Source organism: Citrus clementina, unplaced genomic scaffold (assembly GCF_000493195.1).
Source record: "Citrus clementina cultivar Clemenules unplaced genomic scaffold, Citrus_clementina_v1.0 scaffold_9, whole genome shotgun sequence".
Classification (NCBI taxonomy): Eukaryota; Viridiplantae; Streptophyta; class Magnoliopsida; order Sapindales; family Rutaceae; genus Citrus; species Citrus x clementina.
Window position 1 is genome coordinate 22761504 of NW_006261964.1, and position 72089 is coordinate 22833592.

The 72089-nt window shown below is 34.5% G+C and overlaps 2 protein-coding genes and 1 non-coding gene across 3 annotated transcripts; 2 read left to right on the forward strand and 1 right to left on the reverse strand.

Annotated features, from left to right (window-relative positions):
- Positions 1–33564: 33564 nt before the first annotated feature.
- LOC112101596 lies at positions 33565–33672 on the reverse strand. Its single transcript, XR_002907623.1, has one exon. It is a non-coding gene; the product is annotated as a small nucleolar RNA R71 (small nucleolar RNA).
- Positions 33673–34328: 656 nt separating this feature from the next.
- On the forward strand, positions 34329–35707 carry LOC112099939. Its single transcript, XM_024187473.1, has 3 exons — positions 34329–34397; positions 34602–35072; positions 35306–35707. The coding sequence occupies exons 1-3, from the start codon at positions 34329–34331 to the stop codon at positions 35705–35707; spliced, it is 942 nt and encodes a 313-aa protein (XP_024043241.1).
- Positions 35708–36862: 1155 nt separating this feature from the next.
- On the forward strand, positions 36863–53838 carry LOC112099943. Its single transcript, XM_024187478.1, has 5 exons — positions 36863–37492; positions 37752–37874; positions 38015–38568; positions 38694–38778; positions 53536–53838. The coding sequence occupies exons 1-5, from the start codon at positions 36863–36865 to the stop codon at positions 53836–53838; spliced, it is 1695 nt and encodes a 564-aa protein (XP_024043246.1).
- Positions 53839–72089: the final 18251 nt, after the last annotated feature.

The following is a 72089-nucleotide window of genomic DNA, read 5'->3' on the forward strand; positions in this document are numbered from 1 at the left end:
TCACCCTCAATTCAGCCTTAATAACACAACCTGTTTGATCTAGTATGCCAATTGAAATTAAGTTAATTTTTAGTTTAGGAACAAACCTCGCTTGTGTCAATTCCCTTACCACACCATCAAACATTCTAAGGCTAACAGTCCCAATACCAACCACCTTACACATTGAGTTATTACCCATTTAAACTATACCCCCATCACATGGCTGATATGTAGTAAAATAGCTTCTATTTGGACACATATGAAAGGTACAACCTGAGTCAAGAACCCACTAACCTTGAGGTTTCTGACTTGTGGCAATGAGTACTCCAGCTGTTTCAAAGCTACATTATTTTTCTGTGGCTATGGCTGCATTTCCAGTTCTTTCATTGGTTTCTTTATTCTTGTTCTTCCTTTTAGGGCAATCTCTTTTAAAATACCCTTCTTTATGACAGTGGAAACACTTCAAATTTCTCTATTTAGACTTTGATCTGCCTTTTTTCTTTCCCTTGCTTTCTCTTTTCTTAGGTCTGCCTCTAGCCATCAGTCCCTCACTTGATTCACTTTCTGGATTATCTTACTTATCTTTCAGCTTCTTGGTGCCAAGAGCAGATTTGACCTCTTCCAGGGAGAGTGTTTGCCTCCCATACAATAATGTATCCACAAAGTGGTTGTATGACTTTGGTAAAGAGCTGATTAGTAGCAAAGCTTTGCTCTCATCACTCAGTCCTTCATTAATAATCTCCAGTTCATCACAAACCTTATTGAACTCATCTATATGCTCATTTAATGATGCCTCTTCAATCATCTTCAGTGAGAACATCTTCCTTTTTATGTAAAGTCTATTTGCCAAAGACTTTGTCATATATAGATTCTCCAACTTAGCCCATAAACCAGCAACAATTCTTTCTTTAGCCACTTCTCGAATTACAGAGTCACCAAGACTCAGAATGATTGTGCTTCTGCCTTTCTTGTCAATCTCTGCTACTTATTCTAGGGTCTTAGATGATGAAGCCTCCCCTTCTTCAAGCTTAGAGACTAGATCTATGGCTTCTCCCAGCCCTTGAGTAATCAACAAAGCCTCCATCTTGATCTTCCACATATTGAAATCATTCTGCCCCGTAAACTTCTCAAGATCCACTTTTGAACTCATTCTTAAACCTTGAAATCAGAGTTAAGGCTCTGATACCAATTGTTGTGAAATTAATCCTTTGATTGCTAGATTAATCACACCCCAAGACCCAACTCAGACTCAAAGACTCAAGAATCAAAACCTAAGCTAAACAAGAACAACGATCACATCAAAGAACAACACCAAAGAACCAAGAATCACACAAGAACTTAAGTGGTTCAGCACCTTGAGGGTGCCTACATCCACTGGAGAAAACCAACACAGGGAGCAACTTTATTGAGCTTCAAGGTTACAGAGAAAATAATGCACAATAAAGAGACCACTCACAAAGCTTTGCTCTCACTATAACTGCCTTATCTCTCTCTCCTTGAATCAATCGAGACTACACCAGAACTAGCTTGAATATATATATTAGTTTGCCAGGCGTAACAGATTCAGAATTTTCCCTCCAAATCCAACAGCCTTAACCTCCTGTCACGAGCAACTCACGCGTCACTTAAAAGCTTTCCTTAAACGACTGCTAGCAATGCCGTTTAAGCTTAAACCAGGCGTGCATTAGTCACGTGAGTTTTAATGATCTTGGATGACATTGTAAAATTGTCAGCTCTGGAATCTCGTTCAACTGAAATGACATGTCACTCGTATTCACAACTTAAAATCGACAAGTTGTACTAACGAGTTTGAGTTCATTTCAATAATCTTCTAAGGTTAATGTTATTTTTCTATACAACATTGTATTTACAAAACCTTAATAGGATTATGGCAGTAAACTGAGCAAGAAAAATGCTTTATCTTGATATCTAATTTTCACATTTTCGACCCCTTCAAGATGAATGTTGATCTTGTTGAAAGTATCAATGTGTTATTGGATAGACACATCTTCTTTCATTGAAAAATATAAAGTTGTTTCTTTAAGAAAAGCCTGTAAACCAAGGACTTCTTCATGCACAGTGCCTCTACCTTATTCCATATCCTTAGAGCGATCTTTTCTTCAAAGACTTCTCGTAAGATTAAGTCACTAAGACTTAAAATCAAGGTAATATGGGCTCTGTTCTAGATCTGCTTTTTTTTTTTTTGATCAGGCATGGAACTTGTAGCTCTATTAGGATCTTCTTTTCCTAGAGCAAATTCATGGCCCTGATAAATGCGCAGAGCCCTTTTCTCCATCTTCCAGAGTGAGAAATCACCACTAATGGTTAATTTCTCGATTTCTGGCTGTAGAAGTGATATACCCAAGAATTACCAAAGGTCTGATACCACTTGTTGTAATTTGTAGTGGCTAATAACAAGAACTGATTTAGTACTTCAATCTTTAATCAATCAAGATTGATTTGAAATCAAGATTGCTAATGAATAGAGTCAAGAACGGAAAAAAAAATTGGATTGCAAAGAACAAACTACTAGATGAGAAGAAAACATTCACACTGTTTTATTAATCAAAACTGAGTACAAAAAAATTACATCTAAAGAAGAGATTACAACAATCAATGTAAAGAAGAATCATTCTAATCGGACAAGAAATGAATAATATATAAGATTACTTCTTATTAGCTTGCCGCTACTTTTCTATTCAATCCACACACTAGCCCAGAATCCCCCAACTTGCTCAAAAGACGTAATTTATTGCCTCAAGTCTTTTTGGCCACCCAATTTGAGAAATTGTTTCTTCTTTTTATGATGCTTCCTATCCAAAAGGAGCCTGTCATTAGGAACTTGTATTTGTTTAATTTAGAACATCTCAAGACCATTACAATAGAAAGATAGAAAAAGAAAAGTTGAAACTGACAACATTGATTAAAATTCCTACTTGTTATTCTTAGTAATAACCACATCTAGATCTTGAATTTGTAGGAGTCAACATGATGAAGCCTATATTTTGCATCATTAAATGATTAATCTTATTGTTATCTCTTCTTTCACTATTGTCTTATCAAAAACAATTTCTTACCATACTAACTGCATAAAAATTAACAAACTAACATATTATCATTTTTAAGTCATCAATCAAGTATAAATATTATATTATTTAGTTATATAACAAGCATAAAGAAATATCTAAATTTCAAAGACATATCTTAAATTAACACCAAACTAGCCATCGCAAATAAATAAAATAATACATATTTGTATTTAGAAGCAATTGCTTGAAACAATTTTGTAATTACTAACAGGTTTTTCTTAAATGAAATAAAATAACATAAAATAAAAGAAATCAAAAGCCAATAGTTTTATTTTCAGGTGAAATTAAAATTCTGGTTACAATTACATGTGACTTCTGTTGTGCGGCTTAGCCAACAAATTGTCCATTTACTGGCATTAATTTTTTCTTCATCTTGAACGCAATTTGCGAATCCGCCATGACAACATTGCATCTAATTAGAGCAAGACTTTTGTATGTTTAGTAGATGAGGTAAATACGTGCCAGAATAATAGGAAAAATTTTGTTATATTAACTGGGCGAGCTTCAATTCATTCTCCTGCCAATAAAAATCTTCAATTTACCCTTCAAAATCGTGAAAACCTCAACTTACCTCAATTTTTGTTCAGAAGATAAGCGTAAATGAATTTTTTAATCTATTTTTTTAGTAATAAAAAAGGGTAAGATGATGTGTTCACGTTTCTTGGGGTAAAATTGATATTTTCATAATTTAAATTGAAGTCTATACATAAATTAGTTCAGGCAATTAAATTAAAATTTTCCCTTAAATTAACTCAAACAGTTTAGTAATATAAGATTTCGACAAAATAGAAGGGTTTTTTTTTCCCTTTTTGTGAGGATGCAGCCTCACCCGAAGAGGAAATGGATTGAACGTTCAAATATTACTAGTACTAACACAGTAATAATAACCATTATTAGTATTTCAACATATTACTCTCTCATAGATTGAGTTAACGATTTGTATACAACAAAATAGCGTCAGATGCACGCACAAAAGGCACATATCATAACATTGCACACTCATAATGGATTAGTTTCTTTTTTTATTAAGATATAGTTTCAATTTCACTACACTTGATCATTGTTGCAAAAGCACTCATAAAAGATATAAGAAATAACTGATTATCAAAATCATTTGCATCCCCCCGGGGGACAATGATAGATATAGTCTTCGAGAGCTTTCTTTAGCTTTGCAATCAAACACTCTTCCCTTGTAATCCCTGAGCAATCAACAATGTCTGGTGATGCTATAGGATTACTGGAAAATGACGCTTCCTGGGTAGATCCTTGGCCAATATGATTGGCTAAAATAAGTCTACTTTCAGTGTTTGCCACTATGAGCAAAGCCAAGATGATGAAACTAAGGCTCTTCGACATATTTCTATTTCTTAGGTGAATTATCAATAACTTAATTAGAAGTATAAGAGATCTACATCAATCAGGGCAGCATAAGTCTCTATTTATATGAATGAATATTGAGAAACGAGTTGCAGTGACTTTAATGGAATTGAACGATTCCATAAATGAGGATTAAATAAATTATGTTGTGTTTGTTTAAATTAACTATTGACTTTAATATCATGTTGCATTGCGACGACAATTTTAACATACAATAAATTAATTTGATCGTTTTTAGTGTTATTATTATGTTTAGTTTATTGTTAGATTCTTTCTCATTATATCAATTGTCAAACTATGTAACGACGTTTCTAGAAGCCACACCCTCCAACGAAATTAACCACATCCTATTTTAAGCAAGCCAGTGACACAATCAATCAATCAATCCTATATATTTGCATGGATATACAGTAATACTTCTATAAATTAATAATAAATAAATCATGCAACATCTATTAATTTAAAGAGATATTGATATTAATCAATCAATAAGTTGTATAAGAGATTATGTTTTATAATTGTATGGTCACATTCTTAATATAAAATAATAATTTGCTGGGCTTACAAACATAATTGTTATAATATGTTATTAAATAAAACATGACTCGATTATTATTTGTTTTTCTTCAAATCTAAACATAGTGGGATCTCATCTCTGATATTACTTATTCCTGCTGAATTCAAAACAATAGGAATTCTCTTTTTTTTTTGGTTAATTGTAATCTATATTTAGGGGATTAATTAATTTTGAATTGGCTATGTTGGTAAAATACTACGAATTATCTAGTTGATTAAATATATGTTCACTTAATTGTATATACACTCTATACATTAAAAGATTATTAACTTATAGATTAATTAATATCAATATCTCTGTATATTAATAGAATTGTATGATTCTGATATTAATTTATAGAGGCTGTATTGTATATCCATGAGATTCTACAGCAGCGGCAGACCATTTGAAAGAAAAAAAGTACCAGATAATTTTACATTAATTTTCCTCCAACTATACACATTTTAACTTCTCACTAACAGTAAATCAAAAAAGCACCTCAAATGCAATTACATCAATCTATATAACAATGTCAAATATCCAATATCATCAAGTTCAAATTCTAATATAAGCATTATGTACTGAGTCCGAATATTATAGAGCCAACATTTTTTTTAAAGTGAAATTTAACATGATCAAAAGAAACAAACAACATTAGTGTTAAAGACGCTGAATTTACAGAAACCATTTATTAAAAAAGAAATTAATGTAATTATCTATGATAGAATTAAAGAGAGGATGTGCTGATATTATATTGAAGCTGTTTTTGTTCAGCTTCATGGCCACCACTACTATCATAAGACAGGCCAAAAACAACAAAGTAAATGCTAGAGGGAGGAAAATGATACTTTTGCTAATTAAGTAAATTAATTAAAAGGTGATGGCTGAAAAGATATTTTGAGAAGGTTCAATATCACCACTCGAAAAATGGCACATAATCATTCCTACATATTTATTCAATATAAAACGACCAAGTCCAAGCCAAGCTTCATCAGTACTCAATCATTTTTGTGAATCATCAAATTATCTGTTAATATCATTTTACACAAATATTGAAAAGTTTTAGATTAAGATTCGTGTAATAATCCAATATGCAAACAGTGGAAAGCATTATATGACATAAATGTGGAGGCAAAATTACTGTAACTCACCACAACATTGAACCAAATCTAAAAGCATTAATTAAACTATAATGAAAGCTCAAGATATTATGAGCATCAACATTAATTACTGGATGGTTTTACAATTATGTATGTATGCAAAGTTTAAATAATTAATTGCTCAATTATGGATAGTTTAAGCATTTATATTGGACGTAATTCTTGTTGATTTTGTTCAATACTTTGGATCAATTGGTTTTCATAGTGCTATACACACAAAGCATATCGGCTACCTTGGCAATTGCTCAAGTGGGGAAGAGGTGGAATTCAATAGCAAGCTAGCTACCAGTGAGCCTCCAAGTGTCCCTGTACTGCCACAAAGTTACAGGAGAATTAGCTGTAGGCTTCATTGGACTCATCATCTCCTTGCTTTTGCTTCCTTATTCATCCATACAGTACTGTTGAATCCCCTACTTGTTCAAAGAGGTGATTCACTATCTCAAGTATTTTTGGTCACCCACTTTCAGAATTTATTTCTTCTTTTTATTAAATTATGTTTATTACTAAAAGTGGATCTATAGCTCTAACTAATTTAATTTCATAGTTTTTCACAAATTCAATTGCATATATTAAATTTTATTTTCATTCTTTAGATAAAATTAAATAAAAAAATTAAATATTTTATCTATGGCTCGACCTCGGACCCACCGAGCTATAGTTTAAATATGCACTCTTATACTTGGGAGTAAATTAAACACTTTTAAGTTGTGTTAGTGGGAAAGAATATTATTATTTAATTGAAGTATTGTAAAATGGAATAAAGATTAGATGACATGGATTATTAATTTTATTAATATTTGTTTCTATCTTCTTTTTGATATTTAATTTTCTTAATTTTCACTAAGATTTGGAGAAATAATCATGTACACCTCTATGTTTTCAATAAAGGACACCAAGACCCTCTTTTGATAAAATACCTTTTGGTTGTATTATCTCAAAAATTTAACTCCAATGTTTTATAATAAATACAATTATAATATTGAAATAAATATAACAATATATATTTAAAAATAATTTCAATATTTAAAAATATTTTAATACTTTACAATCCTATATTAAACTAAATTTATGATAAAAAGAAAAATAATATTAAAATAACTAAATAAAAATTTAAATTATATTCAATATTATATAAAATAATTTTAATGTTATTAATACATGAGATATATTTTACTAATTGTAAAATCTATTTAACCCAAATATTTATTTAATTTTTTTATAATAAATATATTATTACAGTAAATATAATAATTTACATTTTAAAATATTTTATATATTAAAAGTATTCTAATTTTATTAATCTACTAGAAAAATTAAAATGTTTAAATTATCTTTATATTTATTAAAAAATTTTAAAGTTAATTTTTTAGTTACTATCTACTAAGGATATTATAGTCAAAAGGGGCCTTGGTGTCCCTTATTGAAACCTTGGGGTCTGCATGATTATTTCCCTAAACTTTGTGGGTGTAGGTACCTTTTCTCTTTATAATTAAATTTCTTTTTTCTCTCTCCTATAAACCTATAAATGGAAACATTATAGATCATGATTCCTTGTGAGATACTGAGAATTATAGGTAACCAAAGGCTTGCAAGTGGGGAGACTAAGAGATCTATCTTATGAACAACTAGATTTATATATTTTAATAAATTTATAATAATCCCCTTGGATGTTCATTACAAAAGAAAATGTCTCATTAAGACATTTACTTAAAAAAAAAAGAAAAAACCATCATAGGAAAAAAATATTAGTAAAGGAAAAAGAGTACATCATTTGTTGATGTCTTGAAATATATGATTCTTGAAGATATGAAGCTATCTCGTTAAAATATTACTAGGAAAAATGCTATTGGATAAAAAGGGTTGGAGCTATTTGAACGGACCAAACTACTTATTAAACTCTCTTTTAAAAATAATTTTAATGATTAAAATATCTCTAAATTAAATTACAATTATGCATATTAAAATATAGTAAAAAAGAAAAAAAATTTACTCTTTGAACTCATCTTTACATTCAATATAGTTTTGCTAAACCCTAAATCTTTTTTAGTTAAACTTTAATAGACTAGAGGCGGGATTCTTCTTTCAAGCCACATATTTTTGTTAAGTGAGCATATGCGATTGGATTCAGGGTAATAAAGTTGGTGGCTGTCTATTTGTTTGCATTTGGCAATGGGCAACAATCAAGGACAACTGCTGTTGACGGCAACAATTCTTATTAATTTGATGGATATTGACTTTATGGAGGAAAAATACAATATTAACAATAATTTGAATCATGAATAGTATGAAATTCTTTAATTCATATTTGATTTTTGGGATTTTTTTTCTATTCGAAATTGATAGAGAGATTTTCCAAATGTAGCCTGTAGTTTTAGTAACCATATTTGAAATGTAACTTGTAGTTTCAATAACCATATTCTATTATATGCAAGATATGATTCCATCAGATCTATCAATTCTGATACAAATTCTGTGATGGATTATAACAGTAAATTTACAACTTATGAGGTAACTTTAGATTATAATTGAGCTTGCATTAATTTTTATGGAATTTTATTTAACATACATGACATTTTTGCCTATCTAGACATTCAAGAATAGAAAACCAATAATTTAATGAACTTGTGATGTTAGAAAGAAAATTGGTATAATGGTTGTCATCAAGAGATCTAAAATTGGTCATGGTGGTAAAAGATCAAGGATCCTTTTTGGTTGTGACAGAGGTGGAAAGTATAAAAAAATAAATAAGAAGAAAGACAACAAAAAAGATTCAAAATAGAGAATAACTGGGACAAAAGATGCGGATGTCCTTTTAAATTAAAGGGTTAAAAGTTAAACATTTATAACAATTGGATACTAAATATTGTGCGTTGAGTGCGTAATCATCCAATTTTAAACATCTTGAACGACACTCATTTGTAGGGCGATTAATTGTAAAAAAAACAATAATATTAGTTGACATGTCAAAAAATATGGTATAACCAAAAGATATTTTAGTCATTTAAAAAAAAGATGCATTTAATGTTTCTACAATGAAGTCAACATAAAATGTACTATAAAGATATAAAGTGATTGAGAAGGCTGGTAGATCACAAATGCAACAACTTTTAAATAAGTTATTTGAATTTAATTACATCGAGTGGGATAGGTGTTATGACAACATAGACATTGTAAAAGACCTATTTTTGGCGCACCTAAGAGCATGGAGATGTTACACACATTTCCTAGTGTTCGATTAATGGACTGTACTTACAAAGTCAATAAATATTATCTTCTTTTTTTTTGTTTGAGATTTTATAGGAATGACATCAACTGACATGACTTTTAATGTTGCTTATACATATCTGAGTTATGAGTGGGAATAAAGCTACACATGAGCTAGATAGATTTAGGAGTTTAATGGACAATGATTTTTTATCTAAGGTCATTTTCACTGACAGAAAGTTGGCTTTAATGAATACCATTGAGGAAATATTTCCTAATGCAAAGCATTTTTTTTATGTAGATGGCATATTAGTATGAATGTCATAGCAAACTGCAAGAAGTTATTTGCAACAAATGATAAGTGGGAGAAGTTCATAATGAGTTGGAACTTATTGGTATTATCTTTAAATTAAATTGAATTCATTGACCACTATAAAACCATGCACAAATAGTTTGCATCTTTTTTGGAAGTGATGCAATATGTACAGATACATGGCTGAATAACTATAAAGAAAGATTTGTTTTAGCGTAGATTAGGGATGGCAATGAGGTGGGGTGGGGGTGGGGAGGTATACCCCATGCTCTCCCTCCCCCGTTAAAAATTTTGCCTCCATTCCTCACCCCACCCTTTAATAAATTTAGTAGGGTAGGGATAGGAAATTCACATATGGGGAATGATTTCTTTATCCTTACCACATTTGTCATTTGTTTATTTTATAGAAAGTATATATAAATGATTTTAGTAAATTAAAAATTAGATACTTAAATAAAATCATTACTATATTATAATGTATTCAAATTATTTAAAAAATCTCCAAAATGTTGAAACAATATCTTGAAATATATTAAAACTAAAAAAATATTTGAAAAGAGTAGCACCTTGAGAGAGAAAGGAAAATATAACAATATTTTAGGGTTAAATAAGAATTATAATGTCGGATTTTCTTTTAGTTATAACATATTTATATTAGGTAGAAATAAAAAAAATTTATTAACTAATATTATAATTGATGAAACAAAAATTATTGAATAAAAATTAAAAAAATGCATATATAATGGGGATTGGGGTAAGGGTGATGTGGGAAGTACAAAACAAATCCCACCCTATTAATAATTTGGGGATTATTTTTCCCCAATTGCTTATCCCATTCTTTAAAAATTATTCAGAATTTACCCCATTTGGGGTGGGGCCTCATGGGCTCTAAACCCATAGAGGATTCTGACGTCCCTAGTGTGGACAACTAAAATTATGATCTTTGGAAACTTGACAACAAATATATATATATATATATATAATATAACATTTTAATTTTACCATTAACTTACTCATCTAATTTATTCATATATCATCATGATCATGATCATCATCTTTTTAGTAGGGTTAAAAGTGCACAATCAAGGTTGAAGAAGTGTCTTTCCATCATTCAAGGAAATTTTGAGACATTATGGGCAAAGATACACAATTTACTTGAGCTACAATACACATATATTAAAGCATCATTTGAGAAAACTTTGACAATTGTGCAACATCTATTCATGCCTACAAAATTCAAACAAATTGAGGCTTCATATATGCATTAAGTATAATCCTTAGTGACCTGAAATGTGTTATTTCTATTAGGGTTGACCACTCTGTATGCACGTTTGTTGTTTGCCAAATGTATGGTTTAGCATGTGTTCATGAGGTTGCAGAATACAAAAGAACATGACAGTTTATTCTGGTTGAGGGAATTTATCTTCATTGGAAAAAAAATTGATTTAGTAGTTGTTACTCAGAAGCAAAAGATAGAGCTAAGTTGCCAGCCAGAGTTTGAGTTAATTTCTAAGCAGTTTAATTAGAGTTCTATTTAAATCCAGTTAGAATCTAGGGTGTATCTTTCTTTTAGATCTAAAAGTGAAGACAAGAATACGAGGTCGACCATCTATCAAAGTTGATACTTCTACCTATCGTGACCCATTTGCTTTTACGTTAGTGTCATCTGGGCAAGAAATTTGTTCATTTAATGTGAAGAGTAATTCAATTGCATTTAAATCAAAAGATGAGGTTGAAAACAAAGGCAATACAAATTTGCACTTAAGTTATTTAGTAAGTCATTTAATTTAATTTTTTTATTATGTATAATACTTTTATTTGGACGTTAACAAAAGTATGCCAGTCAAATCAATTACGTTTATTGATGAATTTCTAGTTGGATTATGATTATATATTTATCATATTAAAGATGTTGTAGCTAATGGTAACTGTGGCTTTAGAGCAACGCCTGACCTAATAGACCTAAGTAAGGATGGATGGGTACAAGTGATAAAAGATTTACTAAATGAGTTGTACTCTTACTTAGATGATTATGGAAAATTATATGGACCTAAAAGGATGAACGAGTTTATCCACATCCTTTCATATTATGAGAATTGGCCACCATCGTCTGATCGATGATGACTATGTCTGACATGGGTCATCTTATAGCATTGAGCTATAATGTTGTCTTGTTCCATTTGTCCTCTGTATAATGCCTTACATTTTTATCTTTGAGAACTTAGCTAGTGCATATATTATCTCGTAGAAATATTGGTCTTGGCTATGTATTTGGCAATCATTTTGTTGAAGTATAACTTATTATTTTATTAATTTAATTTATGTTCTATTTATAATTTTCGCTTATTAATTATAAGCTTTTACATGTACTTTTAATGCCAGGTCATCTCATTCCACTTGTAATAGCTGATTGGGGCGGATATCATTATCCTATTGGAAATGGATGACAAGCTTTATATGCTTCTCAAATACAACATTTAAGAGAAATTATAAGTCTTAAGGTGGCTACTATGGATAGAATAGTTTTAGAGAATTAACTATAATATTGTTGAGATGTTTACTTGTTATTTTTTTTAACTTAATTTGGCATGCTAGTTGGAGGAATGCTAAAATGAACTTGGAATCTGATTGTAAACAACTTCTAGAAATTTTTGAAATATTTTTATATTTATTTATTTGCATTTTTGCTTACTCTTTAAATGTTCCTTTCTCATGGTATTGCTTCATTAGCCTAAAAAATTTAGATATATATTTTGGATTTTGAATAACTGCATAAGAAATTCAATAAAACATTTAAAACAAGCACAGGGCTGTTGTGGAAATGGCATTAATAACCATGAAAGCCTTCTTCCTCTGCAAAGCTAGGCACGCTTTGGCAAATTATATGGACTTGCTGTTGTTGCAAGTGTAGCAAAGGAGCAAATGGTGAAGGTAAAGGAGAAAAAGTTAGATTGAATGTTGAGGCCAGCAATGGGAATGGGAAAAGAAGCTTGATGTTTGCTATAGTAGTTGCATCTATTTGCTTTGTTGCATATTTTCCTTGCATTCAATCTATAAAAGTTACTTCTAGAGATTGTGCCTTATTTTATGTCAGTAATTACTATAGAAGCAATGATAAGAATAAATATTGTTTGTTGTTGCCTCCATGAAGAATTTGAATAAGCTACATCTTAAATCAAAGGTTGACACATTGTTGAATGATGTAAAATGTGATGAGAAAGGTTTGGTAGTTTCAAATTATGCTGCAATAAATTTCTTTTTAGAAAAATAATAAGAAGAATGAATGTGTGCTGTAATTATATTTTTATGAATCATGTTAATAAAGAAAATCTTCAATTCAATTGGAAAAATATATATTAAGGGTTTATAAATGAATTTGATGGATTTAATGCGTAAAAACACTATTATTATTAAAATTAGGTTTAGTAAGGTTATATTGGGTATTTAAATGGGTTTATGGAGTAAAATTTAAAATTTCATAACTTCAGGTTGGGTTTATTCAGTAAACAGTTTAATGGGCTCAAATAGCTGTACATGGTAAAAGCCAAGTGAAGAAAAAGAGTATAGCATATAAAATTTCCTCCAAAATAAATTATTTTTTCCAACAAGTATAGTCCCCCCGTGTAAATGCTTCAAGATTCGGACAAAAATCTTTGAGATGACGTATCCCAATTTTGTGTAACAATTTTTTGAATGTTGCAGTTAGTATGGATTTTATAAATAAATTTGCAAGATTGTCACTTGAGCATATTTGCTGAGGTTCTATATCACCATTATTTTGAAGCTCATGTGTATAAAAGCATTTTGGTGAAATATGCTTGCTTTTATCGTCTTTTACATAATCATCTTAAATTTGGGCAATGCAAGCTGCATTATTATATAATATTTTGGGATTATTTTTAATAATGATAATCCACTTGTTTCTTGAATATGCTATATCATTGATCTTAGTCACATGCACTCATGACTTCCTTCACGAATAGCAAGATTTGAGATCATACTTTATGTGGATTAGAGAAATCCAACATCTGCATATCCAATTATTAGTGATTTCCATCCATTTGAATAAACCTATGTTGATTGTGCCACAAAGAAAACGAAATACATGCTTTACACCATTCCAATGCCTATGAGTTGGTGCAAGACTATAATGTGATAATAAAATAACTGAAAATGCAATATTAGGTTGAGTACAATATTTAAGATATATGAGTGCATCAATTGCACTTAAATAATGTGCTTTAAGATCGAGAATTGCTTTACCATCTTCTATACGATGAAATAGATCTTTTTCCCATTAAGTGATCGTACTTAATGGATGAACTTTATCCATATCAAAATTCTTCAAAACTTTTTTAGTGTATGTTGATTGATGTAAGAATATTTAACTTGGCAAATATTCAATTTCTAAGCCAAGAAAAATTTTTTATTTTTCCAAGATCTTTAATATCAAACTCACTTTTCAAACAAGGGTATATTTTTTAAAGTTCTTCATGATTTCAAATGAGATTTAAATCATCAACATACATTGCAACTATTCCAAACCTAATTTTGAATTTTTGAATAAAAACACAAGGACAAATTAGATTATTTATATATGTTACTTTTAGTAAATAGTTACTAAAATGATTGTACTATATATACATGGAGTTTTTTAATTTATACAAGGATCACTTCAAAGAATATAATTACAAGTTTTAAATTTATTTGCTTATGACATTTTAAATCTCTTAGGGATTTTCATATAAATATTTGTATTGATAGAACTATACAAATGGGCAGTCAAACATTCATAAGGTGCATGTCAAGACCTTTAGAGGTTGTATCAAAATATATATAATTGCATCCATAACAAGAGAATATTCTCCTCATAATCAATGCTAGGTTTTTGAGAAAAGCTTTGTGCTCCTAAGTTTGCTTTATATCTCTCAATCTCATTTTTCTCATTTCCGTTTCTAATCAATACCTACTTATATCCAACAAGTTTGACATCTTCAATTATCAGGAATATTGGTCTAAATACTTTAAGTTTTGTGAGCGAATTTAGTGTTACTTGAATAACATCTTTACACTTTAACCAATAATTTCTATGCAGATAGTCTTCCATAATTTTTGGATCAAGATCTATCCTCATCATCATTTGTGATATTAAGAGCAATAGTAAATGGAGAAATATTATCGACAATTATTTCATTCCAATCCCAAGATTTTTGTCTACCAACAAAACCAATTGAAATTTCATTATTTTATGTTTCTTGAGAAATGATAATTCTTCTATTGTTGGCAAATTTTCTTCTTCTAGTTCAATGGGATCAATAATATTTAACTGAACAAATTCTGTTATTTACTTAATAGGCAATGACTCTTTTGGAGTGTTGATTTCATTCTGTAACTTTTCTTGTGGTTTTCCTTTTCTTGGGAATTTTTTCTTTTAAGCCAATTGGTCATCCACATTTTAGCCATGCCTTATTTTCATTAGTTTTGTCATGTTAACCTTTAAGGATCTCAACACTTGCTAGAGCATTTTTAATTAGAATATATGCTTTTATTATCTTTCTTGAATCAGTAAATGCATCAGAAATTTGATTTGCAATATTTTTCAAATGAATGAGTGTGTGCAATAAGATGCTCAACATTAACTCCAATAGACATGCAATAATGATTGAAATCGGCATTTTTAAGTCTAATTTTTTTAATAGGAAAATCAGAAAATAGTGCTCTTAGTCTAATGATTTGACTAAGAAGTCTAGCAAATTCACCACCAGAATTAGAAAGTAAAGAGATATGTGACTATTTAGTTGATGCATTCATTAAGATCATGAAATAATGAAATGGTCTACAACTTGGGTATATAGGGCCACATATATTCCCTTGTTTCATTCTAAAAATTTAGGGTTTAAGATTTAATTTCATTAGAGATGGCCGAATGATTAATTTCCCTTGAGAACAAGCAATATATGGACTAACTTTTAGTCAGCAAAAAGATCTTCAAGTTCTTTAATTGATGTCTATGTGAATTTTCTATAATACGATGCATTATAATTGATTTAGGATGCTCAAGTTGATCATGTCAAAGTTTAAAAATCTTGAGATCAAAGAACTTTTGATTCATTATGAAATTTATTTATGTTATTTTTATAGTTGTATGAGATTGTCCAGAAAAAAGAGAAGGTAGTTTTTCTAGTACATCATTCTGGCATGAAATAATTTGAAGTAATGCAAAGAAATTCAGAATTATCTTCAATAGGTGTTTCAATAAAGTATCCATTTTGACAAATATATAAAAAAACTAAATATATTTATGTTGGACGTGCTGGAATACAAAGCATCATTTATTTGTAATTTTGTAACATTTAATAACATAATATTAGCTCTTCCAAAGCCTTCATTATATTAGCAAACCCAGATACTGTATTAACAATAGCCTTACCCAATATTAAATTAAGAAAATATTTTTTATTTTGTAGAATTGTGTGAGTTCTCACTTTTTTCATTATTCACGTAGAATTGTGTGCGTTGTCTCACTATCTTCATTATTCACCAAGTGATTGTCCAAATTCATTTCTTATCTTGAGACATAGGTATAAAATAAGTCAATTGAATATAAATAATATTCAAGTAGTATAAAGAAAAATTATAGAAATTGTTTTATTAGGGAACTTGAAAATTACACACTAAACTTTCACATGACACTTAAAATGATAAAAACTCTTCAACATAAATTTAAACACACAACAACTGTAAATAAACACACAAAAATTTAAGAAAACACACTTCAAAGTAAAGCACTCTTATCATTCATCACATGTCTATCACTAATCGAATGGTCAATTTTACCATTTAGATCTTCAAAAATATCTGAAACATCCAAATGAGTCATATCATTTGGATTTTCATGATCAATGAAATTTTGTACCAATTTATTTTCCTTTTCTTTTTCTATTTTAGATGCTTGATAAAGATCAACTAAATATTTTCGTGTATGACAAACATGAGACCAGTGTCCTTTAATAGAACATCTGATGCAAACATTTTTATGATCTTTTAAAGATTTCTTTTGTAGATTTTTCGTTTGTCTTGTTTCTCATTATTGTTGTTCCACTTTTTCATAATCATGGCCTTGATTAGCACTACGATTATTAGATAAAGTACCATTTGCTTCAGCGAGAGGTACAAATCCAATCAGATGAGTTTTTTAGAGAAAGGACAATTCTGGTAGTAAGAAAAGGATAGAAAAAAGATTATTCTCTGAACAATAAATAGTAGAAATGTCAATTATGTAATAATTATTAAGAATATAGGTAGGAAGCATAAATAAATAAATAGATGATATATAAGAAGATGATATTATTGTAATTGATGACAATTTTAATTTTAGATACAAATTACAAAAAGCAATGCTCTTTTTTTATAGGATGCATCAGTCAATTAAAACAAAGCCAAGCCTTAGGACACGTCATGATCATAACACCCACAATTTTTTTTTGATAGATATTAAAATCCAACTATTATTGACATTATATTAGACAATTCCTGATATTTATAACTAGATAATTAATTAAACTAATTTACATTAAATCTTATGAGATACTACTTAGATTTTATCCTTATTAATATTGGATGGATGTTTACTTCAGTTACCTTTCGTAAGGGAGAAGACGACCTCCATTCAATTATTCTATAATTGAGAAAGGAATTATTTGCCATATTGGGATATAGGGACTAGAGTTGTAGTTGAGTGGCTTCATAACATCCACAATTGATTGGACATATTTAGCTCTTTAGCCATCCAATCTCTTAAGTTGTTTTGTTAAATCACCATCTTCCATGTTACTTCCCCTTGTATATCCACCACTTCACGATAATTGTACTTGAGTTTTGTTAAGGACAAACTCAGTGTGATAAAAACTCAAGCAAAAGAAATACAATTTAACGAACCATAGAATGGTGTTAGAAGTGCTTCAAAAATGTCTCGTTAAAAACCTTTGCTAGTAAAAATCTAGTGATAAAATTTGGTCAAAGAAAAAAAGAATATGATGCACATGTGTCCAGTTTGGCTGTTGAGGTTCTCATTTTATAAGATTGCGCTCCCTTTAGTGATAAACTTGATAGTTTTTTTAAATGGCATATTCTAATGTTATATACAATTTTTTCACATGTTTATGTGGGTAGAGCTTTAGTAAACATATTTGCAAAACTATCTATGGAGTGTATCTGCTTGATATTGATCATTTTGGAGCTTATGAGTATAGAAGAACTTTGTTAGATATATAGTTTGTTCTATCAACTTTAATATATCCTCCCTTGATTTGAGCAATAAAACCAACATTATTTTCATGCATCGCCGTTGGGATGTCCATATTTAAGGATAATTTATAAGCACCCTGGATGTGATGAATGATGAACTACAACTATACACATTCTCTACTTGCTTCACATAGCACAAGGATCTCAGAAGGTTTGCAAGATGTAGCTATAAGAGTTTGCTTAATAACTTTTCAATAAATCACTATTCTATTATAAGTAAAAACATATCGTGTCTATGAACAAGCTTTATAAGGATCAGATAAATAACATGCATATGTAAAATCAACAAGACTTGTATTTTTTGTTAGCTCATTATAATAAAATAAATCTAAATCAATAGTTCCACGAAATAACGGAAAATATGTTTAACACCATTTCAATGTCATCAATTGCTTTAGAACTAAACCTTACTAACAAGTTTACTGAAAAAGCAAAAAACAATATTTGTTCCTAGTACATTATGCTAAATACATTAGAGCATAAACGATATTCAACTATGGTACTTTAAGTAGGACCAAGTACTTATTCATCATCCTTTTTTGGATGAAATAGATCTTTATTAGGAACAAGAGACCAATCTACCATTATGGTACTTAATGGGTAAGCTTTGTCCATATTAAAACATTTTAATATCTTTTTAATATGGTTTGATTGGTAGATAAAAATATTATTAGATTTGTATTATGTCTGTAGCTCTGGGCAATAAATAGTTTTCTCCAAATCTTTCAATTCAAACTCCCTTTTTTTTAAAATAATCATTAGTCTTTGGGAGATATCTGGGAATTCCACTTAAAATGTATAAGAACAAATAGAATCCACTATTGTCCATTGATCAAGTATTCATTGAAGTGACTGTACCATATGTGTCCAAATTGTTTCAATTTGTATAAAGACTCTGTAGCTTTTAGAATACAAGCAATAATGTGGTGACTAAGATACTTTAAGCATTTTGAATCCTTTAAGTATTGATTCATACAAATAAGCTATCATCATATCCATACGATGCATATCAACCCTCTCTAATATAACTAAACTAATCAAGAAATAGAATTTAACTACACACGTTACTCGTAAATACATCTCCTTATAATTAATGCTTGGTCTTTGCGATAAATCTTGTGCAATGAGTTGCGCTTTATATTTGAGATCTCATTCTTTTCATTACTGTAACACTCCAATTACACTAACAAGGCACTAAGGTGAAATTGAAGTGAAACTGCATTTCATTAATCTCATTTTTAAAACCACCAAAATAATATCCAATGACAAATGTTCCCAAACCTCTAAAAGAAAGTAAATTCAGAAATTACATATCCTCAAATAAATATCATCCCAAAGGAAGCTAAATTGTTTTTAGATTATCAACTTAACATTAATCCTCAAAAGAAACAAAACTCTTATTCTTCCTCCTAAGACCATGAGCTCACCTTAATTAACTAATGAGGGGTGAGCCATCAACTCGGTAAGTAAACTCATGCACAATACTAAAAAAAATTAAAATAACATTGATTGAATTTCTTAGAGATAAGTAATAATAATATAATAATAAAGGGAAACTGCCTTTGTAAATCATCTTTTAGCAAAAATAAATCACAACATCATATAGTCATTTAATCATTTAAACATAACAATAACATTTGAAACACTTAAAACATAATTACCTTATGCCACAGAATATCACCTGTAGACCTAGTGACCCGGCCATATAACATCATTCAGGGTACTGTATCTTACGAGAATCATTAACATTAGGATCGTATGGGCACATAATCTAGCTAGCCTTCCATAACACAACATAACATAGCATAACATAACATCACCACGGACAATGAGTCAAAACATTTAAAACTATTTGTTTGAGGATAAATAAAGTATTGAAAATGAAGCGCCACGTGTTGATGCAAAGGTTATATAATCATTAGTTATCCTCCGAGGTACCCAACCTACCCCATAAACTCGGTACTCGAGATACCCGACCTACACTATGAACTCGGTACCCGAGATACTTGACCTACACTATGAACTCGGTACCCGAGATACCCGACCTACACTACATTATAAACTCGGTACCCGAGGTACTCAACCGACACCATTAGCTTGGTACCCAAGATACCCACCCTACACAATAAACTCGGTACCTTAGATACCCGACCTACACTATAAACTCAGTACCCGACCTATACCATTAGTTCGGTACCCGGGGTACCCAACCTACCCCACAAAACTTGGTACCTGGAGTACACTGAGCAAGGGCAAGAAGGTCAGGAAAAATGTTCGTCAAATGTCAAGAGATAGGTGGGCCCTGAATCTAAAAAAGATCGGTTGAATACGTGTCAAAAAATAAAGAATCGGTGGGAAATCTCATGCTACAAAAAAGGAGACAGCCGCCTGTCACGCCAGCGAATCCACCAAAAGTTTGATATTATGATAGTTGGGACCACCAGCTTTTCATGCTACGCTTCCAAAATTACAACGGAATTGCAGAGGTATGCGGGACCACTCCACCACGGCTAGCACGTGAATATGCCACAAACTTGCTCTCCACATATATTTTTTAAACGTCTAAGCTGCCATACGCATGAAAATAAAAATATTCCTGACATGATAACAGGGAACGCCACTAAAATAGCGCTAGGTGGCACGGCGACCGGAGTACACCATATAAATACTCAGGTTTAATTTCTATCAATTAAGCACACACACCACAAAAAACTAGGGTTTCTTCAACCTCAAAACCTCCATTACCAAGAGCTTGCAAGCTCTTTAACCTGAGATAACCCAACTCTTACTTGAGCGTCGGAGTGTGGTCGCAGGCCACCCCCGGCTCCACCTCTGACCTCTTTTTTGATTATTTCGGAGGTTTAAGGCGAGTTTCACCAGCCGTCCGCACATGAAGTCAGACCCCCTCCATATCCACTGCCATCTCAATCCTTATTCACTCAATAAAAAGCCTAAACAGCCCACACTTGCCAAACAACCGAGGCACCCCGCTCTCCAATAAAATCCAAATTTATTGTTCTTGGTTTGGTTTTGTAGTTTTTTATTCGTTAACTTAAAATCAGCCGCAAATAATTGGTGCCGTCTGTGGGGAGCACGTAAAAAGCCACCACACGGTGTTAGTTAAGCTTGTCAGTATGTGTGCTTGCGCAACCACGGCACTCGAAGTACCCGCTGATAACCAAATGCTAGGTCATGATGGAGCAAAGAACCACGACAGTGATGAGAGGGGCGACTCGATAAGGAGGATATCCCGCCTAGAGAAAGGCAAATCAGTTAAGCAATCAATTAGTATTCAACCGGACGAAGAGCCCGTTACTCATAAACATTTTGAGGATTTAGCTCACGCGATTCTCAGAGCAGTAGGATCTCGGGTACCTGAGGCAGCCACTTCCCCAGTAACTCAAGATGTCCTGCCTCCACGCGGTGAGAAACAAATCATACCAAGATCTGAAATACCGGAGGGAAGTAAACCAAAGCATAGGCCGTTGGGCACCCGTTCAAAGTTTCAAGCCAGCGGCTCTCGGGAAGAACACTATACTGCCTCTTGTTATTCCCGTAGTAACCAGGATACCAAATGTAAACAAAAAGCCCATGAAGATCTTTGGTACAAGTTGAATGCCAAAAGAGCTTCCCAAACAACTGCGGCATCCTCAGGTGCACCTGGGGTACCCCGCGAGTTCCTGGAAAAAATGGAGTACCTCGAAGCTCAAGTGAAACTCCTTTCTAAAAAATAAAATCCCACTAATGCTCTAGCGCCAACAACGTATAACTCACCATTTACCATGGATATTCAGACAATGATTCTGCCATAAGCATTCACCATGCCTCAAATACAGCAATACTCGGGTACCTCGGATGCCGTGGAACATGTTGAGTTGTATTGTGACCAGATGCTAATTAAAAGAGTGTGTGACAATGCTATGTGTCAGATGTTCCCGCATACCCTTTACCGGACCAGCTAAATCATGGTTCCGATCGCTGAAGGCAGTTATTTGCCTTCAACTAGTGGGAGAGGGCTGAATATTCCTGGTGTACCCCGGGTACCCCAGCAGTGCAATGAGATTTATTCGCCTTACTAATTAGGCGCTTACAAGACAATTAAGAGCCGCATGCTAGAAAGTGTTATATACAACTAGTCCTCTAAAAAAAAAAAATTGGGCCAATGGAGGTGGATGCGGTTATGCATGATGTACTCGAGGTACCCCAAAGTCCTAATTCAGTGTCAATCGAAGAGTTAGAGGTACCCCTGGATCCCCGGGTGCCGAAGGAAGAAAAGCAATGAGCACACATGCTACTCTAACTAAAAAGAACAATTATAAAGCACCTGTGAAATGCTGCCATACTGAGGAAGTACTACTAATAAAGGGAAGCACTTTACCTCTTTCTATTTACTTTATTTATTTTTCTTCAATGCTTATGCGTGTATAATATTTGATCTATTGTGTGGTGTACTTGATCATGCGGGTTCCTAGAGTACCCCAAACTGATTAATTGAACTTTTCAATTCTCCAAGTCTCTAATGACAAGGGTGATCTCAGGATCCCCTATTCCTTTAAGATAACAGAACATTATCATGTAATGATCTTGCTTTTATCGTTTATAAGTATATTTTTTACTTTATGAGATGATGTGTGATCTCATTTTTTATTACCAAATATGATTGCAGTTAAATTTTAGCCATTAATGTGACTTCATCTTATTACTCCATATCTTGTTCAACTATAATTGCTCCATTTCAAAATAATCAGGGGAACCTGAGGTATCTGACTCGATTTGATCGTGAAGATCTGTTCGAAGTCAAAGCCAATAAGAAAAAATACAACAAATTTAAAGAGGGAGGGTCAGAGCAGACCCGAGGGCAAGGTAAACCAGCATACCTTAGCGCCATGAGACTCTGTTAAGGTATGCACACGCCCACACCTCCATTCTTTAACTTGAGCTAAGTAAAGAATAGGCAAATGGCAATCACAAGAGTTGGATGCCTAAAAGGAATGAGGTAGGCAGGCATGCACCTCTATTCACATTATTTCTGACTAAAAGCAGATGGTAAAACAAGCATGTTTTTTACTATTTCTGGAAGAAAGGGGGCCAAGAAGGTCCCCGAACAAAAAATAAAAATAGGGTACCTGGGGTACCCAAGGAAAGTTCCACAAGTTTGTTTAAAATAAGTCATAATATTGATTTACATCCTAGTTGCGCCAATTATGAATTTCATTTTATATTATGATGATGCACGAATTATTAAATTATTTGAGATACGCCATAATCTCTATTAAGACGAGCAGCGAGCATATCTACAGGAATCACCACGCAAGCGCCAAAAACATATCAGGAGGGTACCTGGGGTACCCGAGGAACCCCCACAAGTCTACAGAAAATAATCATAAGTGAGGAGTTAATGGCATGCCAAATCAAGTCTATTGCGGAAGTTTAATGTGAACAAGTAGCGAGATTGCCGAGGCAACCTTCCAAAAGACAACTATCCCAACACATCAAATGGGGGATACCATACTACAAAAGGAACACTTGCGGTCAAAGAGCTGCTACCCTCATGAACAGTGCTAACAGAGGGGAGATCTACATGAGGTACTTGGGGTACCCCAGAAGACCGCTGTGGGCTGACAGATGGTGGATCCTAAATTACCCTCTTATCCTTAATCGCTTTCAGGATGGTTGACTTGTCCACACATTTCTCTACCTGGGGTACCACCAGCTATGGGTCGACGCTTCAGACCTCAATCATGATAAGAGTAAAAGTGGTATATGTCATCTCCTGTTGGTGAGATAGTAGCTCGATATGCTTAGACACCACCTCTTCTAACTTCTTAGACATTCAGCTGTTCTCCTAGGCCGGGTCGTCCAAACGCCTCTGCAAAGCCCTGACCTCCTCTCCAAGCTTCTCCTCCCGAGACCTACCAAGTTTGACCTCCCCTTGCAATCCCTCCACTTCCGCTTGTGCAGCCGAGGTACCATTAAAGTCTTAGAGACTGTTGGTAAAGCAGAAGGTCATCTATTAAAAAAAAAAAAGAGAGAGGAAAGCACTCACGTCATGACAAGCCTTGAGCGCTCGGCTATATGCTCATTTAAGTCCAATCTATCCGCCTCAATGGCCATGTCTGTAGAAATACACTTGGAGGAGTGGAGGAAGCAATCAGTCAGATGAGTGTTGAGTGTTAGAAAATGCATATTTATAAAGGAGAAGACCGTCATTTTACATTTCAAGTCTTACTAACAACCTTTACTTTTATGTATTTAACCTTCTTGTGATTTAATTACATGTGTTTTATTTGAATTAAGTATTTTATGTATTTTAGGGGCATTATAGTCATTTCACAATAAAGGAGAGATCAGACGGCAAAACGGACATCACTTTTGAACACAGGACGATCGAAAACCTTAGGAGGAGCATAAAATGAAAAATGGCACTATTCACATGTACGGTACTATTCACGTGTACGGTACTGTCTACGTTACTGTTTACGACACTGTTCACATAGACGGATCGATAACGTGGCATTGACCGATGATGTGGCATTGACTGATGAGGTGTCACGATCCTGTTGGGCTAAAATTCTTATGTACTGTTGATGGTGACGTGGCAGCATATCAATGGACGAAAAATCTCACGTACGGTACATGCATCACACAGGATTATTTTCAACTAAACCGCGTTACTGTTCATCCGAGTCAAACCGTGTTACTGTTCATCAGGGTCAAACCGTGTTACTGTTCATCCGCGTGGTCAAACCGCGTACTGTTGACTGATGACGTGGCCCAATCCTGAGTGTCGAAACTGTTTTTAATCCAATGGGCATGATTTACTCCATGTATCTATAAAAATGGGGCCTTCCCCCCCTAATTTGATATCTCTGAATCCATTTTTGGACTCTATTTTCTGGAATTCTCTCTCCATCTTGTATTTTCTTCATATTTTAATAAATTCCCATTTTGCCCCTAGTTCAATTATGAGTAGCTAATTTTCTTTCAAGCTTGGGTTGAAGGTGAAGTCTCAACATGTGTCATGGGCTTAATTTGGTAAATTTATTTTCTCTTCCCCTATAGTTTTTGTGGATGTTTTGACTTCTCATCGACAAATAATAATAATCTTGTCTAGATACCGCCTTGGTTACACCGGCTCTCTAGTATAAGGTTATTATTATTTGACACGATAAGCCCTTAGCACCATATTGATTAGAGCGTGGTTCATGAGGTGTGGATTCCCCCCTCATGATTTAATTAGCATTAATAAGGATTATTTAGTCCATGATGCAAGTGATACGGATCCAGATACCCAAGTACGTCAATTTAATAGATTTTCTCTTCAATTTATTCTCGCCATTTTAATTTAAGTTTTAGCATATTCCAAATCATTTCCACCACAAATCCAATCACCCATTTACAAAATTAATTCTACACACAATTAAAATCCACCTCCTCGTGGGATCGACACTCGTCACCATTAGTCTATTCTACAATAGATTCGTGCGCTTGCGAGTACATTAAAATTTGCACAACAATGAGATATCCTTTTGTTTGCCACTAGGTCAAGCTCGCCCTCCATGAGATCTCTAGAGACCGTGAGAGAGCCAAGTTTTCTCTTGTGGGTAGCCGGGGTACACCGAGAACCAGCAAAAGAGGAATCAAGCAATTTGCCCTTAGCGCTTGGAATAATGGGAGGTCAATCACCCTTTGCCGAGGTACTTAGTGTACCGGAGGAGCTGCCACTCATGCGACTGAAAAAAATGTCAAAGTATTCAGCAAAAGGGTCCATACATATCTAACGCCAAGCAAACAAAAAAAAAGATTGAGAAAGATGTTAACAATCGTCATAATCTCTTAAAGATTAACAACAAGCATATCTAGATGAATTGCCATATGTTCCATGAAATTGGGTTGCTCCGCTATGAAGAAAAAGATAGCTCAATGAATATTTATGTTGGTGGATACCTGAGGTACCCCATGCTCAGAATCAGATTCCAGAACACATGAAAGATACACAAGAGATTCTAAAAAGGCCACCAAGTCAAGTAGTGGCATCCAAAGCTATGTGAAATAAAAGTTGATGTAGCGGAAGCTTAAAGTTTAAAATATTTTGTTGATTATAGAGAATACCGGAACAAAAAAATAACTAAATTCATGTTGATTCAAAAGAATACCACAAATTTAGGGATTAAGACTCGTTGATTCCGTAGAATACCGAGAATTAACTGTTCAAATACTCACAAAGAGATTTGAAAGTTAAAATATTATTAAACTCAAAATTCTACCTTCAACGGCTACAAGAGGGAGCTATTTATAGTAGTAGTAATTATCCTAATTCATGAAGTAAAAACAAAATCCTAAATTGAAAGGGAAACAAAATTCTAAATTAGAAAGGAATTTAAAAGTCTTAAACTTTAGTTAATAAGGAAACTAATCCTAGTGTAATATAGATTCCTACTCTTCATCAAAAGTACCAAGAGTTTGTGAGTACAACATTGAAGTAGTTCGGGTACCCCAACAAAATACCGTTGGTCATCTTCACCTTCATCCCTCAAGATGTGGGGATAAAGGTGAAATTAATCTCCTATATAACCATTATTCATAGGGCTTCAAGGAAAGGAGCATTGGGATTTTATTTTTATCCTTGGCGCATGTAGAGGAAATGCGCCCTTAAAAGAGATGGATCTTGGGGTAACTGACGAACTGGTTCTCAGACGGCCAAGAAAGGCATTGAAGTACTCACCGGAGCGATCTATACTTGCCAACTACCAGAAAATAAAATATGGGTGATGGTGGGGTACCCCTGCATCACGCTTTACACATACTTGGTGGTTCGTCCCCATAAACAGATGAAAAATTTTGATCAATCAGCTCCAGCTTCTCCAACTTATCCAAATTTGATAGCTATTTATAAGGCATAGAGAAGAGGGAGTCCAACTTTCTTTTTGGGGTTTCCAGTGTACCTTTGGAGCAGCTATTTTTCAGTTTGGTCCATCTGCACAAGCACTTTTGCTGAGCAAGAGAGAAAGTAATATTTGAGTTTTTGGGTGAATTAGTTCACACCCCAAAAAGTGAGGAGGCCGAGTACACCTCATTGAAGGAGTGGTACCCGAGCCATTCAAGGAGCCTCAGTTCATTAGGCTAAAACGAAAAAAAATAATAATAAAAGAGAAAGAAAGAAGATAAAAAAGGTCAAGATATTCTCTGATGTTGGGAATTCACATAGTCAACCAAAGGGTGGTAGACGAGGTACCTCTTTTTATCCAATCATGTGAGAGGAATGGTTGAACATCACCACGTGTCGTTCACAATTCTTCTATGAGTTTCTTTTGCCTCAATTACATTCACCATAAAGAAACTAGGGGGATGTTGTTTGGGGATAAATAAAGTATTGAAAATGAAGTGCCACGTGTCGATGCAAAGGTTATATAATTATTAGTTATCCTCCGAGGTACCCAACCTGGCCCATAAACTCGGTACCCGAGATACCCGACCTACACTACATTATAAACTCGGTACCCGAGGTACCCGACCTACACTATAAACGCGATACTTGAGATACCCGACCTACATTATAAACTTGGTACTCGAGACACCCGACCTACATTATAAACTCAGTACTCGAGATACCTGACCTACACTACGTTATAAACTTGGTACCCGAAGTACTCAACCGACACCATTAGCTCGGTACCCAAGATACCCAGCCTACACAATAAACTCGGTACCCGAGGTACCCTACCTACACCATTAGTTCGGTACCCGGGGTACCCAACCTACCCCACAAAACTTAGTACCTGGAGTACACTGAGCAAGGGCAAGAAGGTCAGGAAAAATGTTCGTCAAATGTCAAGAGATAGGTGAGCCCCAAATCTCAAAAAGATCGGTTGAATACGTGTCAAAAAATAAGGAATTGGTGAGGAAATCTCGTGCTACAAAAAAGGAGACAGCCACCTGTCACGCTAGCGAATCGACCAAAAGTTTGATATTATGACAGTTGGAACCACCAGCTTTTCCTGCTATGCCTGCAAAATTACAACAGAATTGTAGAGGTACGCGGGACCACTCCACTACGCCTAGCATGTGAATACGCCACAAACTTGCTCTCCACGTCTATTTTTGAAACGCCTAAGCCGCCACACGCATGAAAATAAGAATATTCCTAACATGACAGCAGGGAACACCACTAAAATAGCGCCAGGTGGCACGGCGACCGAGGTACACCATATAAATACTCAAGTTTAATTTTTATTAATTAAGAACACACACACCACGAAAAACTAGGGTTTCTTCAACCTTAAAACCTTTATTACCGGGATCTTGCAAGCTCTTTAACTTGAGATAACCCAACTCTGACTTGCGCATCGGAGTGTGGTCGCCGGCCACCCCCGGCTCCACCTCTGACCTCTTTTTTTTGCAGGTTTAAGGCGAGTTTCACCAGTCCTCCGTACCTGAAGTCAGACTTCCTCTATATTTACCGCCATCTCAATCCTCCTTTACTCCACAAAAAGCCTAAACAGCCCACACGTGCCGAACAAGCGAGCCACCCCGCTCCCCAACGAAATATAACTTTATTGTTCTTGGTTTGGTTTTGTGGTTTTTTATTCGTTAACCCAAAATCAGCCGCAAACACCATCTTTAAACTTTTAATCATTTGTAAATTTCTATAAATTACATTTAAATAATTGATAATTATTTCAAAGTATTTGACTTAAAAAAATTTAATAAAAGATTTCATTTTTAAGACAATTTATAAAACAAGTTTTTAATAAACAAGCTTTTGTTGTATATAATTTTTTAAAAATATTTTTACTTAACAAAATATTGTAATAGACTAAAAAAATCAGTTTCATATCTTTTTCTTTCAATAAAATACATGCCTTGAATCAAAAGTAATTTAATAGTAAAATACATGTACTATGCATGAATCTACTTATCTCGATCCTCAGTAATAAAAAGAACGGTAACATCAATCTCATACTAAAACATCAAGACACATTCTTATTAATATTATTGCTCATTCTGAAATTGATATAAATCCGACATAATCAAGCCTAGTCATAAATACTAAACCATCAAAGCTAGTCTAAACCTAACCATCCTATGCAAGCTGATTTTTACTAAGCTACTCATATGTCAGAAAATTGTACAAATTATAAAATGAAACCATAAACATGTGTAGCATTTCATGTAAAAATTCAAAAAAAAATGAGTGAAGGTCAGAAACATAATGCAAATAGAAATTTACATGTAAATGTCCAGACTGTCTAGCGGTGATAAAAACAGAGATACTTGAATTACAAAATTTGTAAAATATTTGATAAAACTCATAAAATTAGATCACTTGATTTTACAGTAGTAGAAACATCAAGAAATAATATATCAAATTGCTAGAATTTTTCAAGATGTAAAACTATTTTAACGAATTTATATTAAGAGACTAGCAAACCTGTCCATAAACTTTTAGGTTTGTGTTTTGCACTTCAAAAATTCATAACTGAGTGCTAACTCAATGAAAATTGGTCAAATAAACTTTAAATCATAGGGAATTCATGATATTATATGATATAATTTTTATATGCCATTCTAAAGCCTTTTAATAGCCTAAACTAATTTTACGATCTGCAATCATAATTTTGGAAAGTAGTTTCCAGTAATATAATGATTTTTAATATTTTTTATACTTGACCAAAAATTATGAAATTAAACATGCAGTGAGTAGACATAATGATGATTAAACAAAAAAATCAACATAAGTTTCAGAGATCATTGGGTAGTCAGAAAAATTGTGAAATCATACATGCTGTTGAAAATTGGAATTTTCCAGCACCACTGTTTGATCTTCGAAAATTCACAACAAATTGATTACTTGGAATATCTTTACAAAAAATATATCATTAAAAACCTAAGGATGTCTAGTTTAACTTTTAGAAAACGTTCATGCAGAACTGAATAAAAAATATAGGAAAAACAGTAATAAAATCATAGCACTCATGTCTCATAATGCCTAGCTAGTCAGTTATGATAAAGAGAACAATGCATGCATTCATTATGAAACACATAAGATCAGAGAACAAGTACTAGAGAAGAATAAATACCTCAAAACTTGTTTCAAACATGCGTAAAAGAAAACTCTAGAATTCTTTACTTTGATACGGTTTTTAGGTTAAAGGATTTTAATCGTAGGGAGAAAGGAAGAGTTCAAGTTTTATTAAAACACTTTTTTTTTAAAAAAATACATTATATGATAAAGATGGTGATACTTTATATTTTATTTTAGAAAAATAAATTAATAAAATAGATTAATAAAAAAATTATGCCTTTTCTCAAATAATGTTAATTGAAATAAAATCACTCAAACGAAAGATAAATAATTGAATGGATAAGAATAATAAAATTTAAACATACTAGGAACTGATGTTACAATTTCTCGCCCCCTTCAAAAAATTTCGACCTCGAAATTTTGTACGTTACCTCAGTCATAGAAACGTTGAGGGTACTTTTCCATTTTCTCAACCTCTGGCTCCCAAGTAACCTCTTCCACTGTATGATTCATCCAACAAACTTTAACCAGTGGAATGACTCAAGCTCTTAAGACTTGCTCATTTTTATCAACAATCTCTACTCGTTGCTCTTCGTAAGTCATATCATTTGATATTTGGATAGGTTGGTAATCCAAAGCATAAAAAGGATCAGCAATGTATTTCCTTAGCACTGACGTATGAAACACATCATAAAGCCTTGATAGGATTGGAGATAAGGCTATTCGATAAGCAACTATACCAATCCTTTTAAGAATCTAAAAAGTCCCAATAAACGATGGGATGAGTTTGGTTTTTTTCCCAAATCGAAAAACATCCTTCCACAGTTAGACTTTTAGGAAGACATGGTCTCTAACCTGAAACTCTAAATCTCGTGTACGCCGATTAGCATAACTTTTCTGTTTGCTTTGAGCTGCACGGAGACACTATCTGATAAGCTTAATCTTATCTGCAGTAATCTGTACCAACTCTGGCCCTAATAACTTCCTCTCACTAACTTCGTCCCAACAAATAGGCGATCTACACTTCCTCCCATAAAGAGCTTCAAAGGGTGCCATGCCAATGCTAGAGTGGAAGCTGTTATTGTAAGCAAACTCCACCAAAGGCAAGTGATCTCCCCATCTATCTCCCAAATCCAGTACACAAGCTCGCAACATGTCCTCAAGTGTGCTCAAGAGTATAGAATGGATAATTCTTTCTAACTTACCATCCGCATGATGATGAAAAGCTGTACTGAAATATAACTTGATACCAAAACTCTTATGCAAGTTAGCTAAAAAATTTACAATAAATCGTGGATCTTTATCTGAAATAATAGACACTAGCACTCCATGCAATCTCACTATTTCTTTAATAAATAGCTCTGGCAACTGCCAAAGTTTGCAAGTACTTTTAATTAGTAAGAAGTGGGCTGATTTAGTCAATCGATCAACGATAACCCAAATAGAGTTGCTACATTCTTTAAAGTGTGGCGCTCCACTCACAAAATCCATTGTGATATGCTCCCACTTCTATTCTAGAATAAAAAGCAATTGAAAAGTCCTTGCAAGTCTTTGGTGCTCAGTCTTCATCTACTAACACACCAAACATTTTGATACATATCTAGCAACATCATTTTTTATATTCCTCCACCTGAAATTTTGCTTCAAGTCTCGATACATCTTAGTTCTACTTGGATGTGCATTAAAAGTTGTATTATGAGCCTCTCTTATTATCTAATTATTTAACTTCTCATTAGTTGGTACACTAAGTCGTTGCCTTACCCATAAAACACCATCATCAACTATTCTAAACTCATACCGATCACTTTTTACTTCTTTGACGATCTTTTTGAGTTCAGAATCTTCCTTTTGTGTTATCTTGATTCTGTCTATCAAGGTAAGCTGAATACTCAAGTCATATAAAACATCCATCTCACTATGTGCAACCACTTTAATCCCAATCTTTCTGAGGTCCTCCAACGTATGGCCTTTAGTAGTAATCATATGTGCCAACCTACCAGATGATTTTATGGTTGATATTTTGTTATTTGTTTTACTTTTTCAAAGTATAAACTAAACTTGTTGTAGTTGAGTGACAAATAATCTAAATGGGTTTTTGACTGTTCTTATGAGTTGATGTACGATTGCTATAGCATTTTACTCTAATAGCTATTATTATAATTGTTATTTCGGTTGATCACCCATTTAATGGTTCAAGTTAAGATAGAACCGCAAAAGGGTCTGTCTTAGTGGAAATTATTAGAGTAATACTCGATCTTAATTTAAGTTTCCTGGACTAAGTTTACTTAAGTCCCAAAAGAGCTATATTTGAGTTAAGATTTGTGAAGAACTAGACATAGGAATTCACCTTTTAGGGTAGAGAGAATGTATGATTAGAATGCCATACCGTAGGTGCATTAACAACTAGTCATTGTTAAGGTGCTTAAGGGTATGAGAAATCTGACAAGCGACAGCTGATGATGCAAAATAATTCTTCTTAGTGCTATAGGAATTGCTGTAGCAACTTGTGTTAATTTAGACAAAACAGTCAGTTCATGAAGAGAGTTTGATCACTCAGCTACCTCATTCTCATTGAATTCTTCTTACGCAATTCATTTAATTTGTTTTATTACTGCATTGATTTGTTTTTCTTTTATTGTTTATTTCGGTAATAATTCACTTTTAATTAGAATCTTTTTTTGGAACAAATGAAGTTTGCACTATCGTGATTGCTGTAGCCTTTCTAGTAACATCAATCCCTGAGGAGACGATCTCGAATATTTATCACTTTATTACTTATTGTGTCCACTTGCACATTGACATCAATAGCAATTGAGTTTATTTACCAACAAGTTTTTGGCGCCGTTGCTGGAGATTGATTGATTGTTTATTTTCGAAGTGTAAAGTCAATCTTGATAGTGCCAACTTGATCTAATTCATTCTATTTATTAACAGATCAACACTTTCATGCACAAAGACAGATCTATTGAATTTCAAATTGATCCTGAGATTGAAAGGACTGTAAGGAGACTGAGAATAGAGCAAAGAAATTCAAAGTCTGCTTCAGAAATGGATAATCTGCAGGATGTGGGAAACTTGGATCCTCACAGGCCACTACAACCTGTCAATGTTCAAGAGGGGCAAAATGAGCATGTTAATCAGAGATAACCAGGCAACAACAATATCATTTACATGGCAGATGACAGAGACATGGCTATAAGAGATTATGTTGTGTTAACTCCTCAAGTTGTACGTCCTGGAATAGTCAGACCTGAAGTGGAAGCCGCTAATTTTGAACTTAAACCAATGATGTTTCAAATGCTACAAACAGTAAGCCAATTTAATGGACTGCCATATGAAGATCCTCATATCCATCTTAAGTTGTTTTTGGAAGTAAGTGATGCTTTTAAAATTGCTGGAGCAACACAAGATGCTTTAAGACTAAGGCTTTTTCCTTATTCTTTAAGAGATTGAGCTAGAGCATAGTTGAACTCATTACCATCTGATTCCATCACTACATGGAATGACTTGGCTGACAAATTCTTAATGAAATATGTTCCACCAATCAAGAATGCAAAATTACAGAATGAGATCACTTCCTTTCACTTACTTGAAGATGAGATTTTGTATGAGGCTTGTGAGAGATTTAAAGAGTTGCTCAGAAGGTGTCCTCATCATGGCATTATGATAAAGAGTAGGAATCTATATTATACTAGGATTAGTTTCCTTATTAACTAAAATTTAAGACTTTTAAATTCCTTTCTAATTTAGAATTTTGTTTCCCTTTCAATTTAGGATTTTATTTTTACTTCATGAATCAAGATAATTACTACTACTATAAATAGCTCCCTCTTGTAGCCTTTGAAGGCAGAATTTTGAGTTCAATGATATTTCAATTTTCAAATCTCTTTGTGAGTATTTGAATGGTTAATTCTCGGTATTCTGCGGAATCAACGAGCCTTAACCCCTAAATTCGCGGTATTCTTTTGAATCAACGTGAATTTAGTTGTTCTTTTATTCCGGTATTCTCTAGAATCAACGGAATATTTTGAACATTAAACTTCCGCTGCATCACATTTTCTGCTGCATACAGCTAGAAACCTTTTACAATAGGTTGAATCCAAGTACGAGATTGATGGTTGACGCTTCAGCAAATGGAGCTCTGTTATCTAAACCTTACACTGAAGCCTATAAAATTTTAGAGAGAATTGCCAACAATAATTATCAGTGGCCATAAGCTAGACACACAGCAACAAAAGGAGAAGCGGGGGTACATAATATAAATGCAATTACAGCATCATCAGCACAAGTAACTTCATTGACTAACATAGTGAAAACCATGGCTTCTGCTCCTGCAGCAGTAAAGCAAGTTGCTGAACTGTCTTCCGTGTATTGTGGTGAGGAACATGTATTCAAAAACTGTCTAGGAAATCCAGCATCAGTAAACTATATGGGCAATTTCAACCGACAGCCTCAAAACAACCCATACTCAAATACTTACAACCCTGGATGGAAGCAACACCCAAATTTCTCATGGAGCAATCAAAATCATAATGTTCCAGCACTGGGTGGACAGAATAAAAATACTCAACCACCTGGTTTTCATTAGCAGAATCAAGGGCAAAAACACATTAGCCATGATCCACTTACTTCACTGGAAACACTGATCAAGGAATACATTGCAAAGAATGAAGTAATTGTGCAAAGTCAAGTTGTATCTCTAAGAAACTTGGAAAACCAAATTGGACAGCTTGCCATAACAATGAGTAGCAGATCTCAGGGAAGTTTGCCCAGCAATACAGAAGATCCAAGAAGAGAGGGAAAAGAACATTGTAAAGTAATCAACTTAAGATCTGGAAATAATGTTGATATCCCTGTTGATGTGACTAAAAAAAAGTTGGAACTTAACTCCTCACAAGAACCACCTCATGATGAGAGCATGTTACAACAACCCAGCCATCAAGATACTGGTGCTAGTGGTCAAGGTATAACAACTTTGGAAGGGAATCAACCAATAAATGCTGAAGAAGAAGTTGCAACACCAGTGGTGACAACTTACAATAAATCAAATGAGCAGAGATTGGTACCTCCTAAAGTTGCCCAATAATTTAGGCATCCGCCCCCTTTCCCACAGAGATTCCATAAACAAAAATAAGACAAACAATTTAGCAAATTCTTGGAAGTGCTGAAGCAGTTACACATCAATATACCTTTCGTGGAAGCATTTGAGTAAATGCCTAATTATGTGAAATTTCTAAAAGATATGTTGGCAAGAAAAAGAAGGTTGGGAGAATTTAAAACGTTGCTTTAACACAGGAATGCAATCACATGCTTCAAAGTAAGATCCCTAAAAAATTGAAGGATCTAGGAAGCTTCACAATACCATGTTCTATTGGAACTAGGTACAATGGCAAAGCACTCTGTGACTTGGGAGCCAGCATTAATCTGATGCCATTATCTGTATTTAAGGAATTGGGAGTAGGAGAGTGCAGGCCAACAATAGTCACTCTGCAATTAGCTGATAGATCTCATGCATACCCTGAAGGAAAGATTAAGAATGTATTGGTAAAGGTTGACAAATTCATCGTTCTAGTAGATTTCATTGTAAAGGCTGATAAAGAGGTACCAATTATACTTAGGAGAATTTTCCTAGCAACCGGGAAGATTCTGATAGATGTGCAGAAAGGAGAGCTCACAATGAGGGTAAATGACCAATAAGTCACCTTCAATGTATTAGAAGCCATGAATAACCCTGATGAAACAGAAGATTGCAATTTCCTAAGTGTTGTGGATCTTGCTGTAGCAGACAGAATAAATAGATGCTGCAGTAACATGGTTAACGAAGCTGCCACCTTTGAAAGCTTTGAAGAAGAAGATGTTGCAGCAAATCAGATATATTGGATGGGAGAAAGGCAATCTAATAGACATAGCATATTTATTGAACCTTTAAATCTTTCAGACAAGTAAATGCAACTTTACCATCTATTGAATCACTTCTTATTCTTGAATTAAAATTATTACCTTCACATTTGAAATATGATTATCTTGGTCAGAACAATACACTTCTTGTAATCATTTCATCTACTTTGGATGCAGATCAAGAAATGAGCCTGATAGATGTGCTTGGGAGATACAGAAAAGCAATTGGATGTATTATGACAGACATTAAAAGGATCAGCCCATCCATATGCGTGCATAAAATTCTATTAAAGGACTGCTGCAGCAATTCAGTAGAGCAACAGAGAAGGTTAAATCCCATTATGAAGGAAGTTGTGAAAAAAGAAATCATCAAATGGCTGGATGCTGGGATCATATACTCGATATCAGTCAGTTCATGGGTAAGCCCAGTTCAATGTGTTCCAAAGAAGGGAGGAATAACAATGATGAAAAATGAAAAGAATCAACTTATTCCCACAAGAACAGTGACTGGATGGAGGGTATGTATGGATTACAAGAAGCTCAACAAAGCCACACGGAAGGATTACTTCCCACTTCCATTTATAGGTCAAATGTTGGATAGACTTGCTGGAAAATAATATTATTGTTTCCTAGATGGGTATTTAGACTACAACCAAATTGCTATAGCCTCAGAAGATCAGGAAAAGACTACATTTACCTGTCCTTATGGAACTTTTGCCTTTAGAATGATGCCCTTTGGTTTGTGCAATGCTCTAGTAACTTTTCAGAGATGTATGATCTCTATTTTTTTTATATGGTGGAGCAAACATTGGAAGTCTACATGGATGATTTCTCAGTCTTTGGAGAGACATATACTGATTGTTTACATAATTTGGAAGAAGTTCTTAAAGATGTGAGGTGACTAACTTAGTACTCAATTGGGAAAAATACCACTTCATAGTGCAAGAAGGCATAATGTTGGGTCATAAGGTTTCCAAGAGTGGCATAGAGGTAGATAAAATGAAGATAGAAGTGATCGATAAACTGCCACCTCCCACTTCAATAAAGGGGATTAAAAGTTTTTTGGGTCATGCTGGATTTTATAGAAAATTCATAAAATACTTTTCCAAAATAGCTAAACCATTATGCTCATTGTTAGAACATGATAAGCCTTTTCATTTTAATAAAGACTGTCTTCAAGCCTTTGGAGAATTGAAGAAAGTTTTAATCACTGCACCAGTGGTTATAGCACCAGATTGGACTCTACCATTTGAGCTGATGTGTGATGCCAGTGACCATTCTGTTGGGGCAGTGTTGGGGCAGAGGAATAATAAAGTTTTCCACTCTATATACTACGCCAGCAAAACTCTTACTCAAGCTCAGATTAATTACACCACTACAGATAAAGAGTTGCTAGCAGTAGTATTTGTTTTCGATAAGTTTAAAGCTTACTTGGTGGGTACTAAAGTGACAGTGTACACAGATCATGTAGCCATTAAGCACTTAATCTCAAAGAAAGATGTTAAACTGAGATTAATAAGATGGATCTTATTGCTTCATGAGTTTGATTTGGAAATTAAAGATAAAAAGGGGACTGAAAATCAAGTAGCAGACCATCTGTCTAGGCTAGAAGCAGACGCAAGCAAATTGATAAAAAAAGACATCACTGAAACTTTTCCTAATGAACAATTGTTAGTAATACAGCAGGCACAGATGCTGTAGCAATCAAGATCTCCATGGTATGCAAATTTTGCTAACTACTTAGTAAGTGGATTGCTACCACCTGAGTTGAAGTTTCAGGAAATTTCTTCATGATGTCAGAAGTTACTAGTGGGATGAGCCATATTTGTATAAGTTTGCTCAGATAAAGAAATACGAAGATGTTCTTCAGAGGAAGAAATTCCTCATATACTGGAATCTTGCCATGCTGCAGCATATGGAAGACATTTTGGTGGTCACAGAACTACTGATAAGTTTCTGCAATCAGGTTATTACTGGCTTTCTATTTTTCAAGATGCTTATGAGTTTGCTAAATATTGTGACAGGTTTCAAAGGACAGGAAACATAACTCAAAGACATGAAATGCCATTGACGAACATTTTGGAAGTGGAGATTTTCGATGTATAGGGAATAGACTTCATGGGTCCTTTTCCACCATCCTTTGGGAACTTATATATTCTGGTTGCTGTGGATTGTGTCTCCAAATGGGTAGAAGCTGCAACATTACTTATCAATGATGCTAGAGTAGTAGTGAACTTCCTTAAGAAAAGAATATTTTCTAGGTTTGGCACTCCACGAGCAATTATTAGTGATGAGGGTACTCATTTCTGCAACAAAGTATTTGCTGCAGCTATGGTAAAATATGGAGTCAAGCATAAAATAGCAATAACATATCATTTACAATCTAATGGCCAGGCAGAAGTGTCTAATAAGGAGATTAAGAAGATCCTTAAAAAAATGGTGAATCCATCAAGAAAGGATTGGTCCTTGCACTTACATGACTCCCTATGGGCTTACAGAATAGCATACAAGACACCACTAGGCATGTCTCCTAACCGAATTGTGTATGGGAAAGCTTGCCACTTGCCACTCGAGCTAGAGCACAAAGCATACTGGGCACTGAAGAAATTAAATTGGGATAAACTTCAACTATGTGAGCTTGATGAATTACTACTATTCTCGTATGAAAATGCAAGAATCTATAAAGAGAGAACAAAACACTGGCATGACAAACACATTCAACACAAGAAATTAATCCCTGGCCAACCAGTTTTGCTCCATAATACAAGGTTAAGACTATTTCCAGAAAGCTGAAATTTAGATGGTCTGAACCTTTCAAGTTGCTCAGAATCTACCCTCATGGGGCTGTTGATCTCTTAGATGAAAATGAGGTCTTACTCCTTAGAGAACCAACATTATGAGCACTCAAGTAACGTTAGGCTGAAGGACCTTAAATCAAGCGCTCGATGGGAGGTAACCCATTGCTGAGGCAGTCATTTCGAATGAGATGGATCCTCCATGGCTTTGTCATAGAATTTTTTTCTTTATTTATTTATTATTATCTTTATTCAGAATGGTTTAACTTTTATCTTTTCTTGTTTTGTTTTTTTTCTTGTTACTCTAAAAAAAAAATGCCAAGTCACACTTATTAAAGTTAGATTCAGTACTAACAATTGAGGCTATAATGTTAACAGATTACAAAGGCAAGCCACGTGTCAGCAGCTATTTGCGAAGACTGTGTAACCGTTGCTAGAGCACACAATTGGGTGCTGTAGCAACCAATATTATCGTTACAATATTTTGCAAAAATGGTCAAGCCAAATTTGTTTTGCACGTTTATGAAAATTAACAGCTAACTGACAATCCCAAACGCTTAACCGACTATTTAAAATCTCAGTTCAACGGTCATTTGGACTAGTCAAAATGGTTAACTAATAGCAATTAATGGTGACCTGATTTTGTCTAGAAAGTCAACAACGGCTAGTTTTCAGCTCCAACTATAAAATAACTCAATCAAATTCAAATAAAACTAGATCTACGAGTTATCATTAAGCTTGCTACTGAGCATACAACCATTATTGAGCTTTAAATTTTTTTATGTTTCTTTGATTTACACATTGAACTTTCATTTGCAATCAAACACAATATGTGAGAAAAATTCATTTGTAAGCTTTTTCTTTGAGAAGTTGTAAGTGTTGAGATATACTTGGCTAAGAGATTGGGGATAATCTCATGTTGTAAACTGTAAAGGTTTGTTGACACATTGGAAGTCAATTGCAAGAGTTGTTGAAGTCTTGGAGGCTTACTTAGTGAAATCCTTAAGCCCGGTGAGCTTGGAGGCGTGGACGTAGGCACGGTTGGCCGAATCACATAAAAATCACGTGTTTGCTCTCTCTTACCATATCTCTTTATTTTTCATTGCGCATTAATTTGTTTATTTTGAATTTGATTGATTTGTTTGAATTGCATTAAGTTTTAGTTGCTTAATTTTTAAAAACCCAATTCACCCCCTATTGGATTGCCTAGTTAATATTTTGATGATGAACTTTAAAATAGTAAAAACGTAAATGTTTGCCATGAAATACATCATCAAAGAGAAAATACAACAAGCAAAATATAAGAATAAAGTTGAGATACAAAAAGGACCAAAGTGTCACGCTTTAGTCTTCAAGTTTTTTTCTCATTCTTCACAATAAGATACCCTCTGTTGCAGCTCTAAAATCCTTTTTTTCCCTTTTTTTTTGTGTGTTATCGCAATGGATATATCTATATTGTGTTTTCTTAAAATGTGCCCTTTTATAACTTGGGATTAGGTCAACTAAGAAAGGCATGAGGACATTTATCCATTCTTGGTATTCTAGAACCACATATCTTTTTGTGCTGCTTGCCATGCTTGCCACTGTTTTGTTTGCACCTGACAGTGGCAGTGCAGTAACGGCTGTAGCAGAATCTATCAGATAGCACGTGAACAACATGGACAGTTTTGTCTGTACTTGGGTCCTGGATTGCTGCAGCATTTGCTCTAGCATTTTCTGTGGCTCAGTCTTGTTTTTGTTCATATGCAGATAAGTCTTTTGTTGTTTTTTGCAAGCCTGTTGCTGCAGCAATGTAGTCCCTCTTCTAAAGCATCCATCAACAAAGCATGAGCTTTTGGGTCACCTACAATATCACATTTAATTAGAGGTAAAAATGATTTAAAACAAATCAAATTATTATAATTAAGCTTAAATAGATACTGATGCAAAATTTACTAAAAATAGGATAAAAACTCATCATTAACTCTCCAAGTAATATTAGTTTAGGTCTATAAATGTTATGATAACTCTCATATCATAGAGTTATTGTTAACGATAGCTGCTATAGCTTGGCGGCTAAGTTAATTTAATTTTATGCTTTTAAGATGAAAAATCTATTATCTCTGTAATAATTTTGCCAAAATTGTTATTCAAAAATTGTATTTACTATATACTATTAACTTTGTTTTATAGTTACAGTTTTATAATTATAGTACCTCAATAGCAAATAGGACCTAAGTCAAAATTATTATTTAAAAATTATATTTACTACCTCAATAGTAAACATGACCTAAGTCTTGGAGTTTATAGAAATTTCAAAAGAGGAAGTAGGAATTTAATTGTCTTCAGTACATGCTAACTGCTCTTGAAAGTAGCCCTCCAGAATTAATGAATCCAGATGAAATCAATCTGTGGAGTAGCAAATTGACAAATTTATGATGAATGAGGAATTATACTGGAGACAAAAGTTTAGAGTCACATGGTTAAAACTTGGGATAAAAATAAAAAATTCTTTCATACAAAACAACTGACAGGAGAAAAAGAAACACAGTTCATGGTATTGTAGACAAAGAAAACAACTGGATAGAGGACCCTGAAGATATTAGGAAGGCATTTGTGGACTACCTTGTGACTTTATTTCAATTAACAGATCCTTTGGAGGACAATATGACTGTCACTTTAGTCTAGCCTTTTTTTTTTTTTTTTTCTAAAGAAGAGCTTAAAACGACTTTATTTCAGTTAAATCCTTTGAAAGCTCCTTGTTCAGATGTATTTCCAGCATTATTTTTCCAAAAATATTGGAATTTGGTTCAGGAGAAGGTAACCAGAGTGTGCTTCCATTTTCTGATTGAGGGAGGAAATATTTCTTAACTTAACCATACTTTAATTGCTCTCATCCCTAAAATTAAGACTCTAGAAAAAAGGTGCATGAATTCAGACCAATCAGTTTGTGCAATATGGTGTATAGAATGTGGCCAAAGCAATTGCAAATAGAATTAAACCTCTCTTAGATCAAATCATTTCCCATTTTCAAACTGCTTTTATTCCTTAACGATCTATTAGAGATAATTTGGTAATTGGATATAAATGTTTTGCATCATATCAGAAATAAAAGAGGAGGCAGAAAGATAAAGCTTGTGACAGAGTGGAGTGGTTTTTTTTTTTTTTCAAAATAAGCAATGTTCAAGATGGGCTTTTTAGCAAAATAGGTAGATTTAGTTATGTGAGGTATATCTTCAGCCTCTTTTTCAGTCGTAATCGATGGAGACATTAAAAGCAATGGATGAAAAGTTGATATATATTACATTTACTGTCTCATGCAATGGATGAAAAGTTGATACATGGGGTTGGTTTCAATCGTAATGCGTTGACTTTTTTACACCTCTTGTTTGCTAACGATAGTCTTATTTTTGCTAAAGCCACTAGTGAAGTGTACAAGCAGTTCAAATCTATTTTCGATCAACTCATGGCTGCATTAGGACTATCATAAATGAGATAAATGATACCCGCATCTAATAGCTTAAGGACTTCAGTTCTAACAACTTCTTTCATGTTAGGATTTAACCGACGTTGCATTTCCCTAGTAGGTTTAGCATTTTCATCAAGGTGAATGTAATACATGCAGTCTACTGGGTTTATACCTTTTATGTCAGCTATGGTCCATCATAATGCTCTTTTGTGCTCTTTTAAAACATCGAACAACTTACTTTTTTGTTTGTCATTCAGGGATGATGAGATGATTACTTGCAGAGTGCTTTCTTCTCCCAAAAATGCATATTCCAAAGTGTTGGGTAATGGTTTGAGCTCGAGTTTCGATGGTGATTCTAATGATGGGTTGAGTTTCTTTTCTGATGGTGCTAGTTGTTCAACTTTTGACTTCCATTTATTAGTGTCCATGGATGGTGCTGAGTCAAGTAGGGCGTTGACCTCATCAACTGATTTGTCAATATCAAAATCCAAACCAAAGTGAATTAAACATGTTTGTAAAGGGTCATCACTAAGGTTTAAAAGAAAAGTATTATCAACTAATGCTTCTATTAAATCCACATCAACAATTCTATCATCTGCATTATGAGGTTGTTTGACAATGTTGAAGATGTTTAGCTCCATAGTCATGTTGCCAAAGGACAACTGCATATTTCCAGTTCTGCATTGAATGTGAGCATCGACAGTTGCCAAGAAAGGTCAGCCTAGGATAATGAGGATGTGCTTCCTTGAATCCTGGATTGGTTGAGTGTCAATTACAATGAAATCAACAGGAGAATAAAACTTATCTACCTGGATAAACACGTCCTCCACAACACCACGAGGTATTTTTGTGGAGCAATTTGCAAGTTGTAACACCACTGGAGTTGGGTGTAATTCTCCCAGTCCAAATTTCAAAAATACTGAGCAGGGTAACATATTTATATTAGCTCCTAAATCCAACAAAGCATTCTCAATTGTGTGGTTCCCTATACTACATGAGATAATGGGGGAGCATGGGTCTTTGTATTTTAGAGGAATTTTGTGTTGGGGTATAGAACTAACGTTTTCTATTAAAAAGACATTATTTTGAACGTGAATGTTTCTTTTTTTAGTACAAGGTCTTTAAGAAACTTGACATAAGATGACACTTGTTTTATAGCATCAAGTAAAGAGATGTTAACACTTACCTGTTTGAACATTATGAGCACTCAAGTAACGTTAGGCTGAAGGACCTTAAATCAAGCGCTCGATGGGAGGTAACCCATTGCTGAGGCAATCATTTCGAATGAGATGGATCCTCCATGGCTTTGTCATAGAATTTTTTTCTTTATTTATTTATTATTATCTTTATTCAGAATGGTTTAACTTTTATCTTTTCTTGTTTTGTTTTTTTTCTTGTTACTCTAAAAAAAAAATGCCAAGTCACACTTATTAAAGTTAGATTCAGTACTAACAATTGAGGCTATAATGTTAACAGATTACAAAGGCAAGCCACGTGTCAGCAGCTATTTGCGAAGACTGTGTAACCGTTGCTAGAGCACACAATTGGGTGCTGTAGCAACCAATATTATCGTTACAATATTTTGCAAAAATGGTCAAGCCAAATTTGTTTTGCACGTTTATGAAAATTAACAGCTAACTGACAATCCCAAACGCTTAACCGACTATTTAAAATCTCAGTTCAACGGTCATTTGGACTAGTCAAAATGGTTAACTAATAGCAATTAATGGTGACCTGATTTTGTCTAGAAAGTCAACAACGGCTAGTTTTCAGCTCCAACTATAAAATAACTCAATCAAATTCAAATAAAGCTAGATCTACGAGTTATCATTAAGCTTGCTACTGAGCATACAACCATTATTGAGCTTTAAATTTTTTTATGTTTCTTTGATTTACACATTGAACTTTCATTTGCAATCAAACACAATATGTGAGAAAAATTCATTTGTAAGCTTTTTCTTTGAGAAGTTGTAAGTGTTGAGATATACTTGGCTAAGAGATTGGGGATAATCTCATGTTGTAAACTGTAAAGGTTTGTTGACACATTGGAAGTCAATTGCAAGAGTTGTTGAAGTCTTGGAGGCTTACTTAGTGAAATCCTTAAGCCCGGTGAGCTTGGAGGCGTGGACGTAGGCACGGTTGGCCGAATCACATAAAAATCACGTGTTTGCTCTCTCTTACCATATCTCTTTATTTTTCATTGCGCATTAATTTGTTTATTTTGAATTTGATTGATTTGTTTGAATTGCATTAAGTTTTAGTTGCTTAATTTTTAAAAACCCAATTCACCCCCTATTGGATTGCCTAGTTAATATTTTGATGATGAACTTTAAAATAGTAAAAACGTAAATGTTTGCCATGAAATACATCATCAAAGAGAAAATACAACAAGCAAAATATAAGAATAAAGTTGAGATACAAAAAGGACCAAAGTGTCACGCTTTAGTCTTCAAGTTTTTTTCTCATTCTTCACAATAAGATACCCTCTGTTGCAGCTCTAAAATCCTTTTTTTCCCTTTTTTTTTGTGTGTTATCGCAATGGATATATCTATATTGTGTTTTCTTAAAATGTGCCCTTTTATAACTTGGGATTAGGTCAACTAAGAAAGGCATGAGGACATTTATCCATTCTTGGTATTCTAGAACCACATATCTTTTTGTGCTGCTTGCCATGCTTGCCACTGTTTTGTTTGCACCTGACAGTGGCAGTGCAGTAACGGCTGTAGCAGAATCTATCAGATAGCACGTGAACAACATGGACAGTTTTGTCTGTACTTGGGTCCTGGATTGCTGCAGCATTTGCTCTAGCATTTTCTGTGGCTCAGTCTTGTTTTTGTTCATATGCAGATAAGTCTTTTGTTGTTTTTTGCAAGCCTGTTGCTGCAGCAATGTAGTCCCTCTTCTAAAGCATCCATCAACAAAGCATGAGCTTTTGGGTCACCTACAATATCACATTTAATTAGAGGTAAAAATGATTTAAAACAAATCAAATTATTATAATTAAGCTTAAATAGATACTGATGCAAAATTTACTAAAAATAGGATAAAAACTCATCATTAACTCTCCAAGTAATATTAGTTTAGGTCTATAAATGTTATGATAACTCTCATATCATAGAGTTATTGTTAACGATAGCTGCTATAGCTTGGCGGCTAAGTTAATTTAATTTTATGCTTTTAAGATGAAAAATCTATTATCTCTGTAATAATTTTGCCAAAATTGTTATTCAAAAATTGTATTTACTATATACTATTAACTTTGTTTTATAGTTACAGTTTTATAATTATAGTACCTCAATAGCAAATAGGACCTAAGTCAAAATTATTATTTAAAAATTATATTTACTACCTCAATAGTAAACATGACCTAAGTCTTGGAGTTTATAGAAATTTCAAAAGAGGAAGTAGGAATTTAATTGTCTTCAGTACATGCTAACTGCTCTTGAAAGTAGCCCTCCAGAATTAATGAATCCAGATGAAATCAATCTGTGGAGTAGCAAATTGACAAATTTATGATGAATGAGGAATTATACTGGAGACAAAAGTTTAGAGTCACATGGTTAAAACTTGGGATAAAAATAAAAAATTCTTTCATACAAAACAACTGACAGGAGAAAAAGAAACACAGTTCATGGTATTGTAGACAAAGAAAACAACTGGATAGAGGACCCTGAAGATATTAGGAAGGCATTTGTGGACTACCTTGTGACTTTATTTCAATTAACAGATCCTTTGGAGGACAATATGACTGTCACTTTAGTCTAGCCTTTTTTTTTTTTTTTTCTAAAGAAGAGCTTAAAACGACTTTATTTCAGTTAAATCCTTTGAAAGCTCCTTGTTCAGATGTATTTCCAGCATTATTTTTCCAAAAATATTGGAATTTGGTTCAGGAGAAGGTAACCAGAGTGTGCTTCCATTTTCTGATTGAGGGAGGAAATATTTCTTAACTTAACCATACTTTAATTGCTCTCATCCCTAAAATTAAGACTCTAGAAAAAAGGTGCATGAATTCAGACCAATCAGTTTGTGCAATATGGTGTATAGAATGTGGCCAAAGCAATTGCAAATAGAATTAAACCTCTCTTAGATCAAATCATTTCCCATTTTCAAACTGCTTTTATTCCTTAACGATCTATTAGAGATAATTTGGTAATTGGATATAAATGTTTTGCATCATATCAGAAATAAAAGAGGAGGCAGAAAGATAAAGCTTGTGACAGAGTGGAGTGGTTTTTTTTTTTTTTCAAAATAAGCAATGTTCAAGATGGGCTTTTTAGCAAAATAGGTAGATTTAGTTATGTGAGGTATATCTTCAGCCTCTTTTTCAGTCGTAATCGATGGAGACATTAAAAGCAATGGATGAAAAGTTGATATATATTACATTTACTGTCTCATGCAATGGATGAAAAGTTGATACATGGGGTTGGTTTCAATCGTAATGCGTTGACTTTTTTACACCTCTTGTTTGCTAACGATAGTCTTATTTTTGCTAAAGCCACTAGTGAAGTGTACAAGCAGTTCAAATCTATTTTCGATCAACTCATGGCTGCATTAGGACTATCATAAATGAGATAAATGATACCCGCATCTAATAGCTTAAGGACTTCAGTTCTAACAACTTCTTTCATGTTAGGATTTAACCGACGTTGCATTTCCCTAGTAGGTTTAGCATTTTCATCAAGGTGAATGTAATACATGCAGTCTACTGGGTTTATACCTTTTATGTCAGCTATGGTCCATCATAATGCTCTTTTGTGCTCTTTTAAAACATCGAACAACTTACTTTTTTGTTTGTCATTCAGGGATGATGAGATGATTACTTGCAGAGTGCTTTCTTCTCCCAAAAATGCATATTCCAAAGTGTTGGGTAATGGTTTGAGCTCGAGTTTCGATGGTGATTCTAATGATGGGTTGAGTTTCTTTTCTGATGGTGCTAGTTGTTCAACTTTTGACTTCCATTTATTAGTGTCCATGGATGGTGCTGAGTCAAGTAGGGCGTTGACCTCATCAACTGATTTGTCAATATCAAAATCCAAACCAAAGTGAATTAAACATGTTTGTAAAGGGTCATCACTAAGGTTTAAAAGAAAAGTATTATCAACTAATGCTTCTATTAAATCCACATCAACAATTCTATCATCTGCATTATGAGGTTGTTTGACAATGTTGAAGATGTTTAGCTCCATAGTCATGTTGCCAAAGGACAACTGCATATTTCCAGTTCTGCATTGAATGTGAGCATCGACAGTTGCCAAGAAAGGTCAGCCTAGGATAATGAGGATGTGCTTCCTTGAATCCTGGATTGGTTGAGTGTCAATTACAATGAAATCAACAGGAGAATAAAACTTATCTACCTGGATAAACACGTCCTCCACAACACCACGAGGTATTTTTGTGGAGCAATTTGCAAGTTGTAACACCACTGGAGTTGGGTGTAATTCTCCCAGTCCAAATTTCAAAAATACTGAGCAGGGTAACATATTTATATTAGCTCCTAAATCCAACAAAGCATTCTCAATTGTGTGGTTCCCTATACTACATGAGATAATGGGGGAGCATGGGTCTTTGTATTTTAGAGGAATTTTGTGTTGGGGTATAGAACTAACGTTTTCTATTAAAAAGACATTATTTTGAACGTGAATGTTTCTTTTTTTAGTACAAGGTCTTTAAGAAACTTGACATAAGATGACACTTGTTTTATAGCATCAAGTAAAGAGATGTTAACACTTACCTGTTTGAAGATTTCAAAAATCTCACTTGTGAATTTTCCCTTCTTTCCTTTAGCTAACCTTTGAGGAAATAGAGCTTTAGGAACATATTCTCGTGGGTTGGTTTCTTCTTTCTCCTCCGACGATAGGTCTTTGTTGGTAGATTTTTGTAATCAAATGCTATTGATGCCAATGTGCAAGTGTACACAACAAGTAATAAAGTGATGAATATTCAAGATCGTCTCCACATGGATTGATGTCACTAGAAATGCTACAACAATCACAATAGTGCAATCTAACTTAAGTCCAAAGTTAACAAATGTAAAGTAGGTTCTATTGAAATTGATAATTGTGAGAGAATAAAATAAAACAATGCAGTAATGAAATAAATTAAATTAAATATGTCTAAGATTCAATTGAAAATATGGTAGTTGAATGATCAAACTCTCTTTATGAGCTGACTGCTTTTCATCAAGTTAACACCAGTTGTCACAGCAATTGCTACAGCACTAGTCAGAATTAGTCTGCATCCTCAGCTGTTGCGTGTTGGAACTCTCACACCCTTAAGTATATTAGCAATGACCAGTTGCTATTTTACCTACGGCATGGCCTTATGACCCTTTAGTCTCTCCACCCTACAAGGTGAGTACCTATGTCTAGTGTGTCAGAAATCTTAACTTCAAGTATAGCCCTTATGAGATTCAAGATAACTTAATCCAGGAAACTTAAATTAAGATTAAGTATTACTCTAATAATATCTGCTAAGACATGCCCTTTTGTGGCTCTATTTTAACTTGAACTATTAAATGAGTGGTCAACTGAAATAACAGTTATAATAATAGCTACTAGAGTAAAATGCTACAACAATGACATAGCAACTCATAAGAACAGTCAAGAACTATTAGATTGTTTGTCACTCAACTACAAGCAAATCTAGTTCATATTCTGAAAGAGAAAAACAAATATCAACATATTGTTCACGGGATACATTAGATTAGTCAAAGAAAGAAGAAAGATATAAGTTGAGAACGGAAAAAAGTAAATCCAAATAACTCTGCGGGATTTTTCAATGCTGCTGAAGCTGTCCTCTTGAATTCTGATCTTTTTCTTCTTTTTCTCTTTAATGTGTTTAATGATAATTCCTTGCCGCCGTTTTATGTGGTGCGCGCCTCCTTTTATAACTAAAAACTAGGGTAAACAAAAGCCTCGGGCGTGCATGAGTTAAATTAGGAAACTGCAGATCGCAATTCTGCAGCTGACCCGCGCTAAGTTTTCTCCCTCAGTGCTCCAGGATTGCTACAACAATTGTTGCTCTAACAACGGCTAGAACACTGCACTGTTCTCGGTTGTGCTTAACTTCTTTTGTGGCCATATTCTTTCCTCCTCTTGCTGGTCTAATATCTCAGCATCCCTTCATGAATTATAAACTTCTGAAAACCTACAATTATGCACATATTTTGAGCACAAATTACTTTAATTCAAGCAAAACTTACTAAGACTCACTAAAATGAATATTTATGCAAAATATAACCAAAATATAATAAAAACACCTCATTTACTCTCTAAGTGATCTTGATTTAAGTCTAAAATTGTTGTAATAACTCTCATTTCATGGAGTTATCACACCCCCAAACTTAAACCATTACTTGTCCTCAAGTAATGACAACATACTAACACTTCACGCAAAAATCATGCAACACACAACTTAGCTCTTTTATCAAATTTGCAAGGATTCTTCCACCTTCAGATCACAAACCCAATAATGCAAAATGACCATAGTAAATCAGTTCTAGACTTAAGCTTCCTTCTGTCCATAGTGTGTGTGTGTTACTTTGATTGAATTCTAGAGATGCTACAACATTACCAAGAGATTGCATATAATTCAGCAGTAACACAATTTTATTCATATATGGGGTAGCATAAATCTCTCATACTCAAATTGTGCTGTCTTTAAGAATGAAAACTTGAGAGTATTCAACCTCTTCACTACAATATTTATTTTTCATGTGAATGCTAATCAATTGTAATGATGACACCCAATTACTCAAACCATGCACAGATCAGAGTTGCTGTAGTAATATCTGTAACATAATCTTATTTAGAGATATCTTTTACTCAAGGCTGAACATGGGGTTCATAAACAGACTTGGCTACTCAATATTCTAGACAGGGGACTTCTTTATATTATTGTCTCACTTTTCTCTTTTTTTTTTAACAAAGGTAATTGCTACAACACTGCTCATAATTATTGTTGCTTTTGAACGCAACTCTACATATGGGGTACATACTCAGCTCTAGTTACTCAGCAACTTGAGCCATTAGAGCAGAATTTAATTCATAGCCAGCACAGTCAATCAAACTTTTTCCCTCCCGAACTTAAGATCTTTTCTATTCTTTTGGCTCTACTGCAGCAGTCTCATAAAACTCCACCAAATTTTAAGTGTAAGGACAGAATTTCATTCTCCATCTATTACTGTCTCTACTCGGCATTCTTATAATCACCCATTAACACTCAATTTATCTTCATTAGGATTTCAAATCCATACACAAATATTAGATATCAGAGCTTCACACAACACATATATAAACACATATCCAAAGCACCCAGATATACATCCCCACCAAGGTGTTGTGTCCTCACAAGCACACAATAGCAAAGTCACACAATTTGACAAGGACATGGAGGAGGACATTAGAAAATACCACACAAATTGAAAACATAATAAAAGAAAATTTTTGCAGAATTAAATAAATTGACTAGCAAGAAAGGGATACTCCCCTGTTGTTTGGGTATTGCTGCAACATGGTGGTATGACATCAGCGCTTCTTGAATGCACTGCGCACCTTATCCTTTGGGGAGGCTTGTGGGGAGGTAGCTGACAACGTCTTTGTCTTTTTCTTCAATGGGCTGGTGGGAGGAGTTGCGGCTGGGGCAGCTTGCTTGGTTGACACCGATCTGGTCCTTTTTGGTTCTGTCGAGGCTGCTATAGCAGTGCCTCTAGAAGTGTTGCCCTTTCTTTTACTGGATCCTCTCAGACTAGCAAGAATAAATTTGCTATGAGTGGGCTATGAAGGAGCTGGGGTTGGTACATTAGCTGCCTGTCCTTCAGCTGTAATGGCGGCAATGATGTCAAGTAACTGTTGGGCTTCTGTGGGTGTACGCGTGACTCTGGTTGCTGCAGCTTCCAGCTCTGCATTGAGTTGCTCGGCTTTATCTTCGGAGGCAGATTTCTTGATTGGAATGTAATATCTTTCTGAAAATTATCGGTTAGTTGTTTATTTCTAGAATCCTGCAAAACAAATTGTGACCATCTGTTCTTGCTAAACGGTTCACAGTTATAATCTATGACCTTCTGAAAATTAGCAGTTAACCGTTTTTAGTTAACGGTTCACCGTTATTTTTCAGAATCAGTATTTTAACAGACTTTTACAGAGAATGATTTTCCAGTTAAAGTTGACGATTATCCAATTAAAGTTGATGATTATCCAAATTCATAAACATATCTAGAAATATTATACAGCTTTAAGCATTTTTTTATTAATGAAAGCTCCAACATTTTTAATAAAAAACATATAAATTTTGTTATCATCAAAATCAATATTATAGACACATACATGTTAACAATCATGAGTTAAACTTTAATGTAGTTGGGTTTTAAATTATCTTAATGGTTACTTAACTTATATACGCATGCTGCTTAGAATCTACTATAACATTTTATTTTGATTTTACATATTGCAAATCCCCAAGCATCGAAGAAGTCACTAAGGCATGCAAAGGCTCACCAAGTCTCAAAGCCTGTTTATGGCGAGACAGAAGCCAAGCATGCCAGGATCTGCTTGACCGCGCGAAGGCGAGCAGAATCCCCAAGCATCGAAGAAGTCACTAAGGCATGCAAAGGCTCACCAAGTCTCAAAGCCTGTTCATGGCGAGACAGAAGCCAAGCATGCCAGGATCTGCTCGACCGCGAGAAGGCGAGCAGAATCCCAAGCATTGAAGAATTTACTAAGGCATGCAAAGGCTCACCAAGTCTCAAAGCCTGTTTATGGCGAGACAGAAGCCAAGCATGCCAGGATCTGCTCGACCGCGAGAAGGCGAGTAGAATCCCAAGCATTGAAGAATTTACTAAGGCATGTAAAGGCTCACTAAGTCTCAAAGCCTGTTTATGGCGAGACAGAAGCCAAGCATGCCAGGATCTGCTCGACCGCGCGAAGGCGAGCAGAATCCCCAAGCATCGAAGAAGTCACTAAGGCATGCAAAGGCTCACCAAGTCTCAAAGCCTGTTTATGGCGAGACAAAAGCCAAGCATGCCAGGATCTACTCGACCGCGGGAAGGCGAGCAGAATCCCCAAGCATCGTAGAAGTCACTAAGGCATGCAAAGGCTCACCAAGTCTCAAAGCCTATTCATGGCGAGACAGAAGCCAAGCATGCCAGGATCTGCTCGACCGCGCGAAGGCGAGCAGAATCCCCAAGCATCGAAGAAGTCACTAAGGCATGCAAAGGCTCACCAAGTCTCAAAGCCTGTTCATGGCGAGACAGAAGCCAAGCATGCCAGGATCTGCTCGACCGTGAGAAGGCGAGCAGAATCCCAAGCATTGAAGAATTTACTAAGGCATGCAAAGGCTCACCAAGTCTCAAAGCCTGTTTATGGCGAGACCAGAAGCCAAGCGTGCCAGGATCTGCTCGACCACGAGAAGGCGAGCAAAATCCCAAGCATTGAAGAATTTACTAAGGCATGCAAAGGCTCACCAAGTCTCAAAGCCTGTTTATGGCGAGACCAGAAGCCAAGCGTGCCAGTATATGTTCGAACACGAGAAGGCGAGCAGAATCCCAAGCATTGAAGAATTTACTAAGGCATGCAAAGGCTCACCAAGTCTCAAAGCCTGTTTTATGGCGAGACAGGAAGTTAAGCATGCCAAGATCTGCTCAACCAAGCGAAGGCGAGCAAACCACCAAAGTTTCCAGTCTTGATTCGTTCACTCTCAACACTAGAAACTGGGGGACTGGTGTTTAGGGAATGAAATAGGGTGACCAAGATAAAGGTGTTTGCTCATACATTATCATGCTCTCCTCTAGAGTAAAAGCGAGCAAATAGTTGAGCAGATCACCTCGACCAGAATATTATTGGTCACCTCGACCAGAATAATATGTGGTGACCTCGAGCACATCACCTTGACCAGGATGTTATTGGTCACCTCGACCAGAATAATATGTGGTCACCTCGAGCACATCACCTCGACCAGGATGTTATTGGTCACCTCGACCAGGAAGTTACCAGAAAGCACGATTCAGTCAAAACATTTTCTCCGAAATATTAGGGACCATATTCTTAGTGGATGAAAACCGCTATAGTTTTCTATAAAAATCCTAGAAAAGGAAAGGAAATGGGATTCTTCTATCTCTCTCTCTCTCTAAGCAACTGAACCCATTGGATATTTTTCTCTCTCTACCACAGAGAAATTTCTCTTTCGCCTGTGATTTATTTAAGATTGATTATTTTGAATTCTTTTCCTTTAAATTTACTTAAAAGCTTTTTGTTTAAAGCAATCATAATTAAGCCATATGAATTGTGGTATGGATTTTTCCAAGTAAGACCCGAATCCCTGACTTGAGCGTCGGAGGGTTCTCGCCGGAAAAACTTCCGGCACCTCCTGACCATTGGTTGTGTTCACAGGCTCACAGGTTATCTGCTCATGGATTGTCTGCTCATGGGTTATCTGCTCACAGATCGTTTGCTCATGGGTTATCTGCTCATGGATTGCCTGCTCATGAGTTCTCAGCTTATGGATCGTCTGCTCACGGGTTATCTGCTCATGGATTGCCTGCTAATGAGTTCTTTGCTCATGGATCGTCTGCTCATGGGTTATCTGCTCATGGGTTCTCTGCTCATGGATCGTCTGCTCATGGATTATCTGCTCATGGGTTTTCTGCTCACAAAACATCTGCTCATAGAAAATCTGCTCATGGTGCTAACTAATCATCAGCTTCCCACCAAACAAATTTAATGATGATGCAGGGATCTGAGATCTGACCAACTTATCCTAAACTAAGATTAGTAAAGAACTAGACATAAGAATTCACCTTATAGGGTAAATAGAGCCTAGATCGTATAATGTTATGTTTAATGTTAGTTTAACATCTGGTCACTGTTAGATTGCATATAGACATAAGATATCCAACATGCGACAAACTGAGGATACATTAGAGATTCTGCCTAGTGCTGTAGTAAATGTTAAACCAACTGCATCTCAAGAGTAAGATAGCCAATAACCATTAAATGAGTTTAGAACCCAACTACCAATTTATCATTGAAGTATGTATTTTTGTTTGACACTAGTTTTTCCTTACTACATTTTGTTTATTGCATTTTTTATTTCATTAGATCATTAATCTCATCATTTATTTTGTTTTATTTAGTTTACTAAAATTGCACTATTAAGATTGTTGTAGCAAGTCCTATAATATCAATCCTTATGAAGACGATCTTGATACTCATCATTATATTACTTATTGTGTACACTTGCATATTGACACCACTATACATTATATAGTGTACACACACCAGTTAACCAAATAGTTTAATGTTTTATCTTTTTAAGTTACATATGCCTAATCTCAGTCCCAAACAGGACCTAAAAATTAGTCTAAGATATAAGAGATAAAATCCTTAGTGAGATATGTGGTTATACTTGTCGCATTGGCTGATCAAATATTCTGGTGAGATATGTGGTTTTGCTTGTGGCATTAGCTGACCAAATATTCTAGATTATATCCGTACAGTCATCATAAGTGACTGAGAAGATTTATGGTGCTTAAACTGACTACTTCGACTCTTTTGGCAATTGTCATCATGATAGGCTTATAATCCGAGGCCACAGTTTCCATATGATAAAAAAAGAAACCTTTAAACAAATATCTCTAGTGGTAGTTGTAAAAGGACCTATCTAATCTCTCTTGTACCAAAATTGTGTCAAATCTCCTATTAATTGGACTATGTAAACAGAGTAGCTGACCATCTAGCATTAAATAACCGCAATCCCCAATAGTTTGTTTGAAATCAACCATTGACTTAGTAGCTACAACAATCCCCCCTATGTTTTCTTCAATATCAAGGAAACTCAACGCCTTTAAAGCAATAAAAGAGAACCCTTACCACTATACTATAAGCACTTTAATCGTATTTAAATGTGATGAAATTCTTTTTATTGTCTATTTCAAAAGAGACATGGGGTATACTTAAACGGAAGAGGGGTCCACCCCAGTAGCCAACTGCACCCTTCAAACCTTATCGGTTTACAATAAAATAGTTATCATAAGATAATTTAACCCTGTTAATCTCCATCTATATTGTTGAGTGTTAGAAAATGCATATTTATAAAGGAGAAAACCGTCATTTTACATTTCAAGTCTTACTAACAACCCTTACTTTTATGTATTTAACCTTCTTGTGATTTAATTACATGTGTTTTATTTTAATTAAGTATTTTATGTATTTTAGGGGCATCATAGTCATTTCACAATAAACGAGAAATCAGATGGCAAAACGGACATCACTTTTGAACTCAGGACAGTCGAAAACCTTAGGAGGAGCATAAAAGGAAAAATGGCACTGTTCACATGTACGGTACTATTCACGTGTACGGTACTGTATATGTTACTGTTCACGACACTGTTCACATAGACGGACCGATGATGTGGCATTGACTGATGAGGTGTCACGATCCTGTTGGACTAAAATTCTTATAAACTGTTGATGGTGACGTGGCAGCATATCAATGGACGAAAAATCTCGCATACGGTGCATGCATCACACAGGATTATTTTCAACCAAACCGCGTTACTGTTTAAAGTCGGACCAAACCGTGTTACTGTTCATCCGCGTGGTCAAACCATGGACTGTTGACTGATGACGTGGCGCAATCCTGAGCGTCCAAACTATTTTTAATCCGATGGCCATGATTTACTCCATGTATCTATAAAAAGGGGGCCTCTCCCCCCTAATTTGATATCTCTGAATCCATTTTTGGGATCTATTTTCTGTAACTCCTTCTCCATCTTGTATTTTCTTCGTATTTTAATAAATTTCCATTTTGCCCCTAGTTCAATTATGAGTGGCTAATTTTCTTTCAAGCTTGGGTTGAAGGTGAAGTCTCAACATGTGTCATGAGCTTAATTTGGTAAATTTATTTTCTCTTCCCCTCTAGTTTTTGTGGATGTTTTGACTTCTCGTCGACAAATAATACTAATCTTGTCTAGTACCGCCTTGGTTTCACCGGCCCTCTAGTACAAGGTTATTATTATTTGGCACGATAAGCCCTTAGCACCATATTGATTAGAGCGTGGTTCATGAGGTGTGGATTCCCCCTTCATGATTTAATTGGCATTAATACGGATTATTTAGCCCATGATGCATGTTGATACGGATCCAGATACCCAAGTACGTCATTTCAATAGAATTCTCTTCAATTTATTCTCGCCATTGCAATTCCAATTTTAGAATTTATTATCGCCATCTCAATTCCAATTTTAGGATAATTTAAATCATTTCCACCACAATTTCAACCACCCATTTACAAAATTAATTCTACATATAATTAAAATCCACCTCCTCGTGGGATCGACACTCGTCACCATTGATCTATACTACAATAGATTCGTGCGCTTGCGAGTACATTAAAATTTGCACAACAAGTTTTTGGCGCCGTTGCCGGGGAGGTAAGTAATTTTAATTCATAGAATTAATTTTGTGAATAATTTCTTTTAATTGTTTTCTTGTAATTTTTTTTTCATTAAAAAAAAAATAAATCTACAATTTAAAGGTTAGTATTTCTTTTTCTTCTTTAAAATTCTGTAATTTAATTTTCAATTTTTTTTCTTTGTAATTTTTTTATTTTATTAATTTAATTTTTAGTTAATTTATTTCACGTATTTATTTTTGTGTATTTTTATAGAAAGGTTGTAATAGCGCAATAAGGTTAGTATCGTAATTTCTCCCTCTTCTTTATTTTTATTTGTTTTGTTCCCATCTTTATTTTTATTTTATTTGTTTTGCATGCATGGTCGTAGGTCATTATTACCTAATCTTGAACCTATAGACTTTGAATTAGAAAAAACACTTCTCACACACAGGCACATTAAAAATAAATTTGGAATGGATTTACAAGCACCGCAGAAGAGGCCATTTAAGGACTATTTTAGTCCCTTAGCTAATTTGAGCACATCATGCATAAGATACCCAAATGTAGCTGCTAGGAGTTTTGAATTAAAACCTAGTGTGCTAAATTGTCTCCCCACATTTTATGGCTTAGAAAATGAGGACCCATATAATCATCTGAATTATTTTCATGCCATTTGTCAAACTTTTAAATATGAAAATTTTTCAGATGATGATGTTAAACTCAGATTATTCCCATTTTCTTTAAAGGATAGAGCTCGTTCATGGCTTAATACATTGCCTGCCAATAGCATTTCATCATGGGAACAAATGGTAACTAAATTTTTGAATAAATATTTCCCAGTGCATAAAACCAATGCTATTCGCAGGGAAATCTCGGAGTTTACCCAGAGAGAGGACGAGCAATTTTTCGAAACATGGGAGCGATTCAATGGGCTACTCTTGAAGTGTCCACATCATAGGTACGAGAAATGGCACCAATGTCAATACTTTTTGGAGGGATTACTGCCGAATGTGCAAGAATGGCTAATGGCAACAAGTGGAGGAGAGCTAATGTCAAAAAGTGCATCAGAAATTTGGGAATTCTTCCAGCGACAAGCAGATAATTCTCAACAACGGAGTCGATCACTCAGGACTACTAGAAGAATTAAAGGAGTGAATGAGGTTCAAATTGGCAAATCAACTTCAGGAATCAAAGAAGTCAAGGAGATGGTTGAAGGTCTTGCTCGACAAATAGCATCGTTATCGACTGCTAAATCAACAGAATCACATGACCATAACTCATACTCAGATCAAGCCAATGCCATAGGTGTAATAAGAAAACCATCGAATTACAACCCATACTCCAACACATATAATCCTGGATGGAGAGACCACCCTAATTTTTCATGGTCTCAAGGATTCCAACAAAATGGACCAGCAGCTCCAGCTCCACTAATGCAACCAATTCCACAAATTCCTCAAGCCTCTCAGCCCCCATTTAGACCATACAATCAGAACCAGAACTACTCTCAACCCAGACCATGGGAGGATGCATTCCAAAATTTCAAGAATGTTACTCACTCCACGATTGAGCAACAGAACCGCACCATTGATGGACTACGAAATGAGTTGAGAGCAGGCTTCAATTCACAAGCCCAATCAGTTTCAAGCCTCGAGAAGATGGTGGGACAACTTGCTTCTTCAGTTCAGACCTTGGCAATGACCGTTGAGAAAGGTAAGTTTCCAAGTCAACCAGTGCCTAATCCTAAAGGAGTGCATGAAGCAAGTACCAGTTCACCACAGCAGCATGGAGAGGTCAAAGCAGTAATGACCTTGCAAAAAGGAAAAGAAGTCGACAACAAAGTGGAGATGCCGGTGACAAAAGAAAATCAAATTGTACCTGTGAATATTGATGACTCATCACCGGAGGAGAAAGAAGAAACCAACTCACGAGAATATGTTCCGAAAGCTCCATTTCCTCAGAGGTTAGCGAAAGGAAAAAAGGGAAAATCCACAGGTGAGATTCTTGAAATCTTCAAACAGGTAAGTATTAACATCCCTTTACTTGATGCAATTAAACAAGTTCCATCTTATGCCAAATTTCTTAAAGACCTTTGTACTAAAAAGAGAAATATGCATGTTCAAAAGAAGGCATTTTTAACAGAAAACGTTAGTTCTATACTCCAACATAAAATTCCTTTAAAATGCAAAGACCCAGGCTCCCCCACTATCTCATGTAGTATAGGGAACCACACAATTGAGAATGCTTTGTTGGATTTAGGAGCTAGTGTAAATCTATTGCCTTACTCTGTATTCGTGAAACTTGGACTTGGAGAATTGCACCCAACTCCAGTGGTGTTACAGCTTGCAGATCGGTCCACGAAAATACCTCGTGGTATTGTGGAGGACGTGCTTATCCAGGTAGACAAGTTTTATTTTCCTGTTGATTTCATTGTAATTGACACTCAACCAATACATGATTTAAGGAAGCACATCCCCATTATTCTAGGCCGACCTTTCTTGGCAATTGCGGATGCTCACATTCAATGCAGGACTGGAAATATGCAGTTGTCCTTCGGCAACATGACTATGGAGCTAAACATTTTCAACATTGCCAAACAACCTCACAGTGCAGATGATGGAATTGTTGATGTGGATTTAATTGAAGCATTAGTTGATGACACTTTTCTTTCAAACCTTAGTGATGATCCTTTACAAACATGTTTAACTCACTTTGGTTTGGATTTTGATATTGATAGATCGGTCGATGAGGTCAACGCCCTGCTTGACTCAGCACTATCTATGGATACTAATAAATGGAAGTCAAGAGTTGAACAACTAGCACCATCAGAGAAGCAACTCATTCCATCATCAGAATCACCACCGAAACTCGAGCTCAAACCATTGCCCAACACTTTGGAATATGCATTTTTGGGAGAAGAAAGCACTCTGCCGGTAATCATCTCATCATCCCTCAATGACGAACAAAAAGGTAAGTTGTTAGATGTTTTGAAAGAGCACAAAGGGGCATTAGGATGGACCATAGCAGACATAAAAGGTATAAACCCAGTAGACTGCATGCATTACATTCACCTTGATGAAAATGCTAAAACTACTAGGGAGATGCAACGTCGGTTAAATCCTAACATGAAAGAAGTTGTTAGAACAGAAGTCCTTAAACTATTAGATGCAGGTATCATTTACCCAATTTCTGATAGTTCATGGGTCAGTCCTGTACAAGTTGTCCCTAAAAAGTCAGGAGTCACAGTAGTTATGAATGCTGATAATAAATTGATACCCACTAGAGTGACTACAGGATGGCGTGTATGCATTGATTACAGAAAGTTGAATTCTGTCACACGTAAAGACCATTTTCCCTTACCATTTATTGATCAAATGCATGATAGATTAGCAGGTCATGAATTTTATTGCTTTCTAGATGGCTACTCAGGATATAATCAGATCCCCATAACACCAAAAGATCAGGAGAAAACCACTTTCACTTGCCCTTTTGGCACATTTGCATATAGGAGGATGCCATTTGGATTATGTAATGCACCTGCTACATTTCAACGATGCATGTTGAGCATTTTTTTTGATATGGTTGAACGATTCCTTGAAGTCTTTATGGATGACTTTTCTGTCTTTGGTGATTCGTTTGATCAATGTTTACATCATCTAACACTAGTTCTGCAGAGATGTATCGAGAAGAACTTGGTCTTAAATTGAGAGAAATGCCATTTTATGGTAAAACAAGGTATTGTTCTCGGTCACATCATTTCGAGCAAAGGTATTGAGGTTGACAAAGCTAAGGTGGATCTCATTTCTAATCTTCCTCCACCCAAAACAGTCAGAGAAGTAAGATCTTTCCTTGGGCATGCTGGTTTCTATAGACGTTTCATTAAAGATTTTAGCAAAGTTTCTAGACCCTTATGCAATTTACTTGCTAAGGATGTACCTTTTATCTTTAATGATTCATGTCTTATGGCGTTTGAAAAATTAAAACAGTTGTTGACATCATCACCCATCATTCAGGCCCCAAACTGGAGCTTACCATTTGAGCTAATGTGTGATGCATCTGATTATGCAGTAGGAGCAGTATTAGGACAAAGAGTTGATCGAATTCCCCATGTTATTTATTATGCTAGTATGACATTGAATGATGCACAGTTGAACTATTCAACTACTGAAAAAGAAATGCTAGCAGTAGTGTTTGCATTGGAAAAATTTCGATCATATCTCATTGGTTGTAAAATAATTATATTCACGGATCATGCTGCTCTTAAATATCTTCTCACAAAGAAAGATGCAAAAGCCAGACTAATTCGTTGGGTGTTACTTTTGCAGGAATTTGACTTGGAATTCAAAGATAAGAAAGGCACAGAGAATGTTGTGGCGGACCACCTCTCTCGTCTCCATTTTGACACAATTACAGAATCATTACCATTGAATGAGTCATTTCCAGATGAACAATTAATGAGTGTGGAAGTATTACCTTGGTATGCTGATATAGTTAATTATCTTGTTACAGGTAAACTTCCAGAGCATTGGACCAAGCAAGACAATGCTAAATTCTTTGCAGAGATAAAGAATTTCTTTTGGGATGACCCGTATTTGTTCAAGTATTGTGCTGATCAAATTGTTAGACGATGTGTCCCAGAAAATGAAATTCCGAATATCCTTTCATTCTGCCATAAACAAGCTTGTGGAGGCCATTTCAATGCTAAGAAAACAACAACTAAAGTTTTACAATGTGGTTTCTATTGGCCAACTATATTTCGAGACGCTTACACTTTCTGTTCTTCATGTAATAGGTGTCAACGAATGGGGAGCATTACGCGAAGGAATATGATGCCATTAAATCCAATTTTAGTGGTTGAAATTTTTGACATATGGGGTATCGACTTCATGGGACCCTTTCCCCCATCTTTTGGCCATCAATACATATTGGTTGCTGTTGACTACGTATCAAAATGGGTAGAAGCAATTCCATGTAGAACCAATGATCACAAGGTGGTGATAGGATTTTTGAAAAGCAACATTGTCTCGCGCTTTGGATTCCCTCGAGCTATAATCAGTGATGGTGGTGCCCACTTTTTTAACAAAGCATTCAAAGCTCTTTTGACAAAGTATTCAATCACACACAAAGTGGCGACTCCGTATCATCCGCAAACCAGTGGCCAAGTTGAGATATCCAATCGAGAAATAAAGCACATATTAGAAAAAACGGTGAGGCCGGACAGAAAAGATTGGTCATTAAGACTTGATGATGCATTATGGGCATATAGAACGGCTTTCAAGACCCCGATTGGGATGTCACCCTACAGGCTAGTGTATGGAAAAGCTTGCCACCTACCTGTGGAACTCGAGCATCGTGCGTATTGGGCCATCAAGAAATTCAACTTTGACATGCAGCAAGCCAGCTCAGAAAGAAGATTATAACTGGCAGAACTTGAAGAAATTCGCAATGACGCATACGAAAATGCCAAGATTTACAAGCAACGAATGAAAGTCTTCCATGACAAGCAAATTATGAGAAAATCCTTCACTCCAGGTCAGAAAGTGCTTTTGTTCAATTCTCGCTTGCACCTATTCCCAGGTAAGTTACGCTCTCGTTGGTCTGGTCCCTTTATTGTTCATACTGTTTTTCCACATGGGGCAATTGAAATTAAGGACCCAAAGAACGGTGTCACGTTTAAAGTTAATGGTCAAAGATTAAAGCCATATCTAGAGTACCAACCACATGACGAAGATACCGAAATAAATTTGAGTGACCCACCAAATTTGAATTGATTTTTTTTTCTTTTTGTTGATTTGATTTTTCTTTCTTTCTTTTTATTATTATTCTTTTGCTAATTGAAATTGTTTTTGCATAAGTGTGTTTATTTTACCATTAAGTTTTCTCTTATCATTTTTAATCATGAGTCTCATACTTAGACCGTTCCTCCTGAACATTCTTAAACCACTTCAACGTGTCAAAACTCATCTCAAAAGGCAGATTCAATTTTGTAAAACACAACGCATTTGGGCTCTACAACCACCAGAGTTAGTAGCCTATGGTGAGGGTTTAGAAAGCCAACTCAGAGACATTGAGAGAAGTGTTTACGACATCCAGTTGGAGCTTGAGGTAAATTCAATAAGAGGACGATTTTAATTTTCTTTGTGTGTTTTAATTTATTTTTCTGTTTGTGTGCTTTAGTTTGTTACCCCAGTGAAGTGGCGGATAACGGTACTCCGTGACAATCAAGTTGGTTACTTCAGTTTCCCATAATAACTGATATTCTGAGGCGAAGGTATGGACAGAAACGAGATTCTAGCGAAACTTCACAAGCGATTCCCTTCACTTCCTCAGAATGCCCTCCTTACGATCTATAAAGCTCGGTCCGAACGCATGCGATTATTCATGAGGAATAACATACCTGCTGACATCCGTTGGTTAATCGAGGCTAAAGTACGATCGGCAGGTGAGTTACCTCCAAAATTTATTGCATACATGCCTGGTTGTGGTAAAGGAAATTATGCAAGAAAACGACGAGCTCGAAGAATTTCTGTTGCTTGTCATAAGTGTGCCAGAATGAGTTGCAATAAAAACCCATGTTCTTTAGGCATGATGTCTGATAACAGGGAAGATAAGATTCAATTCATTAGGGATGGCTTGAATAAGGAGTCATTGGATGATATCCTTTTGTCTCTTGAAACGCATCCCAGTGGATATGTGCAAGGAGCGATTCTCCAGTTATGGCCATTATTCCAGAAAGAGCATGCACGATATAGTCTCAGGAATCTGACTATAAACGACCCTGTTTGCCAGTTTATAAGAAAACTGGATAGGAAGCCTATCCTCGACCCATAGAGGGCGTTCAAGCCGTTTCTGGACGTAAAACCAGAGGAAGATGTGAGCCACAGTCGCAACTACCTGTAAATATCCTTTTACTTTATTGTTATTTTATTTCACTATTGTCTTATTGTTTGCATTATTGTCTTTAATAATTTTATTACTGTTTGCTTTTTTCTTTTTACTGTTTTCTTTTTGACTTGCGAGCCACGTGCTTTACGCGTTATTTGACACTGACATATTACCTCATACACAACCATGACCCACTATCACCGAGACTCTTAAATGTGATTTCTTTTTTGTCAAGCACTCACAAATTGTTTTTGAGAAGTATCACAATGTCAGCTACTCCCAATAGACAATTCAAGAACATTTGTGTGCTTTCTGGATTTACATATGGCAAACATAAAGAGTTCATTGAGGCAGCCATAGATCTTGGTCGAAGCATAGCAGCGAGAAAATTACACTTGGTGTATGGAGGAGGTAACCGAGGGTTATCAAAAATGGTCTCAGAAGCAGCTTTTATCAGAGGAAGTCAAGTGTTAGGCATCATCCCAAGAGTCCTAAAACCATTGGGTAGTTCGTCTGACTCATCAACTGGAGAAGAGTTAGTCGTCTCAGATATGCAAGAAAGAATAACTGCAATGCTTAATCATGCTGATGCTTTTATTTTCCTTCCAGGAGATCTTGCAACACTAGAGGCACTTATCACACTAGCATCTTGGGCCCATCTGCACATCCACCAGAAACCCATCGGTTTGTGAAATGTCAATAACTTTTATGATGGCTTTATCGCATTTCTTAACCATGCAATAAAAAACTATTTCATTTCCGCTAATGTAAAAAAACTTTTTATTTGTGCTCACACTGCTAATGAGCTACTTGATCTGTTACAAGCTTATAGACCGGAGCCAGACCCCTGGACCTTTGTGTTGGAGCGTCCAAATAATGATGGTAACAGTAGCAGCAGTAAGAAGTACAAATTAGATTTAACTCTCCGCCTGTAAATATTTTCTTCTGTGTTGCACCACCCAGGTGATGTCTTCTAAACTCTACTTCTTTCATTTCAAACATTGAGGACAATGTTTCGTTCTGGTTGTGGGGAGGGAATAGTCGACAATTATGGAATTTTGGTTAAGTTTTTACTAATTTTTTGTTGTAGAAACTAACTATTGCTAACTTTTTGTGTTGAAGATGGCTGAATATAGAGTGTAGTGACTCTAGAAACGAATCTTCATCGTTTAAAAAAAATTCAGACATTTTCTTTTTTCTTTATTATGTGTTTATGTTTATTTTTCTTCTTTTTAATTTCTCCTCTATAAATATACATTTTCCAACTTTTGAGTCGAAGATGGCTGAATATGGAGTGTAGTTCCTCTAGAAACGCATCTTCTTTAAAAAAAATAAAAAAATCATTTTCGTTTTCTATAATTTTACATGTAACTTTTCTAATTAGTTTTTATGCATCATTTTCACATTTCTGCATGCATATTTTCCTTTCATAGGTTGGGGGGTAGAATGTTGTTTAAAAAAAAAAATTTGTGTGATTTGTTTTAACATTGGGTGACATGATTAATTTAAATTTTAGTATTTGTATTATCTTTGGTCTTAAGTGATGTTACATTATGTTTGCTATTCTACATGTTGATGTCGGAGACATATATGAGTTGCTTGAAGGAATGAACATGTCATAATAAGTACCAAGTGAGTTTTTGAGCCTATCATTTTTCTTGGAGAGTAACCCTTTTACCCATTCTTTATACAGCTTAACAGTTTATTATTGTATACACGATCTCTAGATTTCTTTTGAGTTAACCCTTAATAAAAAAAAGAAAAAAAAAGTGTGTTGCTACATTTGGAGGCCCATCTAACTAGTAGATATGGAAGGTTATTTAGAGCCCTAAAAGACGATGGAAAGGCCATCTTTGATCTGTTTGAGCCTTTCTAGCCATCCATTTTATTAAATATCCATAGTTAACCCTTTTGAGCCTTTAAAAAAAAAACATTTTCTTTCTCAACTTATCATCTTGACCCACTCCGATTTGGAGTATTACCCGATATCTTATAAGTTCCATCACCTATTTATGTTTGAGAAAATGTAAATAATTATGTTGTTCAGTGAAGTTATACCAAAAAAAAAGAAAACAACAAAACAAAAGTTGTTGTTTCAAAAGAATAAAAATAACAATAATAGGTAAAATGCACATTGCAACTTTCAAAAAAAAAAATTCTCTGCATTTTTCTCAAACATACACTTTGTTTTCCTTATTTCCTTTCTTTGTTAACCATGTCCCTAGCCTACGTTACATCCTAATAAAAGTCTTTCCTGATTTTAGGGAACTATAATCTGAAGTAGAAGCTAGTTATATGGGCTAAAAAGATGTAGTGGTGCATATAAAAATAAATAAATTGGGTTGACTAACAGTTTTTATTTCACTTGAGATCGTATTATTTTTAAGCTGAGGGCATATTTATTTCATCTTGGTGAGAGCATGTGATATCACTTCTTCATTATTTTCTCTCAATTATCATTCATTGGAGTGACTATTTTTATTAGGTTTAATTTCTTTGTGAGAGTGTCACTACTTCCAGTGAGATTTTGGGGTTTGACATGTCATTCTTGAAAGTAGCTATAACAAAGTCTACTGGGCTGATTCATGTGGATGGTTGATGTGGGTGTGATGTTACTTTAGACTGGAGATAATGCTTATACTTTTATTTGATTGCTATCATTAATCTCATTGAATAAACACGAGTGTTTCTAAATTTTAAAAAAAAAATCATTTTGAATTTGAATTTTATTTTCGCTTCATTTGCTAGGGACTAGCAATAAGCTGGTTGGGGGGTGTGTTGAGTGTTAGAAAATGCATATTTATAAAGGAGAAAACCGTCATTTTACATTTCAAGTCTTACTAACAACCCTTACTTTTATGTATTTAACCTTCTTGTGATTTAATTACATGTGTTTTATTTTAATTAAGTATTTTATGTATTTTAGGGGCATCATAGTCATTTCACAATAAACGAGAAATCAGATGGCAAAATGGACGTCACTTTTGAACTCGGGACAGTCGAAAACCTTAGGAGGAGCATAAAAGGAAAAATGGCACTGTTCACTTGTATGGTACTATTCACGTGTACGGTGCTGTATATGTTACTGTTCACGACACTGTTCACATAGACGGACCGATGACGTGGCATTGACTGATGAGGTGTCACGATCCTGTTGGACTAAAATTCTTATATACTGTTGATGGTGACGTGGCAGCATATCAGTGGACGAAAAATCTCGCATACGGTGCATGCATCACACAGGATTATTTTCAACCAAACCGCGTTACTGTTCAAAGTCGGACCAAACCGTGTTACTGTTCATCCGCGTGGTCAAACCGTGGACTGTTGACTGATGACGTGGCGCAATCCTGAGCGTCCAAACTGTTTTTAATCCGATGGTCATGATTTACTCCATGTATCTATAAAAAGAGGGCCTCTCCCCCCTAATTTGATATCTCTGAATCCATTTTTGGGATCCATTTTCTATAATTCCTTCTCCATCTTGTATTTTCTTCGTATTTTAATAAATTCTCATTTTGCCCCTAGTTCAATTATGAGTGGCTAATTTTCTTTCAAGCTTGGGTTGAAGGTGAAGTCTCAACATGTGTCATGAGCTTAATTTGGTAAATTTATTTTCTCTTCCCCTCTAGTTTTTGTGGATGTTTTGACTTCTCGTCGACAAATAATACTAATCTTGTCTAGTACCGCCTTGGTTTCACCGGCCCTCTAGTACAAGGTTATTATTATTTGGCACGATAAGCCCTTAGCACCATATTGATTAGAGCGTGGTTCATGAGGTGTGGATTCCCCCCTCATGATTTAATTGGCATTAATACGGATTATTTATCCCATGATGCATGTTGATACGGATCCAGATACCCAAGTACGTCATTTCAATAGAATTCTCTTCAATTTATTCTCGCCATTGCAATTCCAATTTTAGAATTTATTATCGCCATCTCAATTCCAATTTTAGGATAATTTAAATCATTTCCACCACAATTTCAACCACCCATTTACAAAATTAATTCTACATATAATTAAAATCCACCTCCTCGTGGGATCGATACTCGTCACCATTGATCTATACTACAATAAATTCGTGCGCTTGCGAGTACATTAAAATTTGCACAACAAGTTTTTGGCGCCGTTGCCGGGGAAGTAAGTAATTTTAATTCATAGAATTAATTTTTGTGAATAATTTCTTCTAATTGTACTGGAGCAAAATCACTATTAAAAGTTCTTTGTACCTCATTTGACGAGGTTATCATGTTGTCCTCCGTCATCACCTAAGATGTCTCAAGCGTAATGTGGATGATTTAAGGTATTGTGTGGATTACACAATAAGTAAATAATATTGTAATATTTGTATATTTATTTCAAAATAATTATAGAAACAGTAGTTATTGAAATACAAGTATGCAACCCAAAAGAGGGGGTGAATTGGTATTTTAAAAAATTATCCTAACAAAACCACACAATAATCCAATCTAATGTCTTAATAAATTCGAAAGCAATAAGTTCAATAAAAGCACAATAACAAATGAGTAAGAGAGAAGAGAAACAAACACATGAATTTTTACATGGTTCGGTAATCCCCGCTTACGTCCACGCCTCCAAGCAATCCAAGCTTAAGGATTTTACTATGCAAACCTTCCAAGACTTCAAATGATTACAATTGACTTCAATGTGTCAATGAACCTTTACAACAAAGAGATTATCTCTCAATCTCTTCACTCAAGTGTCTCACATACTCAAACACTCACAATTAAGATGAGGAATTGAAAATTACAATAAAAACTCTCTTAAAGAGTAGATATACAACTTGAAGAACAAAAGATGATTCAAGGTTTTATGATTTACGAAATGAGAGCTCAATGAATGTTGTGTGCTTTTTGATTTTGCTTGCAAGAGAGCTTGAAAATGAATTGGATTTGAGTTTATATAGTTTGAGCTCAAAAAATAACCATTATGCACATTTTGGATATAACCGGTTTACCGTTTATGAAATCTGGTTAGCTACTTGTATGTTACCGTTAAGGCAAAAATTTAAATTTTAGAACATCTGGCATGCTGTTTACGATATCCGGATAGCCGTTTATACTCCAGAAGCTTACTGCCAAAAATCTGGATAGCTGTTTATCATATCCGGTCAGCCGCTTGCTACAGTAACTGCTACAGTAAATTATTTTCTAAAATTATAGTTTAACCCTAAACTTTATAAAATTATATTATGGCCCAAAACGTTATGAAAGTTTTCAAATAGGTCCAATTCCAGAATTTCTAAATAATGCTTTGTCAATCCTAAAACTTTCTGAAATTATGATATCACCCAAACTATGTGAAATTATAGAATCACCCAAAATATTTAAATATTTTTAAATAGGTTCAAATCTGAAATTTTAAAACAACATCAAAGATTATAAAATACTTTCATTTTAGTCGAAAACACTTTAATTCCATAAAATCATTTTCTTATTATAAAAGAACAATTCATAAATCTTTGTTTAACTAACACATGTGGTTTGTTATCATCAAAATCAATATTTATAGCCATATAGGCTAACAGTTATATTAAATTTAATTCTACATTTATATATGCATTAATTTGTTATATCTTCCTCCATCTTAAATTATTCTTTTGCCTCAATGGTGCAGCCTGAAGATTTTCATTCATCACGAAAATGGAGCGGTGACATTCTCTTGTCCGTTGGCTATGCTCGTGGCAGGTTTTGTCATTTCCACAAAAGTTGGTTCCGACATCCATAAGCCATATATCTTGCACTTTGAGTGGTATGAACTATAACATCGAAATTAAGCTCTGAACTCTCACTTTACATATACCTAATTCTACCACAATAAAAACATAAAATAGGAAATCTTTCATAAACAATGCAAAAAGCAGATATAGGTGCACCATCTTTAAGTTGTAGCCTTCTATCTTGACTCGAATTATCAGCAATTTCTCGAAGCTTAGGCCTGTTTTATTAGTATCTACTTTACAAATCATGCTATCAAGAAACAGTCGTACATCTCCGTTCGTACAAGACAATGGTAAATCATGAATGTGTATCCAAAAGATGAGTGAGAGAATTTATGGTTTGTTCGGTCACCAACACTATCAGGTTCCTCCAAACTATGAGTTGTACTAAATCACTTAATATTTGTATAATCTATGTATGCTAATTTGAATCATCTTATAATTAGTAATTATATTTAATTCATACGCACAGGTCATACATATATAAAGTGGGTGTAGTACAATAGAGATACTCTAGAATCTCTCATCTCCACTAACTAACCCCTACTTATTAGGAGTGGTTGTTCTATTCAGGTCAAATTTTATTCGATTTTCGTTTTGGTTCGGGTCAACCGTAAAATATGAATGGGTTACATCTTCAAGTTCAATCGATTTTGAAATTCGATTTGTTTTTAACTCTTTAAAAAAAAGGGCAACCCAATTCCAATTGCACTCAAGACATCACGAATACCCAATTTAAATTCACAAACCCAATCCCCAATTCACAATTTGACAAGCACAAAACCAACTCTAACTCAGCCACAGCCTAACTTGAACCCAGCGGTTCCTCCACTAGTCCACGCTGCTGCTACACATTAGCATTATCAGCACAACCTCACTCTCTAGTCTTCTCTTTGAAATCAACCCACGAGCCACAACTACAGCTTGCTATTGGCTTGCCCTCACCAAGACAGCACCTCATCTTTCCTCTCACAAGTTTGCCAACGACTTGAACTTGTCGTCGACTCTTCACACATGGTAAGTCAACTACAAAGTTTGTTTGCTTGACTGCATTTTCTTGCCTTTTTTGTTTAAATTTTTTTGATTTGGCTACATTTGTTGTGTACTATATAGTGGTTGCAACTAAAATCTATGACAATTTATTTGTCATGTACTAATACTATATTGCGTTGCAGCTGAAATATATAACATCATGTTTAATTTTTCTTGTAAATGATAGGAAAGATAGGATAGAATATGTTGATCAGTTAATAAAAGCTAATTTCTATATATTTATTAGTTTAATTAATTATGAAACTTATGTATAGTGGCCCAGTTGCTTGCTTTATCAATTATCATCATTGAACAATGCAACTACAAAAAGTAATTGTTGTAATTTCTTTGTTGTTGTTTTCTTTTATTGTTGTAATTTGTATTGGAATATTTTGAACTTAGTGTTTTGGTAACCTGAATATTTCATCATTTGTTGAATATTTCATCATTTTGCTATTTAATTTGTTTATCTTTGGCTATTCTTGGTCTAAGCGGAATTATTAACCCAACCCGACCCATACGGATTTATTAACCCAAACTATTTTCCAACGCAAATAGGGGCGGATCTGTTAGTGGGCAGCCCGGTATAGAAAAAAAAAATTCAGTTAGTTTGATTAAAATTACGAAAATGCCATTAATTGTTAATTAGGAATATACCATCAATTATTAATTACGCAAATGCCATCCATCATTATTATTTTTCCTTTACTTCCAACAACACCATTAGAAAAAAAAAATTTTCCAAACCCTTCACGATTCTTCATTCTTCATCAATTCACCTTCACTGCTTCATAAATCACAATTCATTATCCGTTCATATCTTCCAATTTCTTTACGGTTTATACATTTTTCTACATATGTTACTATACTTTTAGAACTTGCATAAATTATTTATTTTTTTAGATAGATTTTATTGATTTATTTTACATATTATTTTGAATGTTTGATTGGCTTTTCTTTTTTGTAATTAGTTTGTGATTTATCAATTTGAGTTGATTTATTATTGTTATTTTTTAACTAATAATATTTTTTTAAATGGAAAAGATGAACAAAATTGAATTGATTAATTTATTTAAGCATGCTAATTAAGCTTGTAATTCATCTAGTGTTGACTCTTCCAGTGTCTACAGCCACAACAGAGCGTGCATTTTCAGCCATGAGCCTTATCAGGACATCATTTTGCAATAAGATGGAAAATGAGTTTCTTTCAAATTATATGATTGTCTATGCTGAAAGAGAAATTGTAGATAATATTGATTCAGAATCCATTGTTGATGAATTCTATCGTTTGAAGCCGCGAAAAGTACAACTTCAATTATATTTTTGTTTTGAATCACATTTTTATTTTCTATTTTTATATAATTATTTTATTTAAAGTAATTATTATTTAGTGTAAGATTTCTAATGTCCTCATCTTATTATGTGTATTTTATTTTTTTCTTATAAAATTTTATGTTCACTTTACAATATAATGTTTTTTATATTTAGTCCAAGGCACTTTAAAATCCTAGATATGCCCCTGAACGCGAAATTCACAACCCAAAACCGAACCGGATTATGAACTCGAACTAAACCAAATCGAATTTGAAACCAAACCGTAACGAACTGAAATAATTTCCCAACCTATTTGGGTTGACTTCTTAAACTTGAATGGATTGCAAACCGAATCAAAAACTGAAAAAATCGAATCGAAAACCAAAAATCCCACCCGTACTTATGATTCCTTGTGCCTCTAGACCTCTTCTTACCAAAAGCAGCATACTAAAGTGTATAGTAAATGCTCATTTTCTAGGTGACATGGCTCAAGCAGGTCTAATTGTTCAAAAATTGAAAATAATCAGATCAAATTTGACGACCCATACCCATTTATTCGTGTCATCTTCATATTGG

Excerpts from the sequence above, each read along its gene's own strand:
- LOC112099939 (XM_024187473.1), top strand. The coding sequence starts at position 34,329 with ATGGCTTCTGCTCCTGCAGCAGTAAAGCAAGTTGCTGAACTGTCTTCC. Across the intron at positions 34,398-34,601 it reads TGTATTGTGGTGAGGAACAT|AATCAAGGGCAAAAACACAT; the intron begins GTATTCAAAAAC and ends TTTCATTAGCAG. Across the intron at positions 35,073-35,305 it reads AATCAAATGAGCAGAGATTG|GAATGCAATCACATGCTTCA; the intron begins GTACCTCCTAAA and ends GCTTTAACACAG.
- LOC112099943 (XM_024187478.1), top strand. The coding sequence starts at position 36,863 with ATGTTGGGTCATAAGGTTTCCAAGAGTGGCATAGAGGTAGATAAAATG. Across the intron at positions 37,875-38,014 it reads TGATAAGTTTCTGCAATCAG|GGAATAGACTTCATGGGTCC; the intron begins GTTATTACTGGC and ends TTCGATGTATAG. Across the intron at positions 38,779-53,535 it reads ATCTCTTAGATGAAAATGAG|GCTCACAGGTTATCTGCTCA; the intron begins GTCTTACTCCTT and ends TTGTGTTCACAG.